This window comes from Caretta caretta, chromosome 1, assembly GCF_965140235.1.
Source record: "Caretta caretta isolate rCarCar2 chromosome 1, rCarCar1.hap1, whole genome shotgun sequence".
Lineage (NCBI taxonomy): Eukaryota > Metazoa > Chordata > Testudines > Cheloniidae > Caretta > Caretta caretta.
The window spans coordinates 164,971,579-165,043,667 of NC_134206.1; the positions used below are offsets into that span (position 1 = coordinate 164,971,579).

The 72,089-nt window shown below is 43.6% G+C and overlaps 3 protein-coding genes across 7 annotated transcripts; 1 reads left to right on the top strand and 2 right to left on the bottom strand.

The window, feature by feature from the left end:
* The first annotated feature begins 3,061 nt into the window (after positions 1–3,061).
* C1H21orf140 (chromosome 1 C21orf140 homolog) lies at positions 3,062–3,808 on the top strand. The gene has a single exon (XM_048835506.1). The coding sequence runs from the start codon at positions 3,062–3,064 to the stop codon at positions 3,806–3,808; it is 747 nt and encodes a 248-aa protein (XP_048691463.1).
* Positions 3,809–10,655: 6,847 nt separating this feature from the next.
* SMIM11 (small integral membrane protein 11) lies at positions 10,656–25,762 on the bottom strand. Of its 5 annotated transcripts, XM_048867528.2 has the most exons (7): positions 25,696–25,743; positions 24,527–24,589; positions 23,973–24,071; positions 22,860–22,957; positions 20,413–20,524; positions 14,827–15,007; positions 10,656–10,843 (listed from the first exon to the last, which is right to left on the bottom strand). In XM_048867528.2, exons 5-6 carry the CDS (start codon positions 20,431–20,433, stop codon positions 14,840–14,842), a joined length of 189 nt encoding a protein of 62 aa, XP_048723485.1. In that variant the 5' UTR covers positions 20,434–20,524; positions 22,860–22,957; positions 23,973–24,071; positions 24,527–24,589; positions 25,696–25,743; the 3' UTR covers positions 10,656–10,843; positions 14,827–14,839. The 5 variants fall into 5 exon arrangements, with proteins under 5 accessions (XP_048723485.1, XP_048723502.1, XP_048723494.1 ...); XM_048867545.2 differs by lacking the exon at positions 23,973–24,071; XM_048867537.2 differs by lacking the exon at positions 22,860–22,957.
* A 5,196-nt stretch (positions 25,763–30,958) lies between these two features.
* On the bottom strand, positions 30,959–33,600 carry KCNE2 (potassium voltage-gated channel subfamily E regulatory subunit 2). Its single transcript, XM_048835517.2, has 2 exons — positions 33,470–33,600; positions 30,959–31,824 (listed from the first exon to the last, which is right to left on the bottom strand). Exon 2 carries the CDS (start codon positions 31,810–31,812, stop codon positions 31,435–31,437), a length of 378 nt encoding a protein of 125 aa, XP_048691474.1. The 5' UTR covers positions 31,813–31,824; positions 33,470–33,600; the 3' UTR covers positions 30,959–31,434.
* Between the last annotated feature and the right edge of the window lie 38,489 nt (positions 33,601–72,089).

Sequence of the window (72,089 nt, forward strand, 5' to 3'; positions counted from 1 at the left end):
ACATTTATTGTGAATACAGAAAGAATCATAGTAAGCAGTTAGTTATAGCTATAACATTCCATTCAATCTCATATTTATTCACACATTCATTCATACACACACACACACACAGGTTCTGCAAGGTTGTTATCATAGTTACCAGCCTTAGAGTTGCTCATGCCAAGCCACTGGCCAGGTGGCCTGGACATGAGGAGGGAGCAGGGCCTTGTCAGATGCTCATCTGATGCTCCTGGAAGTTGGTTTGCAGAATCAGACCCCAAAGTTCTCACTTTTTAGAGTCTATTTTTATAGGAATTTCTTCCTATGCCTGTCTATGGGAATTGCTTCATCATGCTGTTGCTGAATCAATCAGCAGATAGCACATTCCTGACGGCTCCGTGCTGCTAGATGTTATCTTGTTCTTTGGTTCTCCCATTCTTGAGGCTGTTGGGTGGATTCCGTCTGCCCTCTGGGGGTCCTCTGGTTATTTCCACTTGATGCCTTCTTCAGCCGATGGACACTGGATTCTTAGGCTGGCACCTCCCTGATCATTCAGTTATTATCCACACCAAGCATCCATCCACATACATCCTCTATCTCTATTTTAATCACAATTGTTAATACAACAAAAGGGCGGGAGTCTCTGGGTGCTGTTTCTGTTGTTAGAGTATTGCTTTGAGTCTCTCTCTCTGTGAATTGCTTTGAGAACAGACTCTGTCTTAGAATGTACTAACACAATTAGCAGCTTGCAAGTTTCACACATAGAGGGAGAGAAACAGTACCAAAAACCAAGAGACCTCTTAATTAATAATACCCTGGAATTTAAACTATGGGGAATCAAACTCATTTGTGATTTTAATACAGAACTTCTTTAATATGATCCAACACAGACACCTGGTAACCCTATTAGTGTGTAGAGTTAACCCCATGTATGTCTATGTAAGATTGGGGCCTAACACTGAAAGCCTACACTCTGCTAATAAATATGCATAAGTATTGACTTGTGATCCATTCCCATATGATGGATATGTATTGTAGGTTCATCCAACATTTTCCCAGGTATGCATGATCTACACCTTCCATCATTTTTCAGCTGAGGGAGCTGCAGACAGGCTGCATCTCCAAATTGCTAGTCTTGCATTCTCTGTGTAACAAGGCTACAATGAATGGCAGGATCGCTCATTATCCTTAGCAAGCAGAGCCAGCTTCAAAACTCGGGCAATGGGTCAGCTGCATTAGTCACCGGAGATGGCATTCCTGCCCTCCCTTCACATGTATTTTGGACTCACAGAATTCTCACTAGCTGGTTCATGATAAAAAGGCAGTAAATGTCCACCTGGGGAATTGAGGTGGCAAGAAGAGGAATGTTACGGAAGTGATCCTGTGGGTCGTAGGCTATGCTCTGTTCAGAGACATGTACGCAATATTCAGAGACTGAAGAGTTTGTGCCAGAGAATTTAATTGTGTAATCCAGCCTACAAAACTAATAATCTGCCAGAGTTTAGTGCCTGGCAAGTAGATACAGGTAAGGGTTGAGCAATCCTGAGGTTAGCACTTCCAGATTTTTATAGAAGAAACAACCTGTGTGTACCTCTAAAGGTGGGGGGAAAGTTGGTAAGAAATTAAGTCTTGAAATATACCTCACCCATTTTCAGTCCCCCACGCAAAAACTTTCTTCATCCCGTTCCCCCAACCACATACACGCCAGTCTTCAGGAGAGAGGAAGATGAAGGAGATCCATCAACATGCCATCCCCACATGACTTCCATCCCCAAACTAGCCTTAGTTTCTCCCTCCCGTCATTCCCCCCTTTGCCTTGTTTCCTTGGGTGACAGCAAGGCTAGTTTCACAAGGAGGACTTAGGTGCTGGCAGGATGGATCCCTACTTGGTGAATATCTCTGGGGCTTAGGCATGAGTTAGCACCACGCTGCTGGGTAGTGTCAGGATTTAGGCAGCTTTGTGCATGCCCAGCCACTGAAATTTAGACACCACAGGCACTTTAATAGTGGAAACTTAGGATACGTCTATACAGCAAAAAGACCCAAACCTTCGACAGCGAGTCTCAGGGCCTGGGTCAGTTGACTCAGGCTCACACTATGTGAATAAAGCTAGCTGTGTAGACGTTTAGGTTCGGGCTGGAGCCTTGTCTCTGAGACCTTCCCCCCTCACCGGGTCTCAGAGCCAAGCTCCAGCCCAAGCCGGGGCATCTATCTGGCTATTTTTAGCTCCATAACATGAGCCCAAGTCAATTAAGCTTGGCTCTGAGACTCATGGCTGTGGGCTGCTTTTTTGGGTTTAGACAGAGCCTTAAGCACTGACAGGGTTAGGTGGCAGCTGAGCAGGGGGATTGTGAAGGCCAGTGGCTTCTAAATATTGGATGTATCATCTAAAGTGGCAGTTAGGCATCTAAATCCCCCTGGTTAATCCCACTCCTAGCAGTCTTCTACTTGCCCTGCCTTCCAACAGCATCGGGGGCAGGCCAGAGAACTCTTACTGCCACTTTGGCAGGTGTGTTCCACCAGTGGCTGCGTTAACACCCCCTTCCAAAACCTTCTCTTTTCCAAATTCAGCCATCACTGTCTTGTTGTAACGCCACCCCCCTGGTTGACCATTGACAGTGAAGATCAAACCTTGGACCTCTAGATTGTAATCCAGACCCGCCCGTATGGCTTGAGCTAAAGACCTACCCTAGCCAAGGTTTGTAACAGGCTCATCATCCTCTGTGTAGCCTAGTTACCACGACAGGAGGCAGATACCACACTAAGCTGGGATAGGTTATGTTAATAAACACGGGGAGGTAGGCGAGGCGAGGGGGATGATTTTCAGATTGAAAAACATCCTGATGACAAAGTCCTTTACAGCTTGCTGCACAACTGTAGTTTAATTAGCACGACAGAGCTATTATTTCCTGAGATCGCTCTGAATTTTGATCAGCCGTCTGAAAACACTAACGCCGTGCACTGTCTGTTATGAGGCTACTGAATAACACCAGTGTAATGAAAGCCATTATGAGATCATCACTTTCCTACCCTGTATCATCAGAACCTTCTGTGAACTTCAGAGCAACCCGGGGAAAGCAACATGTATCACTTTGTAAATCCTCTTTTAAAGCACATCATCCACAGGAGTTCCTTTGACACTGCTGCGAGGAAGCAGTGCCTGAAGTATTTAAAAGCACTGAGGACTCTGCAGTTTAATGGTCTCAACACCATCTTCTTAGGAGAAACTGATATTTCAGAATCTCTCATAACAGGGGAAAAGATACTGCAGGAAGACAGCCTGAATTGGCCAACATGGACACTCGTTCATGCTGCAAGCAGTCAAGGCTGGGTGCCTTGGAGATACAGAATATTGCTAAGAAATGAATTGCCCATGAAGCAGCATGAAGACATCTTTCAGGAATTCTGCGATTCTCTGAACAAGTTCTATGGGAAATGCATCATCGTAGTGAGAGAGAAAAGGCAGACAAAAGAACCCACCACTCAGGAGAAGATAACTCACCCGCAGGTCCCATCAGTCATTTACATGTCCAGCATTGAGTGCTGCCCTCAGATTGCTAAAGCCAATGGCCATGAGCTTCTCTCTGTGCCTCTGCCCTACAACTATCTCCACCCTATGGATGTAGCGTGGTCTTCTTTGAAGTGGTTTATTATCAACAACAGAAAGGAATTTTGTCTGAGGTCCATTGAGAGAACTTACTCCTACAGGTGTATACTTTTCAGTGACTTGGTTGAGAAAGGACTAGAAAAGATGACTCCAAGCAAATGGAAGGTGGCGACTAACAAAGTGCGGAGATGGGAGAATTACTACCTTGATACATTTGCTTGAAGGTTTCCTCCTGCAAACATCAAATGCTCTTTGATTTAAAAATAAATAAATAAAATAAACGACCAATTAGCCAGTGTACCAGCTCTGCTGAGCCACTTCCCTCCTTAGAGGCCACCCTAAAACAGAAACATCAACAATGATCTTAATAACAAACATCATGTTAATCTGAATTTTAATCTCTTCATGTGGTCCAGGACTAGGGTGGTAAATGGTGTATAAGTGTTGGGATGGATAGACTTAATTCCCTTAATCACAGAGATGGGCCCAAACCAAAACCCAGAATCCAAACAGCTTGATTTTTGGGACAAGTTCAGATGCTGATCTGGGTCTGAATTTTATGGCTTTCTTCTTTCCTTCACCAAATCAAACCCCAGAGTTTGAGTTGGATCCTGATCAGTATATGAATTTTGCAGCTCAGGCCCATCTCTGACCCACTTGGGAGATCTACTAAGGAGTAAAGTACATCTGAGGTGGAAATCATAGATGCCATTGTCTTTTATGCTTAACAGGGAAAACAAGCCAGAGGAATTCAAGTTACTATTGTCTTTAACATAAAACATAGGTATTGGCATACCACTTCAGACTCGTTATCTGATATTGGGCAGCACCAGATGTTTCAGAGGAAGATACAAGAAACCCCATAGAGGTAAATTATGCAATAACCTGCCAAGGAGGAAAGTTTGTTTCTAACCCTGTCAATCAGTAATTGGTTTATATCCCTTCAGATAAAATATTGCACTCAACCTAATGTAACTATGTGCTTTTCTTATCCATTTAAATGATTAATCCTTTTTTGAATCCTACTAAGCTCTCAGACTCAATATCTTGTGGCAATGAGTTGCATGGGTTAAGTACGACTTGTTTAAAGGAGTATTTCTTCATATCAAAATTAACTGGTGTTGCCTTTTCCATTTCACTGAATGTTCCCTTGTTGTTATAAATAAGTGTGCATGATTTGCCCTCTTTACACTATTCATTATTTTGTATACTTCTCCCATGTGCCTCTTACACAGAAAATGACAAAACTTCACAACTTAAAGAAAACATTTGGATCTCATGATGCTTGCCATTTTTATTCTAATGGCTTGATTGATGCACTGAAAATCCAAAGTACTTTTTCCATGTGTGGAAACTACATAATATATTATAGAAATTAGAGGTGGAAAAGTAAATTAGTTAATTAGGAAATCTAGTCCATTCCCTGGGGGATGAGGGTGGAGTCAGAGCAGTATCATTTCCCTACAGTATATTTTCTAGTAACCTGTGAATATATGCTTCAAAGTGTGTCTTTTCTCAGCTTTGTGTTCAATTACTATAAACTGCTGCTCTTTTTAGAGGTGGGAGGGTGGAAGGGGAAGTGACAGTGACAGGCTAAATGCTGTAAATGGGAATGGCCCAAGTATGAGTATATGTTACTGAAGGAGTAGAAAAGGTAGGAGAGGAAAAGCTTTTATTGTTCCAATACCATGGGCCTGATTCTGATTTTGCACTGGTGTGAATGAGAAGTAGTTCGTCTCAAGTCAGTGGAGTTAAGTTGGGGTGAAAACACCCTGAGAAGAGAATCTGACCCAGTGTGTCTTTTGAGTGATGAAGGACAATAATTGCATAGCCAGCACAGTATTCATTATTTCATTAACAAACTGGATGATATACAGCACATTTTTGGATGTCTTTCTTGACCTTTAAACAATAATACTACACTATACACAAGAATAAAACTATCTGATCTGGGTTAGCCCAGGGTAAATCCAGAATAAATCCATTGTATTACTCTGGATTTACTATGGCAGAAATAAGATCAGAATCTGAACCAAACACAAGAACAAAACAAAGTGCTGGATTGCTTCACCAACACAGCAACTCCCTACTGAGCTTATGTGCCTCCCCTTTGCATAGTTGTGTTTTTCTTTATGGACAGATTAAGACACCTTTTACTCACATTGAGCCGTCCCCCCTGAAGTCAATGGGACTAGCTGCAGAGTCAGGCACTACTCAGTGTGAGTAAAGGCCCTTTATAAGCAAGAGAGAAACTTCCCCTATCGCATGAGATTCTTCATTATTGTCATCAGTCTCAGAAATAAGACCTTCCTACTCAAGCGATTTGTGTCATAGTAACACAGTAACTTTTAAAAGTTTAACACAGGCAGGAGCTTATCCATTGTGACACTGCACCCCATATGTTTTATAGAAATATGCTAATGAGTGTGAACATAATATAACTGGAATATGCTTCATGCAAAAGGTCTCTTGTAAGGTATCATTACAAAGCTTATAATCTACTGAGTGTGTTCATCCTATTTGTATGAATGTATCATTCTTGTATCTGAAACTAGGAATATGAAATATTCTACATACAGTAGAATTCAAATACTGTACATTCAAATATACAGTAGGGGTCCTACTGTAATGATGCAAAGTGTGGGCCATTAATCGTGGTTTAGAATCTTGATGGCTCCCATTGACTAGGACAATTGGTTGTAGATGGTTTATTTACCTGCAAGCCTTCCTGTGGACGTGTGGGTAATGAAGAATAAGGTCTTACAGAGACATGTGATCATGTCACCTGAACTGGAATCCATCTTAAACCTGGTGCTTTTCCATTTAGAAGGAGGGGTGGGGATCCAGAGAGACAAAAGATTCACACCTTGTGCCAAAGCTATAAAAGGGGGTGGAACAGAACAAAGGGGGCTGCAGACATGAGAAAACCCCTACTTACCACCTGAGCTGGAACTAACAAGAACTGTACCGGGGAAAGGATTGGGAAGGAGTCTAGTCTGTGAAAGAAGCTTATTGGAACATCTCTGAGGGTAAGATTTACCTGTATTCAGTTTCTTAATGTATTAGGCTTAGACTTGCGTGTTTTTGCTTTATTTTGCTTGGTGACTTACTTTGTTCTGCCTTTATTACTTGAAACCACTTAAATCCTACTTTTTATACTTAATAAAATCACTTTTGTTTATTAATGAACCCAGAGTAAGAGATTAATACCTGGGGGAGCAAACAGCTGTGCATATCTCTCTATCAGTGTTATAGAGAGCAGACAATTTATGAGTTTACCCTGTATAAGCTTTATACAGAGTAAAACAGATTTATTTGGGGTTAGGATCCCATTGGGAGTGTCTGGGTGCTGGAGACAGGAGTGCTTGCTGAGCTGTTTTCAGTTAAGTCTGCAGCTTTGGGGGTGTGGGTCAGACCCTGGGTCTGTGTTGCAGCAGGCTAGTGTGTCTGGCTCAACAAGACAGGGTTCTGGAGTCCGAGGCCATCAGAGAAAACGGGCTAAGAGGTAGTTTCAGCACATCAGGTGACAGTCCCAAGGGGATCTCTGTGACCCAACCTGTCACATCCACCTTAAGTTCTTTTGCACAACTGAGGGAAATTGCAACCTATTCTCTACAGGATGTTGCAATCCTTTAAGATGATGAAAAACCACATAGCTAATATAGCTCTTTGGGACAGCACCTAGCACAATGGGGTCCTGGTCCATGACTAGAGCTCCCTAGGCAGTACAGTAATAAAAATAATACATAATAATATAGTTCTGACTGGGCTGGTAATTTAGAATGACAAGCATTTTCTATGACTAACCGTTTTTAATAATAGGATATTAACAAATAACATGCACCCAATTCCCAGCAGAGGGCATTTAAACTAGCATGGATGAATACATTCTTTGTATGGTTTTAAGTTGCTGTGATTTCCGTATAGTCTCACTAGTACCAGCCCTTGTAGTACTGTATAGTCCAATACATTTGATCATTACCTATTATCAAAGCATATATCTTAATTCCTGTCCCCATCTCTATTTGCTCGATTAAACTGCACAAGTAGGATAAAGTAATTCAAGTAACTCTGAATAAAGGTTAGAGGTCAGATGAGAGGCGGATGCGAATTCTAATATTGATGAAAGAGCCATAGCAGGTGCCCAAGGCAAGCAGGAATGCAAATAGCTTGAAATTACATACTATCTCACTGGCTAATTGGTTCTGAAGTGGAAACACTTTTTCAAGGAGCAGCCTCTCAATGAAAACTTTATTTGCTCCAGTTCATGGAACAGGCATGCAATGACTAGATCAATACCAAATTTCCTAGCCCTTTGTTTAACAATATGCCCAAGTACTTCATGCATGGAAGTTTAGTAGGGCATTAGGGCAGAATTGGGAGAAAGGGGAGTGGCTCACATTTTTACCTATTAATTTTAAGCCCATTTTGTTTTTCACACTTACTTTTGGGCATTAGAATCTAGCTCCTGGATAGTCTGCCTGGGTTTAAGCTCTTTTATGTTAAGAACAAGTGAGAGTGATGTAAACTACATGCAAACATAAGAAATAGAAATACATTTCCAGTTTTCTCCAGCAATAGGACAGCACTAGATTTTTTGTAGGAGGTTGTCATAAATATAAAGGAAAGGGTAAACCTCTTTAAAATCCCTCCTGGCCAGAGGAAAAATCCTCTCACCTGTAAAGGGTTAAGAAGCCAAAGGTAACCTCGCTGGCACCTGACCAAAATGACCAATGAGGAGACAAGATACTTTCAAAAGCTGGGAGGAGGGAGAAAAACAAAGGGTCTGTGTCTGTCTGTGTGATGCTTTTGCCGGGGACAGAACAGGAATGGAGTCTTAGAACTTAAAAAGAAAAGGAGTACTTGTGGCACCTTAGAGACTAACCAATTTATTTGAGCATAAGCTTTCGTGAGCTACAGCTCACTTCATCGTCCGATGAAGTGAGCTGTAGCTCACGAAAGCTTATGCTCAAATAAATTGGTTAGTCTCTAAGGTGCCACAAGTACTCCTTTTCTTTTTGCGAATACAGACTAACACGGCTGTTACTCTGAAACCTATCTTAGAACTTAGTAAGTAATCTAGCTAGGTATATGTTAGATTATAATTTCTTTAAATGGCTGAGAAAATAGCTGTGCTGAATAGAATGAATATTCCTGTCTGTGTGTCATTTTTGTAATTTAAGGTTTTGCCTAGAGGGATTCTCTATGTTTTGAATCTAATTACCCTGTAAGGTATTTACCATCCTGATTTTACAGAGGTGATTCTTTTTTACTTCTATTAAAAGTCTTCTTGTAAGAAAACTGAATGCTTTTTCATTGTTCTAAGATCCAAGGATTTGGGTCTGTGGTCACCTGTAAAAATCCTCACCAATTTGCACAGGTGACCATTGATAGGTTGGGGCCCCACAAATTCTAATGCCAGCCTCAGTTGCTTTGTGCACTAAGCAAGTTTTCTCCCCCCCCCTTTTTTTTTTTCTAAAGTAGGCCCATATTTTGCTGACTCTGCAGGGGGGGCAACTGTTTTGAGGGAGGAGGTGCCATTTTGTTACATAATCATGGTTCAGGGTAGAGACCCACACTCCAACACAGTCAAATGATTGCTATCCTAAGCGTGTTTAAAAATCTGCTCTTGGACTGCACCCATGTATGCCACTTCCTAGAGTGGGGGTCATTTTAGCTACAGGACTCTAAAAATCAGGGAAGATCATGAAGATATGGCCCAGATATGTTGGCATATCAGCTCTGATACATTCAGTCATTAGCTGACAAAGCATGACATCTTCTCGAAGCCAGTGGACTTCCATGTGCTTTCTCTGAAGCGTTGGGCCTTACAGTTCGATTAAATATCATTTGTGTGTGTGCTTTTCCCCCCGACAGTGTAGCAGAATGGAACTGAATGCTGTGGAGTCATTAAAGGAGACTGCACTCTATGTTCATACATGCACATGATCCAGAGGCAGACATGGAAGCTGTTGCAATTCACTGTGGTTGCCACATGATGGCCCCAGGCAGTACCTAAATATTCCATGGACAGGCTTGTCAGCTGAAAACTATTGGAGACTCACGGTGCAAGACGCAGGAGTTCTGTACCACCACAGATGCTTTCACCTTTCCACACCTTCTCAGTTTCTGTCCCTAGTAGATGTATAAGTTTTACAAAACATGGATTGTCAGAGACTATTACTAAAGTAGCTAGCTAGACTGCTAAGTTTTTATAAAAAGTCATCACAGTTAATAGTAGACGATGTAATTTTGTGCTACTGAAACCCACCAGGTATCTTGCCCCAGAGCTGCACCTGTTACATGAGCAGTTAACAAATCAATGCCCACAATTTCTACACAGTCTCCAAAAGCTAGAATTGCTTGTTTGATTTCACCAGGTACCACAATTCTGCAGTCGCAGAAAGAGGGTGGCAGTGAGCCACTGTTTGGTCACCTCTTACACTACACAGAGGCCCGAAACGTGACCTCAGAGCCACAGGCCTGATTTTTCCCTCAAATATCAGACACAAAGGTGAAACTTTGAGAAGTTATAAGCCACTGACAAATGACTCTTTATAATGGAAATACTGAGGCAGCTGTAACTATTGGCATCTCTAAGTGTTCTCTGCGTAGCAAAATAATGCAAGAGAGACCTCCAACTCCTCAGAAGAGCAGAAACTGCCAAGTTTTAATAGTTCTGGTTTGATTTGTGCTATTATTATTATTATTACTACAGTACAGCACTGTGTGCACTAGGCGCTGCATGTAGGGTAGATCTAGGAAGACACACGGATATTGTCCCTAACAGCCTACACCCTGGATTGGTTATTCTGGGTCCAGGGGCGGGACTAGGCATGCCCTAGGCTCTCCTCTGCAGCTGGTGCTGGTTGCCTTGAGAAAGGAGCAAGGAGAGTCTGGGGCTTTCTATTATCTGCCTCCTGCTATCTCCACCAGCTTGAGGCACCTGTGATGGATTTCCTAGTTAGAAGTGATTGTCTTTCTGCACTCCACAGCTGATTTTAAGAACAGCCTCTTTTACAGCACCTGCCTTAGGTGCAGCATTTCTGGTAAGCAGAGAGCCAGCCCGTTCCTACTGTGGAACCTTTATTGAATAAATAGAGGATGGGTATTCTTATTACATGTATAAAAAGTCAATATGCAGTTTAAATGAATGCTGCTCGGGGACGGTTTATTTCTTTGACACATCATTCCATCTAAGGGAAGTCTTCACCCTCCCGGGAAAGGTATCCACATGAGCAGGAAATGTCAGGAAATCTGCAGAGAAAAAACAATGATAAAATTAGTGAGAACAGCAAATGTGCTATGCTTACAACATATGATCTAAATCAGGGTTTCTCAACCTGTGGGTTGGGCCCCAAAATTGGGTCGCCAGAATGTTTCAAAGGGTCACATGGCAGCTCCTGTGGCTCCTGGCCCACTGGGCTGGCTGGGCTCGCCTCCTTGTTCCAGGCACTGCAGCCTCTGGGGTCCCAGCGCCACACAGGTTTGGCCCAACTGTCGTGACGAGGGGAGTCTGGGTAGGCCAAATTTGAGTGAGTGGCACTGCAATCCATGAGCCAGGTCACAACTCCACTCACACAAAAGTTGGTCCAGTCAGGGGAGCGGGGCCAAACCTGAGTGGTGCTACAACTCCGGAGTTTGCAATGCCCAGACGCAAGAGCCAAGCCCAGTCAGCCCCACAGCACAGAAGCTGCCACTATGGGATGAGTGCCAGGCAGGATCCACCTGAAACCACCTCAGGGCAGGATCAGAACCAGGGCAGGGCAAGAGGGGCAGCTGCCCAGGGCTGGCTTAGGCCAGTAATGCCAGGTGGCGCTCGGTGGGGTCAACCCCACGCAGCAGGGCTCAGGGATGGCACACCAAATCCACCCCCAATGAACCTCAACAGACCACCAGGCTGTCTGGGTTGGGGCGGGGTGGGGGGGAACCAAATATCTGGGGAGGCACGTGACCTCCCAACACGTCACCTCTGGTAGGGGGCGTAAATATGCTTGCTTGCCCTGGGCACTAAAATGCCTAGTTACTGCTCTGCCCCAGACCCTCCACCCTCAGAGTATTTACTGGGTTGTGACAGGCCATAAACATTTACAAATGCGTGCTGAGCCCAAATAGGTTGAGAACCACTGTTCTAAATCAGCTTTCCCATGTGGAAAGCCATGGCCAAACACAAAGCTCTGCAGCCGTAACACTATGTGGATTGCACAAAGCGGTGTGGAGAAAGTGAATAGGGAAGTGTTATTTACCCCTTCACGTAACACAAGCACCAGGCATCACCCAATGAAATTAACAGACAGCAAGTTTAACACTAACATTTGGAAGTACTTTTCACACAACACACTGTCAACCTGTGGAACTCATTGCCAGGGGAGGTTGTGAAGGCTAAAAGGATAACTACGTTCAAAAAAAGAATTAAGATCAGTTCATGGAGGATAGGTCCATCAATGGCCATTAGCCAAGATGGTCAGGGACGCAACCCCATGCTCTGAGTATCCCTAAGCCCCTGACTGCCAGAAGCTGGCACTAGAAAACGGGATGGATCACTCAGTAACTACTACCCTCTTCTGTTCTCTGAAGCATCTGGCACCAGCCACTGTCAGAAGACAGGATACTGGGCTAGAGGGACCATTGGTCTGACCTAGTATGGCCATTCTGATGTTCTTGTGTTAGAACATCCTTTGGGTTGGAGGGTTCCTTCCGCTGCCACCATTCCCCATGTAAACATAGAAGAAATTGATCCTCCAGTTCATGAGTGTCCCAATAGCTGTGAGGAGATCCTGAGGATTTGGGGCCATCTTTGGATAGCCAAGGTATTCTTGTGGTGGCCCATCTTCTCAGTACTCCCTGGACCTCCCCATGCTTCATGGCAGCATGGCTCTCTCAGAGGGTAACATCAGGGAAGGGCTCCACATGAAACCGGACGCCAGGCAGGAGCAGGGATGCAACTACTTTGGTTTAGCCTCTCTCTCCAGCAGAATTTTTATTACTTGTTAAACATGCAAAACATTCTCACTGCTGTACAGTGCCAAGTGGAGGACCTGCTCCCTGCTCCAGTGTTCACAGTCTAAGATGACAGGCAATATAAATGAGAAAACGTATCAGGACCAAATTATGCATTTTGGGGGGAAAATCTCCAACACTGGCAGGTATAACTTTTGTGCCAAGAATGCTTCTGGCCCGAATTCTACTGGGCGGGCCAGCGACGGCACACAGGCAGGGTAGGTTTTGCTGCTGTTGTAAAAGTAGCGGAGTGCTACTGACCATAGTCTGAACACTAGCTAATGGAGGGTCAGGGTATAGCCCTTAGGCAGGAAACCATGTTCCTTGCAAATTCAGGCCACAGTGACAGCCAGACTTTCCCACACCTCCCTAGTGCTGTGTCCCAGTGGCTTGAATGGTGGGAGAGGACTCCTGAACACTTCTCCTCCCCCATATACACCAGCCCTGGATATTTATTTTTGAAACCTTATCCCTAGCCTAGTAGAATTTTAATAAAACAGTCACTGAAACATGATAGAGAAAGAGAATAGTTCTTCCCTATCTTTCTAGTTCATAAATTAGTGCTTCCCAGACGCCAAATCAAAGGACGATACACGGAAGAAATTCAAAACATTTTCCTCTGTATCTTCCTGTCTCAGCTAACAATGATCCTCCCTGTGGTGCATGGCGTGATGCTGCCATGCTGTTGCCTGGATATTTGGAACACAGGGAGTCTCCCTGTCTGCTACAGTGACAGCTGCCATTTTGGTGTTTAGATTCACATGCAGAATCATACTGAATGAATGTGTCTCATGGAAACTTTTCTATCTGCCCTTTGCTGTTTTCCTTAGGCCTTGTCTACAGCTTGCACCAGTTTAGTTGAACAGGTTTAGTTAAATCATTGCAAACTCCTGTGCGGAAATTCTTATTTCGGTTTAAGAATAGAATGTATTTCCATTTGCCTTAAACCTGTTCCTAATCAGCTTGGGCCAAACTGCAATAAGTCTGGTTTAAACTGAAATAGGAGTGTCTATGGAACCTTGTGCACCAGTTAACTAAGTCAGTTTAAAATCACAGCTGAAGCTTCACCTAAAGTGGTGAAGCAACTTGGCATATAGACAACCACTGCATTCTCACAACTTATTCTTAGGGTCATATTCTGCCACCAACTTTTATGCATAACTCCCATTCACCCAAGAAGGAGTTTTGGAAGAAGAATAATGGTGACAGGACTTGGGCCCAAATTGCTAACACTTTTAAAAATTGAAATTGATTTCTTACATGGGGTGAACCTTAATTTAAAAAATGCAACAGGAGTTCTGCTAATAACAACACTTTGTAAATGTAAAGAAGTAAAGCACTATGGAAGTCATATTATCCCCATTTTACTGATACAGAAACTAAGGCACAGAGCAAGACAGTGACTTGTCCAAAGTCACATAGCGAACAAGTGGCAAAGCAGAGAATAGCACCCCTGTCTCTTGATCCCCCCTGCAGTCTAGTGATTAGAGCAGAAGACACTCTTCTTGGTACCACATCCCAGATGGTGTACATTATACTGGCACGACTATACTTCTCCATGCTATGGGCACTATCAGTTGCTGAGCGTGCTCAGCTCTCTCTCAAGCCAGTCAGAGGCAAGGGTATGCAAGACCTTTAAGCACCGAGCACTGCTCACAGCTCCCAAAATGGGGCCCATTTATACCAGTAAAGTGCATAGCCTGTTGTATAGTGAAACTTGCATGATATATCCACCTTGGAGAACTCCTTGCGACATGGTTTTGCTCTTCCAGCTAAAGCACTTTCGTCCTGTAACATACTTAAACTATGTGAGAGATTTGAGTTTTCTTTAAAGTCTTAGATTTTTTTTAAAAGGTCAGACGGGACCATTAGCTCATCCAGTTACCCCTGTGTTGAGCCCAATTTAAACTTGTCTTCTGGTGCTCAGATCCCATAGGTGCTGAGCATGGTCTAAAAGCTTAGGTAGATACAGAGCAGAAAGAGAATCTCGTACAAAGATCTCTTAAAGGTCATGCACAACAATGTGACTTTTCTGGTGATCATTGTGTCAGTGGTAGAGGATTGAACCACTTAGCGTACATGCATGTGCTGAAGTATTTTTGTTTGACTACAGGATAAGTGGTGATGAGCAAGATAACACTTGAATCCAGCTAGATCAGAACCAAAACATCATAATGAGCTATAACAGTATACTGCCCTCCTGCTGTTATCACACACCAGTTGAGCCAGTAATTCTATACCTTGTAAGATTCTTCAATCTTCCTTCTTCTCTGCTTCCTTTTTCAGCTTTGCCTCATGTTCTTTTTTCATTTTTTGTTCAAGTTTTTTACTCTGGTATATTTTTGCTCCAGCAAATGCCAAGCAAAGAATTAATGTTTTAGCTGCCAAAATGTACATCAGCAGTGGAAAATTCTCCAAAGCCTGAAATAGAAAACAATATATTTCAGCAGAGTTTCTACAACACTTGAGCAACTGTGACATTTAAAGCACATCTATGGCATACTATAGACCTTCCCTATGGAAGTTGTATTATTCAGGACTTTGTTCATGCTATGGCAATGCAGTGCAGGCATTCTTCCCATGTATGGCAATGCAGTGCAGGCATTCTTCCCATGGGAAATCTCCGGCCATCTGGATCAGAGTTCAGGTTCAGACTGAAAAATATTTCCCTCAATTCATAAATGAATTCGCTTTGCCCGTATTCACACCCTCCTTCTAGGTTTGCTCTTCTGTGAATTAGTTTACTGGCAAGATGGTTTGCTTAAAGGGCAAATTTTAAGTGAATGTTGCAAGAGATTTGCAGAAAGCAAACTCTGAGTGGTAACTGTGAGGATTCACCTGATTCCTACACTAGTCTCAGACATTAGGCATTATCAAAGTTGCTTTCCTGGGCACTGCTGAAGATTTTTGGCCTTCCTAGAAGTTTATGTACTCAGTTTTGCCATTGACTTCAATGGAGTTAGGAATTCACCCCAGGTTTCTGAAGAATCATCAGCCGGAAAAGGGGGATTACGATGGATGATAACTCTAGAACCGTTAAATATCAAAACTCCTCCTGGCACCGCATTGCTTGAGTTACACAACAGCCCAAATGTGCTCCTCTTACAGCCTCTTACATGGCAGCCTGCTAGCCATGCTGATGACCACCTTACCTGGACCTGATATCAGGTAGCTACAGAATAATATCAAAGATGAGCTCATCAGGCAATGGTAATACTGGCTCTAGACCAAGATCTTTATGTACTGGTTTGTTGCAGTTGCAGGATAGAAACAAATCAAGGAATTGCACAAGGTATTCATGTATGAGACCAAAAGAGCCGGAGCTGAGTCAAGAATTGTAGCTTAGGAGCTGTAAGCCAATGACTGATAAATCACAGACACCATCTTCCTCTGAAATAAAGACACAGTCTTGGATGGTGACCAGACCCCACTAATACTGGGGGTTTGCGAGGGCTGTAATTGGCTCTTGTTCCCTCAAAGCCATGATCTTGAAGGCATGTAGCAGTGGCTGCCAGGCTCTGTGTAGCATCGATCTATAAAGGTGATCTGTTGAGACAGACACAAGGAGATGTGTATTCCTTTCTCTCAAGGGGGAGGGGAGGGGAAGGAGGGAGGGAGGAATGACACTGGTTTTTGTGAATATCTGTGCAGACGTCAAAGTCCAAAAAGGGAGTGCTGCATATTGAAAAAAACCATGTCATCCATTCAGGGCACAGAAATACACCATGTGACTGGGTGCAGAGACCAGATAACCCGAATTCATTCCATCTCTGGCCCACACAGAGCTCCAGGGAGAGGCCATAAAAGCAGCTGATCCAGAAACAGGAAGTTGTAGGTTCCCTGGGATAAGGCTGTTTTTGTCGCCCAGGGATGGGTAATAAATGCTGATCTGTGGAATCCCTGTGTTCCATACAGATTTTTTTTTTGGTTAACTGCTTTTCTGTGAGTAAAATACAGAGTTCTGCATGGAAAAAAAAATCCAATTGGCTCATCCCCAATTTTTGTGTTGAGTTGCTTCCCCAGGTTGCAGTGACCTCTGTGTCCAGCTAAAAGAGCTCAGACATTTCATAATGAATATTTCACAATGTGCTGCTTGTGAATAAGCTTCAGGCCACACATCAGTCACAAAAGCTATCTGGCCAATCATTCTGAGTAATGGCTGAATCTGAGAAAACAGATCTGTTTGCAGACAATTTGCACACAGAAAAACTTCCAGAATAAACTGATGAAGTGAGCTGTAGCTCACGAAAGCTTATACTCTAATAAATTTGTTCGTCTCTAAGGTGCCACAAGTACTCCTTTTCTTTTTGCAAATACAGACTAACACGGCTGCTACTCTGAAACCTGTCAGTAAACTATTTGTTATTTATTCTTAACCAAGCTCTAGTCACCCTCACAAGTTAATCAGGTGATAAATATCCATTACAGTGTGGTGTGAAGGGTTCGCTGGGGTCCTGCCTACACTGAAAAAGCCGAGAACGGTTGTTAGCTATGCGTGCTGAACTTAATTGCAAGTGCAGACAAAGGGAAACTATGTTCCGCACCCTTTAGTAATCTATACCTTATTCGCTGATAACCAGAAACTTCTTCGCTTAAACTCTGTACCATTTCTTTTATTTTAACATTATTGTAATAAAATTATTAAAATTACCCACGTTCTCAGTAAATGGGTAGTTTTTCTAATGTAAGCAGGGCATAGGTGGGTGGGAGGATCTCTGCTCAATTCAGGATAGAAGATATTTGCTAATGTCTCTGATATTGACCAATATTAAATTCTTCAGAGGAAAACAAACCAAGGCCAAGATCCTGCAAAGGTTACGCATATGCTCAGCTTTAAGCACATATTTGCACTTCTGAGGCCTAATTTTTGTTAATATTCATCCATATGACTTAGCGTTACCAATTCCCACAATTTTATCATGAGGCTCGCACTAGCTGGTGTTTTACTTAAAGCGCCAGCTCCTGGAATCAGGTCTCAGCTGTCATTTAGAACGTTCTAGCTGTCACGGCTGCAGAAGACAGCTTGAAAAAGTGACCCCCTAAAAGCTCAAAAGCCGGAAAGCAAATAAGACCCCACATTTATTTATATACTAAATCTCATGGGGGCGGTTTTGTGGCCTGACTAATGATTTTGAATGCTTGGGGTTCGTGATGCTACACAAACTTTTCCACATTATAAAGATTTGATACTATAAGAGATGTGTGTGGAAAATCTAAGTGCAAAAACTGCATAATAAAGAACTTTAAAACACACTGGCAGAGGATCGGGCAACGCGTAATGGAGCTTTCAGTATCAGAAATGCACTGTAGATGCTAGAATTTCACCTCATGCTGTTTCAAAGAGCCAGCTGGCCTAATTCCCCACCTGAAAGCAGTGCAAAGTAACTTGATAGTCAAACCTTTCACTTACTACAACTACTAGTATGCTGTAACTCAGTTTCGCCAATATTAGAATACATAATGCAAATAAAACCCCCTATGTTATCACTCCATTACAGTTGTCAATTTAAAATATAGATATCAGGAAATGCTCAAGTTTAAGAGTGCTGATTTGTCCACATTGCACAGACTTTATACGAAATTATACTAGATCCATCTACAGCTGCAGCCCAGGGTCCTAATTTTGCAAAGAACTTCATCACAATTTGTAGGGGTTGTGCTGTCTTTCAACCATATCTATGTAATCTCAGGAAGCACAGCTACAAGGCTTCTTGGTAGCACTGCTGCTTCGATTAATATCATTTACACATGAAAACTGTTAGTACACAAGGTGGCAGGGAGTATCTATGTGCGTGTGGGGAGCTATCCCTATATCAGTTCATAAGCCAAAGTCATTCATGGTGTAACCTGTTGCACCAGGAATGAATGGAGTAACACCAGAGATGAGAAAATACTACCTGCCCTGTTGAATTTATAGCCTAGGTATTGGAAAGGACTCATAAGATAGACAAAATGGACAAACATGGTGGGGTGGATGGGAATATGGGGCAAGCAAACAGAACTGAGTGGAAAAATTTAAGTCCCAGCTGACCTATTACCTAGCCAATGCTAATCAGGAGTGACTGGTAGGCATCACAGCAGGGGTAGGTTTTAAGGAGGAATTTAAAAGAGGATAAGTTACAGCTTTACAAATAAAAGAAAAGGAGGACTTGTGGCATCTTGGAGACTAACCAATTTATTTGAGCATAAGCTTTTGTGAGCTACAGCTCACTTCATCGGATGCATTCAGTGGAAAATACAGTGGGGAGATTTATATACACACAGAACATGAAACAATGGGTTTTACCATACACCCTGTAACGAGAGTTTCAGAGTAGCAGCCGTGTTAGTCTGTATTCGCAAAAAGAAAAGGAGTACTTGTGGCATCTTAGAGACTAACAAATTTATTTGAGTATGAGTGATCAGGTAAGGTGAGCTATTACCAGCAGGAGAGTGGGGGGGGTGTGGGGGGGAACGTTTTGTCGTGATAATCAAGGTGGGCCATTTCCAGCAGTTGACAAGAACATCTGAGGAACAGTCGGGGGCGGGAGGATAAACATGGGGAGATAGTTTTACTTTGTGTAATGACCCATCCACTCCCAGTCTTTATTCAAGCCTAAGTTAATTGTATCCAGTTTGCATAATTAATTCCAATTCAGCAGTCTCTCGTTGGAGTCTGTTTTTGAAGTTTTTTTGTTGAAGAATTGCCACTTTTAGGTCTTTTAATTGAGTGACCAAAGAGATTGAAGTGTTCTCCGACTGGTTTTTGAATGTTATAATTCTTGACATCTGATTTGTGACCATTTATTCTTTTATGTAGAGACTGTCCGGTTTGGCCAATATACATGGCAGAGGGGCATTCCTGGCACATGATGGCATATATCACATTGGTAGATGTGCAGGTGAACGAGCCTCTGATAGTGTGGCTGATGTGATTAGGCCCTATGATGGTGTCCCCTGAATAGATATGTGGACACAGTTGGCAACGGGCTTTGTTGCAAGAATAGGTTCCTGGGTTAGTGGTTCTGTTGTGTGTTTGCTGGTGAGTTATGTCGATGAGGAGTCTCCAAGCCAAATAAAACTATAAGATTTATTGGAGCTGCTTTCCCCCGCCCCATGTTACTCAAATGAAGATAAGAATAGAATAAAGTAAATGACAACTCTCTGGCAGCTCATTATTCCTGAAAGAGCAGAGCACTGTACACCTGCTAAGGGGGGTTAGGATGCCCTTATGCATATCTCTAGGTGTACTAGCAAAGCCAGTATTCTCATATGCCCCAAATGCCAGTTAGCTATAACCTCAGGAGATCTCTTACTTCCCATCCAGACAGGACCAAAATACCAAGAAGCTGCTCGTGCATTTAATTAAAACCTTCCCCAACTCAAGAAAGTCATTGTGTCTGGTGTGCTGCTGACTAAGTGGTACATCTGTACCAGGGATACCAAACAGTAACATGGGGATGAATGGTATAGACAACACAGCAACTGCGCTACCTTGAAAGGGGACTAGACAGAAAGGAAGATAAGCAGAGCCAAATGCCATGTGGAGTGTGTGTATGGAGAAGCAAGACAGCGTCTGCCTATAGTACTCTGAGGCCCACAGCAAAGTCCTCACTCATAGGCACACAGCAAAGTCAACTTGCAAGGCACTGAATATATATGGTAGGATATATATTATTAAGTCTCCAGATTCCATGGGGAGAGAGCTGCAGTTAATCCCCTTAAACCTGAACATGGTGCTTACGCCAAACAAAGACACACACTCCAACACAACATCCCCAGCTCTAGCTTAACACGCTCCTCTTTAACATCCCCACCCCAGGCTTTAACAACAAAAGTCTCCTCACCCGCCAATTAAATTCCACCATCTTGGATCTCTGACGATGTCACGGATCGCACCACAGTCTAAGCCCAGCAACGTTTGTCAGATTTATAAGAAACTGGTGGAGGCGGAGTCATCTGAGGAAATAAAAATAAAGGAAGAAATGAGCCAATCTCTCCGCATTTGACACGTCCTTGCTGCGCATCTCTGACAACCACACCGAGCCTACTGCTACGATACACTCAGAACGTTCAGTAACCACTTCGCAGGGAGCGGATTATTTTGTAGCTGGTTGAGTGACACGTACAACGGCCATTGGGAGCCTTACACAGAGCTGAAGGTTGACAGGCCTGGAACAGGTGTCATGTGTTTGTATGGTGGAGGCCCAGCCCTTCCAGACACAGCAAATCCCTGCAGCTGTTCAACTATAAATGCAATGCTGGCTCATTTGAGAAGCATGACATGTGTGCAAATGGAGTATCCCCATGAGATGTTTTAGGGAAACAAGCCCACCAAAACCAAGGCTGTGGTTTTAATCCCACAGGCCCTGCTCAGAGCTTGAATCCCCAGTGCTACGATTCCTCTTGTTTTTAGCATCATCTGGGGAAAGTGAAAATATGCTTCTGGATTTTGAAAAAAACACTGTACATAAGTCCTCCTACGACAAACACAATAAAACAGCTGAAAGTCAAACTCACTGTCAGTGATCCCCTAGGGCGCTTGCTGTAGCTTCTGGCCCTGAGATCTCCAGCTGAGGAATGCTTGAGGAGCCTCAAGTGGCCATAAGGCAGCTGCATAGGGATGAGATTCTGCACATGTTCTACCTGTCCCTGAGCTGTTTCCCTATGTGTGCCCCATGTTTACATAACAACAGACTCACTGTGTGATCTGCAGAATGGGGACTACATCTTAGCCACTTACAGTTATGGTGGGCTTATTGCTATTGTTCGTATAGCTCTGCTTTTCTGATCCTCCTCTGAGTAAGATAGAAGAGTCAAGTGAGTGGTCTTAAGGCTCTTGCAGCACTTAACTATCTCACCATGGGCAGGGAGCTGTGTGCCCATAAGACAGACCCCAGTCTGCCTGCAGTACAGCTCAGGCTCTTGGGGAAAATGCGTTTGTTTGCTATGTCTGAGCCCTTCTTTCATTCACTTTTGATCAGGAAATGCAGTTTTAATTAGGCCCAATATCTGAGGAGCGTAACTCGTACAAAGTGGCACAAAAGCATAACCTACCTACTGGGAAGCATTCGGAATGGTGCAAATGGATCAATGAATCCATGCGTGAAAAGGAAGGAAGAAGCTGATGAGCTACTTTCCTCTCATAAAGAAAAGGAGTACTTGTGGCACCTTAGAGACTAACAAATTTATTTGAGCATAAGCTTTCGTGAGCTACAGCATGCATACATCCGATGAAGTGGGCTGTAGCTCACGAAAGCTTATGCTCAAATAAATTTGTTAGTCTCTCAGGTGCCACAAGTACTCCTTTTCTTTTGCGGATACAGATTAACACGGCTGCTACTCTGAAACCTTTCTTCTCATAGCGTCTTCAATCATAGAGAAGTACTCATTCCTTGGGCACTGAATGGACTAGCCTGTCTGTGACTATCTATAAGCCTTATGGGAACTGACATTTGTGGCATTCTCTTCATAACTTCTACTTTTGCCAAAGCATTATAGCAGGTGTGATCTAACAAGCCACTAGTGGTTTACTTCCTGCAAAAAGGAATATTAAGCAGATATTTACTTCAAAATTGTAATGACCATGAGATTTATCAGCTCTTGGGATCTTTATCCCTTGGGATAGTAGGTCTTGACACTGAAATCAGTTGTGGGAGCAGAATTCTCAATACATGGTTTGGATTCAAACCTGGGTGACTCAATTTTTAGGTACCTATAGGATTGAGGCGCCTACAGGGAGGTATCCAGCTCTGAAAGTGTTGGCCAGAATCCTTTTAAATCAGACAGATCTCCATCATGACCATGAATTGCTTTAAGTATAACAGCTCAATTTTAGAATGTTCCTGAAAAAATACTCTGAAGAGGGGATGTGTTTAGAGGTTCAAAACCTGTAGTCACCTCTAATGAGTCAATCAGGAAGCAAAGATTTGGTTATCGCTGGCTATTGAGGGAATTAGTTTTTCTTTTGGTGTTTCGGGGGGGATGGCGGTTGGAGGGGGAGGAGATTGGTGAATTATCAAATTATGCCACATAATACTTTTGTAATGCATAAAGTCTATAGAGATGTAGGCCTGATTCTCCACACACTGGTGTAAATCAGGAGTAACTCCACTGAAGTCACAAATAGGGTAAGTGGGAATGAAATCAGGCCCTTTTTTGTGTACTGTGGGATTTTAATTAAGAATCAGAACTCTCGGTGAGAGCTCCTACCATCTCTCCTACTTACAGTATCAGCTTTATTCACTGTTGTGAACTGGCTTGGAAGCCACCTTTATATATCAGTGTTGCATACCCACGCTTTGATGTCCCCAACATCCAGTAGCCCCACTTAATCCTGCTTTAGACCTCTTGGTTCTCCTGCTTCCTCATCTTGACCCAGGCCTGGTAAATCTTGGCAGAAGAAAAAAGCCTGGATGTGTATGTATGAAAGGCAGGATTGATTCTTCATAGTTTAATAGAAACATTTATTAGCATTGACATCACTGGTTTAAAAACAAAAAAGCTCACACATTGTACTCTCAAGGTTATGCTATCTTAAAGGGAGGCAGGCAAATAAACAATCCGAAGTTTCATGTTTGCTTTTTCAAAGGCAGATAAGGCAAAGATAGGAGTTTAAAAACATCTACACTCGGCTGTTATTTGTTCCCCTGAAAATATATATTCTCTTAATAAATACAAGGGTAATGGAAAGGAGACCCAGCTCAGTGCAAAGGAGGTCACCTTCACTCGCCGTCACAACTTCCAAGGAGATCTTGCGGTTAAGTCACGTGAGCGACTGAGTGACAGGTGACCTGAGCTCTACTCTGAGCATAGGCACAGACTTCCAGGGCTCAATTCACCACTGACTTGCACATCGTATAGTCATCTAGCCCGCGCAAATGTGAGTAAAATGACCACCACCATAGTAGCACCTCACAATCTTTAACATGTTTATCCTCACAACACCTCTGTAAGGCAGAGCAGTGCCATTATCCTGATTTTATGGATGGGGAAACTGAGGCACAATGACTCAAAGTAGAGAGCAGGGAAGTGAACCCAGGACTCTCAAGGCCTAGGCTGCTGTTTTAACCACTGGATCATCCTTCCTCTCTACCTCTGCTCCCAAACCATAATCCTCCACTCACTCAGTCTTGCATCAGCTGTGCATACCTGTAAGTGACTAGACACAGTGCAAGGTAGTGGGGAATGAGGCCTCTTATGCGATGTTGGCTGGAAAACTCCTGTGGCCTACTGATACCTTTGTTTACCAAGCAGTGAAACGGGGCTCATAATACTGTTCTACCTGGCAGGGGTGTTGTGAGCCTTAATTAACGTGTATAAAGCGCTATGAGATGAAAGGCAGCATACAAGGGCAAAATAGAATTTATTTGATTGCACCTACTAGAAGGTGATGGCAGACTCTAACCTGCGCTAAAAGAATGTGTATCCTCCTTCCATTTGGACAGGAACCACGTTTTCTTCTGCCGACCATCTCTCCCCATCTTGCTGATCTCACTGGCTTCCCCTCGTTCATATATTTAAAGAGACCATCGATACATGTTACAGCATGCCATTACGCAGAGAAACAATCACAGGGCTTCACTTGCTGATGCTACACTGTGTGTCAGGCTGGGCTCTCTGAGAATGGGACCAAGATACCCCAGCGTGGCTCTACAAAGCCAGACCAAAAGCTGGTGTGTGACACGGCAGAAGAGAATCTGATCCTGGACTGCCACTCCCACAATTCTTCAAAACCCAACAGCACATGTGATACAGGATGAAATCATTCAGGGCCAGGCGGATCCAGATACTTTTATAGCTCAAACATAGTGGCCCAGATTCTATTATAGGCTATGCTGGCATAAGTCAAAAGTTGCTCAATTGAGGCCAGCGAAGTTACTCTGGGTTCAAACCAGTGTAGCTGAGAGCAGTGCGTTAAAGGAATAACAAAAATATACAATACCACTGAGTTCTTCATACCTGGAGTTGTAGAGAGCAGATGTATTAACAGCCCCTCCAACAGAGCCTCACATACTCCATACTCTGGAAATTAAACATGGAGCAAAGGGAAATTTAAAGGGACAGTGTCAGATTTAAAATCATATTACAAATGCCTGCAGCACCTCAGATTGTTAACCCCCAGGTCCAAGCACAGCACTTTAGTCACATGCCAGACTGCTTTTAGATCAGAGGGGTTTCTGAGATGCCACCACCACCACTGCACTCACTACCAGCCAACCACCTGCTGCTGCTGCTGCTTCTTCTACCTGCATGCCTCCCTCTTATCACCCCCCAATATCCATTCCTTCCCACTTGCTGGCACCCCTCGGCACCCTGCCTGGCTTTCCTGCTGCCAGCTACCCACCACGCCCCAGTGCTTGTCCCCTACCCATCCACTGCTTGATTGTGCTGCTTTCCCCTGTCATTGTTGCTTGGGCCCTGCTACCTCTGCTCCCCCCTGCCCCCAACTCTTCACCCCCAAACAAGTCACTTCCCAATGTAAGTCCTCTCCCAGCTGTCACCTACACTGTACCTGAACTGCACACACAGCTCAGGAAACGGAAATAATTTTTTCAACACAGTAATTTTCACTCTCTTTCTGCTATTCATTTACTTCACTCAGCTGAGACAGAGAAACTAAACATAAGTGAAATCGACCAGCCCAGTGCCAATTTTATTTTCAGGTTCTCATACCCAAAAGCTCTGCATCAGTGCTTGGGTTCCAGTACTCCAGGGGATGCTCACATGCAGTCAAATATGTTTTTACTGAATTTGAAAATCATATCAAACCACCTTAATGAGCGGGGGTGGGGTTCCTTACAAAATGTGGGGCTCAAAATGTCCAACAAGCGTCCAATAAAGTTGCTGAGATGGATTGGGGAAATGGACATAGCCCAGAAAAAGACAGAGAGCCTAATTTTGAACTGCCTTGCACATGCATGTAAGGTGTTTCTATTCTGAACTGAAAGCAATGCCAACACAAGATGCAAACCAACAGGGAATCAGGCCCAGAAACGCAACTTTATCTGAAACTCACTTTGTTTAAAGTTTGCATTTTGTGCTGAAAGTCTAGCTCTTACAGATACCCCTAGATCACGGATTCATTTTAAAAATAAGACCTCCCCAAAGAGAACAAACGGATACAGTACCTTGCAGCAGGCAACCATTACACACAGAGGGGAAGTGGAAACAAACTACAAATACCAGAAGTCTTACAGCTGGCAAACTACAGCTCCCAGCATACCACAGTGATATCTAGCTGTTAACCCTTTTTTCTGCTATACCTCCATAAAACAAACGTGCACAGTGCGCGTTTTGGCACACTTAACACCATGTATATTATTAACAGTGATGATGTGGAATTTTTCCTTTTAGAATGACACCTGGTAGAACACGTGGACAGCTTGTTCTACATGTGTTGAAAAGAAGAAATCCAGAGTTAAAGTACCCACAACATCCCACATTCATAGGTGCCTAGGCACCGTCTGTGTAAGGTAGATACATGCTTTTGACACGAATCTGTGCTAGCTGACCTTTAAACCCTATACACTATGGCAGTTTGACCATTAGCTGCAGACAATCTTAACTAAGATCTGCTTTGGAACTAACCTGTACCTGGTAGTTCAGGTTGAAGTGCTATACCCATCTCATCACCTTATCTGTCCCTGAAACACAAGACAAGGCACCCCTCTCCCCCACCCCCAAATAGTGATCTAGATACTTCTATGGTCCCCACCACTTTTATGTCTGAGGACCTCTTACTCATTAACAGACATCATCCTTACAAACACCGCTCCAAGGTAGGGAAGTGCTATTCCCACTTTATACGTGGGGAACTGAAGCATAGAACAGATTAATTTGCCCAAGCTCACAAAAGAAGACTGTGGGTGAGCAGGGAACAGAACCAAGTTTTCTGAATCCTAGTCTAGTGTTCCAGCTGCTCGATCATCTCTCCTAGCCTTGGGCTAATGGGAGCCAGAGAGAGTCACCCAATTATGCACTGCCTGTTTTCTTTTCTAACAAGGTCCTAAGATACCATGACAAGGAACACAGGAAACCAGGAAATGTGGGCAGTTTGCTTCTTTTTAAAGAATGTTTTCAAAGAATTGCTCTGATACAATTTTATACATGTTATTGGTTTAAGTAAATGCGGGCCAGATGCTTAGCAAGTGTAAATCGGCACAACTCCAGTGAAGTCAATACAGCTGAGGAGCAATAAAGCTAAAGTCACCTTACAGTAGCTGAGGATCTCACCCAGATAGTGCATTTGTCCCTCCATGTTTGAAGAGTCCATGCAAGGCAGATAATCTCTATAGTTTCAATGTCCAACCTAAATGAATTACATGAAAAAAAACTGCAACACTCCTTCGGTTTGAATAGCAAATGGTATTGGTTTGCCATGTAGCCCTACATGACATATTATGTCTTATTTATATTTATATATTATTATTATTTTCAATACATGATTTTCGACCTGACAGCATTCCTTGAATAGCACAAGTATTGTCTTTCTAGTTCACCCCTGCTGGACTCTGATGTATTTTTGTTATTCCAAACACACATAGCTGCTCACTGTAAAATGGCAGCTAAATGGAAACAGAAGGCCTTAAGCAAAGTAACCTGGATAGAAATAGAACAGGACTTTCTAGTGATGGAAAAATTAATGCCTAAACTGTGAATTTCTCAAGAGATTTTCATGTCCTGTGGTTATCCTTTTCCATGTGTGTGCAATGAAACCATGCTCAGCTCACAGACCAAAGCCCTGGCAAAAGTTTAGGGACAAATTCTGCTCACAGTCTCACCTATGTAAATCAGTGAAGTACATGAAGTTACTGTGGTCTTACACTGGTGTGCCTGAGCAGAATTTGGTCCTGACTATTTTGTGTCTTAGTGTCACAGGCCATAGTAAGGGGGACCTGTTGCTGCAGCACCTCAGGAGTCATGCAGAGAATGAAGTGTGGTGCTGGGAGCCTCAATCCCCTCCTTGCTCCAAAGCGTAGTCATTTGCTTCTAGCTTTTACCAGCCGTAAATTATTATCCCCAACCTGGTGCCTCAGCTCCTCTCACTTCTCACCACCTACTTGGGGTGGGGAAAAAGAAACAGGCATGCAGTGCCCCACATCCCAGGCCACCCACACCCAATGCCCAGGTAGCCTATAACGCAGATAGCAAAGAGGGTTCTGACCCTCCTGCCCAGGTGTGTGGTCTAGGTCAGAATCTAGCCCTTTAGAAATCATGGAAAATTTTTTTACATGATATTACTAACATGGTGGGATGTATTGATCCAGTGTTTGTTGCCAGGAAAATCCTGGTAAAGCTTCAGGCTGCATAATTTATTTAGAGGAGGCTGCACAGGGAGCATTTTAAAGCCCACATTCTCAAGTGTATTTAGCTAAATGTCATTGAGGATCTGAGCCTAAGTCCCTCACTATGACCATATTATGTTCAGCACTGAAACTTTTTATGAAATAAAGGATCCATTCCATTAAAAATCATGTTTCAGAGTGACTTAAATGGTGTCTTGCCCATGGCCTGCACTTCCCTGAGGTATTACATCTTGGGATATATGTTATTATGATGAATTTGGAACTGCTCTGTAGTAATTTATGAATACTGTATGTTGGCTTGGTTATTGAGATGTTTACTATATGACTATCCTGGATGAACAGGGCTGCCAGGAAAAACAAGCAGGCAGGGAAACAGTGGTCACCCCGCCACATAGATGTTGTTAAGAGATAATGCCTAAACTATCAGCTGTGAAGGTTCTACCTCCTGGTACCAACTTACAAAACTGAGCAGGGCCAAAGCCATGAAACACAGGAGATAAAGAGGACCATAAATGTTTTTAAAGGGTCAAGAGATGGGGGAATTGTGCAGGCACCCGCTGGGGTGTCCAAAGAAGTTAGGTCTGACTAGTTCACCATCAGGACAGTGTAAAATTTTAGAACAGACAGACGCATGAAAACTGTTGTTTTAAAATCCTTTTTTCTCTAAATGCATTGTTCCTACTAAATGCGTTCTTGTGTAGTTTTCAGAAGGCTGTTTTGTCACTGAATCCCATGAGTAACAAACTTGCAAAGGGAAGACCTGTAGGTGCTGAAACTAATTAAGTTTGGATGCCTAACTTGAGACATGTAGGGACTGAGTTTTCAAAGTACTTAGCATTCTGTAGCACTTTATATATTCAAAGCAGAGCTCCCATTGACTTCAGGTGGAGCTGTAGCATTCTGCACTTCTGCACATCTGTCCTCAGGGTTTCAAGCCTGGCAGCCAAAAATGAGGAACACACATTTAATGCCCACTTGTGAAAAGTTTGGTTTAAGTAGCCCAGCATGAGGGGCAGGCCCTGCTGCACACAACAGCCTCACCCACTACACAACCCTAATTCATCCCAGAACAGGTCCATTCTGTGCACTGAATGAAGTAGGGGTCATGTGGAAAAAATAGTTTGTGATTATGTAATTAAAGACTGTATCATAACACATACACACTTGGAGCTGAATTAATGTTGCTCAGGCAATCTGAATTCTGGTATTTCCTAACTTCTGGGTGCTTGACTTTGCAGCCTTCACATTCGTTTCATGTACTATTTTTAATGTATTTTCCTATTTTTTTTATAAAACAAATTGAGGAACCAGAAATCCCATCATGGTAGAATCATATTGACTCTCACATCACTCATCAGCAGGGTTGGGACTTTTAGATCCACACAAGAGACCTCGACCACTTGAGCTAATGGAATAACTGGTAGCACTAATAGAGTGTTACATTCTGTGCGGTCCAGCCATTAGCAGGATAGCTGTTTGCTGATGGCAGAGAAATGTAGAGACTCTGGACTCCTGGGTTCTATTCCAAGCTCTGGAGGGCAATGCGTTATAGTGATTACAAACCCAGATATGCGCCTGTGCCCTCAGCCTGTTTCTGTCCCTCTCTGCTCCTATCCATCCCAACACCACCGTATCTCCCTCTCTCATTGCTCCGATCCACCCCCCCCACCCAGTTCCTGCCCTTCTCCTGTTCACCCCATTGCTCCTGGTCCCCAGTTCAGCTCTTGCCTCCTCCCTGTCTGCTCCTATCCATCTGCACCCAGCTCCCACCCCCTTTTCCTATGTGCCTTAATGATAGGTGGTGCTAATGTTACAGAATGTAACACTCTATTAGTGCTACCAGTTATTCCATTAGCTCAATAATAACCTATAGTTATTGTTTGAGCACCAGCACATAGGAGAAGACGTAGTCTCTGCCTCGAGAAACCTGTTCACATTGAGCAGAAACCCACCCACCTATCCCCTCCCATGCAGGAAGAAAACCTAAAAAGTGCACCTGTGTGCAGGGGTGAAAGTGAGCTGGTAGAGGCCGGTACTGCGTACCGGTAAGAACCCGCAGCAGCCCATACCCAGCCCACAGTAAAGCATTGCCGCAGCAGCCCTTTAATGTCCCTGCCCCTTTTGCTTCCCCTGTCGGCGGCCCTGCTGGTAGGGTCCGTACCGGCAGGGTCACCGGGGGAGGGGGCTGGGAAAGGGCAGCAATGTTAAAGCACTGCCGTGGCAAAGGACCTTGCAGTGCTTGAATGTTGCTGCCCCTTTTGGCCGCCGACAGACGGGGAGGGGGCAAAGGGAGTAGCTGCCCTAGGGCCAGCGATTTAAAAGGGCCTGGGGCTCCGGACGCCGCAGTGGGCGTCTGGAGCCCTGGGCCCTTTAAATCAACACGGGAGCCCTGGGCGGTGCGGGCCAGCCGGACTGGAAGGGTTGGCTGGGGGATGCTAACCCCGCCCAGCCCCGGCCCTTCCACCCGAGGCCCCACCCCTTCCGGGGGCCAGAGCCACCCCGTACCGGTAAGTGGCCTCAATTACTTCCACCCCTGCCTGTGTCTCTGGCAGGAGTACGGTCCGATGCTTGGGATCCTTACACCACTCCATGTGTGAACACACGCACACACACACACACATGACCTCACTGGTTCTCAGGGTCCTGACTGCCACATACAACATTGAAAAGTAGGTATAACGCAGGTCTCCCATCTCCCAGCCTTCTCCACTGGACAATAAAAAAGAGGAGGGATTAACTAAGACAACTAACTAAGGAAGAATGTGTTATACATTTTAGAGAGCACCAGGCTTTATGAGAAAGATTTGGTTCTCCAAAGACTTCAGGCACAAAGGTGCAACCCCGGAAGGTGGGTGGTGCCCAGTGCAGATAACCCGCAGGTGCTTAAAGGATGAGGTTGGAGTTCTGTAGCATTAAAACTGGACTCTTTGAGGTATTGTATTTTAAATGTTTGTCTTGGATATGGAAGAATATCAAATGGAGAGCTAATGGGAATTTGCATTGTAAAATCAATGTTATTCATGCTGAATGGATGGAGGGTTAGGTTATCTCCTATGGCTAGCACCATACAATATTGTTCAGACAGTTTACGTGTAAATTTATTTTACAAGATTTTATTATATTGTAAGAGATGAGCTCCAGCTACCCTGTTTGGATCATGATCCGGATTTTGAGCACCTTGAAGTTCCCATGTCTTCAGATCTGGGGATTTGGTTTTGTCCATTATTTCGATTTGGGATATTCAGAGTCAGATCCACATCCAGATTTTAAATCTGCCCATAGTTTGGGGGCAATTTTTGTTAGGTGTTTTCATGCCTCTCTAGTGTCAAGCAGAATAGAAAATCAAACTAGAGTATGAATACTTCTCTTTCTCGGATGGCCGACTAAGTAGCCTCACCCAAAAATCTCACAGTGAAGGAGTAGATTTAATTTCTCTGGAATGATCTATACCTAGACATCTCTGGCTATTTATCAGACAATGTGATGGCAATTCAGAATCCTAGTGAAAACAGTACATTACGTACATGGCTTTATGGTTTGTTTGCCTTGATCTCCAAGAAATCAAGGCAATCTAGGGGTTGTTTTCTCCCTTACACTGATGTTTTCATGGATTGTACACTTCAAGTCGTCTTGATTCAGAATCTGGCTCTTATATTTTTCACCCCAATCATCAACAATGTACTGGTGATACGGGTCATTAGAGTGCTCTCTCCTCTTTGACTTCACCGTGCTCACAAGGATAGCCACAATAATGAAGGAGAACATTCCAATCATTACAATGAGGTACAAGATAACGTAATCAAAGTTTTCTGCATCAACTGTCGCTTGCAGCGCATCTTGTTCCTCTGTCATGTTCCGGCGCCAGTTATTCATGTAGTTAAGAAATGTGTTTTTGAAAACATCTTCCAATATCTGGGTGAAGTTTCGTAAATCCACCATATTTCCAGTGCACTGCCATTGAAAACAAATATATAGATATTTTTAATTCTGTACTATAACAACTGCAGGGTCAATTCCCTCAGTTAGCATAAAATTTAGTGCCAGTTTAGACCAGCTGAGGATCTGGTCCCAAGTGTCTGCATTTTACCATCTGTTTAGGGGATCAAGTGGGTCTTTACTCAATTTTTAGTTAAGTTCTGTTTCAGTCTGTACTCTGACAAATTGAAGAGCGTTGTCTAAGTTAGGACTCAGTAAAAGCTGAGTAAGACTGTTAGGATTTGGCTCAGTAGGAATGGTCAAATTCTGCATTGACTAGCAGCCAGGACAGTGCCATTCAAATCAATGGGGCTACACAAGGTATATCGACACAGAGTTCAGCCACCCATTTCTTGTTTCATCTAAACAAATGAAAATCTGGCATACCCATACGCAACACACACAAATGCATTTGTAAGAGCATAATATCCAAATATGTAGCGCCCCCCCCCTCCCCCCACCCGGCCAAAGTGCTAGCTGAGTGCCAGGCAGAGTGAGGGACAGGAGGAAGGAATCCTGCTCTTCAGGCAGGTGTTGCTGCAGAGCTATTACCCAGAGACTACTGATGCACAGTGCCTGCAGTACCCGCTGTGGCCTTTGCACCCCCAGGTGGGGTGGGGGGAGAATGGGAAGAGCGTGAAGTAGCAGATTCTGTAGTCCCAACCCAGAATATGTACCCCTACCTGTCCCATTCTTGCTGCTGGAACATCTCATTGGAAATACAGCCCCCTACACCACCCCCTCCAAATTTTGCCCTTGTTACATACTGGAACCACACCAGTTCCACGGCCAGAGGTCCCCCTCTAGCCAGGGGTAGGATATGCCCATAGTTGTATATGTAATATTTGATGCTACTGCACAATATGCCACGTTACTGCATTTCTCTCTGCGCATTGTGGTGTATCATAATTGCGGTGGGAATTGTAACTTTAGATTTTCTTTGTCTAAAAGCTCAAACAAAATGTTTATTTCCTGGGGTGTTTTTTTTTCTTGTTTAAAATAAAATAAAAGGCTGTGATTGGATCACAACTTCACAGATATTTAAGACATGAAGGGCAGGCCCACTATGATAATCTAGTCTGACCTCCTGCATAACACAGGCCTTTGAATTTCAACCAGTAACTCCTTCAGTGGATATTATTCTTTGCTACTACATGCATAAAAACTATCAAGCCCAATGAGTTGTGGTTGAGCTAGAGTATCCAATTCAATCTCAATGTAAAGACTTAAAGTGATGCTGAATTTACCACATCCCTTGGTAAGCTGCTGCAATGAGGAATTATCCTCTTTGATCAGAATTTTCATCCTATTTCAATTTGAATTCTTCTAACTTCATCGTCCAGCCACTGGATCTTGTTAAGTCTTCATCTGCTCAATTAAATGGCCTACTACTATCACATATCTTTTCCTTGAATGGGTGTGTGTGTGCGCACGCGTGTGTGTGTGTGTGTGTGAACACACATATTCACACAACTGTGTAAGATTAAGGTGACCTAATTAATTTTCTGTGAAAATAAGTACAATTAAAAATTGTCATGAACATTCCATTTTGTTTATTATTTATGACTTCCTGTGGAAAAGATTTTTCTATTGGAAATGAAGAATTATAAAAGAAACTTACCTCTTCTGTGCCTTCGTGTAATGAAATTCACAGCAACAATTGAGATTTTAAAACTTCACTTGCTAATGTTACAATAATCTTGAAGGGAAGAGAAAAATCTTCAGTTTCAAGAAACTGGCAGCTTGGACTAAGCTATATACTGGACAGTGAAATAACCACATTGCACTCTAGATTCCATGTTTATAGTAAATGAAACGTTAAATCTAATCTTACTGGAAAGTTAAATATTGGCTGAAAACTAACGTAATCTTAGTGGCTAACAGTGTACCACACCCTTTGAGTTTGTAACTACTGTAATACCATAAAGTTTAAAAGAACACCATGAAGGTTTTTAAGATTATAAATTGACATCACTTGTTCTGTATTGATCCATGATTCCACATTATAGGCAAAGGGTCAAGATGTGTTTTTTAAAAAATGAAAAAAAGGCCCCTTGAATAACTTCAGCGTGATGTGCTGAATACTGCATAGAGACACAGTAAAAGACCTTTTCTGCACAGCTGGTGTACTGTCACCCGAAGAGTAGAATTTTCTACTTTCCTTCCTTCCCTCCTCAAGTCACGACTATAAGTACCTTCCCTCTCCCCACACCCCCCCTTCCCCCCCCAATCCTTCCAGCTCTTACTCTTTTCAAACATCATTTTGGGGTGTATTAGCAGGAGAGTTGTAAGCAAGACATGAGAAATAATTCTTCCACTCTACTCCGTGCTGATAAGACCTCAACTGGAGTATTGTGTCCAGTTCTGGGTGCCACATTTCAGGAAAGATGTGGACAAATTGGAGAAAGTCCAGAGAAGAGCAACAAAAATTATTAAAGGTCTAGAAAACACGACCTATGAGGGAAGATTGAAAAAACTGGGTTTGTTTAGTCTGGAGAAGAGAAGACTGAGGAGGGACCTGATAACAGTTTTCAAGCACATAAAAGATTGTTACAAGGAGGAGGGAGAAAATTTGTTCTCGTTAACCTCTGATAATAGGACAAGAAGCAATGGGCTTAAATGGCAGCAATGGGCTTAAATTGCAGCAAGGTCAGTTTGGGTCGGACATTAAGAAAACTTCCAAACTGTCAGGGTAATTAAGCACTGAAATAAATTGCCTAGGGAGGTTGTAGAATCTCCATCATTGAAGATTTTTAAGAGCAGGTTAGACAAATACCCATCAGGGATGGTTTAGACAATATTTAGTCCTGCCTTGAATGCAGTGGACTGGACTAGAAGACGTCTCAAGATCCCTTTCCAGTCCTACAATTCTGTGATTCCTCCCTTGGGTAGCTTCCCAGTTCCTCCACCCCAGCCTTGCCATTTCCTTTGCCTTTTCCCTAGGTGCTTCAGATGGTGCACCTTCCTTTTATTGGCCATCCAGCCTCCTTTTGGAGCTCACACTGCAGGAGATGGGCTCCTCAAGCATGAAGGTCTTCTGGCCACATCCAGTTTTCTTGCAGTGGATCTCCTCCCAGAGCCACAGCACCCTTTTGGCATGTTGAGCCCATGGCAGCACCTATCTGACCACGGCCTACAGCCACCCTCATTTTAATTTAATTTTGGGGGATTTTTGTTTTTTTCAGGTGCAGACACCTTCACCTCTCATCAGCTTCCTACTGTGATGTCTACCAGATAGATCCTCCAGAAGTCCTCTACCCCTCCTTACACTTCCTCTTTGCAATGATTTATATTCCAAAGGAAAGCTCATGAAAGATGTCAGCTTGATGACAGCTCTTAACGGCGAAGTCCTCGTTTTTCACGTAGAACAGGTACAGCACAGGCAGAAGCTGGGCAAGCCTCTCCATGCTGGTCTCTTTAACATGGTCTCGACCCTGACTTGGAGGGAGACCATTGGTAGAGGCAAGAGGATGAAACTCATTTTTTAAAAAGTGAATTGCACATTAACTTTGCTTCTGAACAAGCACCGTGCAGAAACCGAGCTGAAAAGCCCTTACGTCACACCTTAGACATAGCAGCGATTTACTCCAATGGGGCCGAGACCTCTTTGTTGTGAAGGTTTGTAATGGTCTGTGGCCAGGAGAAGGATGCATCGGCCCCAGCTCAGAACATTGGACTAGGCACGTGCAAATACCTAGTAAGGGACAGTTCCTCCCCAAAAGAGCATTGCCATTTTACAAGGCGTTTTGCCCCTAAGCGATTCCCAGAGAAAATAGGTTTTCCAACACACCAACCTGTGAGGAGCTAGACAAAAGCACAAGTAGTCTAGTACCATACGATCAGCCTGCTCAGAGCATGCAAATGAATGCTGTTGGTATTAAAAAAAGCATTGGCCCCTGGCGAAGCTCCACTGAAGTTAGTGCCAGGCTGCCGACATTGCCATGGCTATTGCCATTGCTTCTGATGGATGACTCTCCTTGCATGAACATGTCCTAGTGCTGGTGGGCTCCCAGCAGCCTTTACAGCTACTGCTTCCATTTTGCTGCTTCCTGTGTGCATGGCCTTAGAGCTCACAAGTAGTAGGTAGTTGGCAACAGGATTCTCTCTGTTGTGCACCACAGGGACAACCATGGACATCTAATCTGACCTCCTGCATAACACAGGCTGTAGCCTTTCACCCTGAGTCCAGGGCTGAATTAGGGCAATCCAGGGCCATAGGGACACCATGACAGAGGGGCCCCTGTGGAGTCCCCAACTGGAGAAGCAGTGGCAAGGGAACCTCCTACCCCCCTTCTCTTTTTAAGAGAGGCAAGAATAGCAGCATGATCCCTCTTCTTCCACCAAGGACGTCAGCAAGGGGCTCTTCTTCCCTTGGGTGCAGCAGGGACAACAACAGGGGTCCCTTTTCCCCAGCGGATGGGCAGGGATGGCAGCAAGTGGGTCCCTTTATTTACTCTGCAGCCAAGGTGTATCTGCTGGGGAGGCTGTTGTGGAGCCATGCCAGCGTGCTGGGTGTTGGAGTTCCCACTCTAGTGAGAAGCACAGGGAAGTTCACCCTTCTCAAAGCTACTGGTTCAGGCTGTTGGCAGACTCAAGCAGATGTCACTATATAGGTTATGCTTAGGCTTTTCAATGTCTTCTTCACAACCATGAGGACTAGAAACTTACTAAAAAAAATAATCAAAGCTGAGATACAGATGAAATCACATGACTCCAAGTGGTGGGTGGCCTACAGAAGGACGTGTGGTGTCTCTGCCTCCATCCAGCTCTGTCCGCGGCTCCTGCATCCAAGCCCAACCACTTGTAGTTGAGAGGAAAGTCACCGTGAAACACGGCTAAATCCTGAGCTAGCCAGTCATTCTTTTTTCTGTGATTAGCTAGATAGATAACATGGAGCTGAATAACAACATTATTAGAGATGGTCTGAGCCATACAGTTTGGATCTGGCTTTCTAATACAGCCCACTTTAGAGAGAGGTCCTTTTGATCTAGGTCTGTGTCTGGGCTTTGAATGCCCCCAAAGGTCAGGAGTGTTTGGATTTGGAGTGCTGGGGAAGGCCTGTCTCTAAATATCTTAATAGTTGTATGTATAAAGTGCCCCACCCGTGAGGTGCTCAGGATTCTGTACAATATTTACTACTTGTTCTAAAACAATAAAAGTCACATAAACAAATGGAGGGAGGACTTCCAGGAAGAGAGGAAATGGGAAAGTTCTACCTAACAGGGCCATCAGTGATCATACTAAAACACCTTGGACACAGAGACATTTTCAGTGATTACTTAAAAGTGTGGCAGGATGGACTGAGAAGGGCAGTGAGTTCTACACATGTGCACACACACACTTGCAGCTCAATCATCTGCCAGTCTAAGCCATAGTGCATGGAGAATCCCTAAATGTAGCTGGGGTGAGAGTGCAAATACCCACCAGGACAAGTCTGAAGGGGACAGTCTAGAATACAAACAGATCCTATATCCTAAAGTGTTTAAAAACCAGCAGGGGCAACATTGATCTCAGTCTGGTGCTTTGTATGCAGCTGACATAGAGAATGCAAGGTGGCTGTGGTGCAATCATGCTCTGTCCAGTGAATGGATGTGCTGTTCTTTTCAACACAAGCTGCACAGGATGGCATGGAAGTAATTACAGTAACTGAGCACTGTTGCCATGGCAGTATGTTTTGTTGCTGTGCCAGCTATCTGGGATAAATAAGGGTGTAGCCTGCACAACGTATTCACAGGAAAAAGCAAACGCAACCCATTTTATTTGGTCCAGCACATGCCTTCAAGTAACCTTGAGAGACTGGAGTTAACCACACTGACTACCCACCGTTTGATAAGCAATGACACAAAGACAAATAGAGTCACCTCTGTGACCCCATGAGCCCCTCAGTGCCCACTGGCAAAGGGTTCATTGCCATGTAACAGCAACTCCCATCAGGCCTGACAAACTCACTACACCTAACACATTACTCTCATGATATTTATCTATAAAGAAGTCTCGTAAGCTATCAGATGAAAACTTATGTCACACAGGTCATCACTGGCGTTGCATGATGTCTGTATGGCAGTTAATTAAAAAGTTGTATGTGTAGACTAAAAAAGTGTTTACAACCATGTAACCAAGCAGGGTGGATAAACAAGTCTTCCCCAGACAAAGGAATGTTACTGGTCTGCCTTGGTGTCTGTTATGAATCAAGTATTGTGTAACCAACACAAAGGACACTATCTTCCGTGACTTCCATGACCTCCGTGACATAAACATAGCCTTATCCATCGCTGAGGGGACAAAGAAGTCAGCACCCTTTGTGTTCTGTGGTGGAGGGTGGATCCCCAGCCATGTTGGGTGAGTGACACTGAAAGGTTGCTTATCTTAGTCAAGGATAAGCCTCTAGAGCTAAGTTTTAGTCACGAGGAACCGTGATTATACTTTTGTTTTGTTTGTAACCATTTTCTGTTGCTATCATCGCTGCTTCGTGTCACTTCCATCTCTGTTCTTTAGTAATAAACTCATTCTTGTTTTTATGAGAAATTCATCACCGGGCTGTTATATGAGAGGGAGGAAAGTGTCCCCAGCTGAGCCAACAGGCTGGGGTGTGTTCCGTCTCTTTGGAGACAGCAAGCTTGGTCATTTCTGTGAGCGTCGCATGACAGGGGCTGGATGCTGCAGGGAGAGGCTTCTGGCAAGTTCGGGAACCAAAGTACACCAAGGCAAAGTTAGGACTTATGGAGTTCTCAGGTGTTTGCTTGGCTGGCTAAGGGTGGCAGGTCACACAATTTAGCACCAACAAAGCCTTCTACAGCTAAGGCAGAAGGGTAGCAGGGTGACCTACAGTTCTGGATGCCCTGAGAACCTGTCACAGCCTCCTACTGATCACCTGCAATTCTTCTGTCTCCTCAGGACTGAGAATGGGATAGCCCTGCTGGAAACATTGTCCAAACATTCTCCATGGCACCCGCCGAGCTTGCTGAGTTCCCAGATCAAAACAAACCCAGAGGCGCGTCCTCACCACACTGATAACCTGCCCTGTAGTTCAAAATGATCTTGCCGAGTTGAACAACAGGGGAGATAGAACAGATCCTTCTAGGCACACCATATGTCACATGCCTCGCTGGAGATGTAGAAACCCTGACTAGCTTCTATCTTCCAGGAGTGATTGGAACCACTGAAGGGCAGTCCAAGACACAACAGCAACAGCTGTGCCAGAGCAAAAACCCACAGCCATTCCTAGCAAAAGCTGCTGAGAACAGTGGTTTTCATGTGTACAGAGCACAACATCTTTCTCTCCATGGGTCTTGCTCTTTTTTTTACTTTTAGCAGAAGAGTAGCTCTGACTTCTGAGCTTTACCCTAAACTATGCTTCGAAATTAAAAAAAAAAAAATCTTTAAATCATTTGGGGGTTTTGCATTAGTAGCTTTTGTCCAAGTGCATTCATTTAATGAAAGGCTTTATAGGTTTAATCACCACGCTGGGAAATGTTCAGGCCTGGGGGGGGGCCTTGCACAAATGTTAAACTTTTCTGTACATTCTTTTTTAAAATCAAATGACCTTGCTGTTCCAAGCTCTCCCTCAACTGTGTGTTTAAACACGCAGACAAAGAGGCAAATAATTTGCCTTGTCAGCATCTAGGACTCTATCCTGCAAGGTGCTGAATGACTCCAAACTGCACTAAAGTCAGCTAGGGATAAGGCTGACAAGAAACCACACAAGAATTGCAGAACTTGTAGGAGCAGGACCCTGCTGATTCACAAGTCAGACATCACAACAAAAGTGAGGTTGAGCACCCAGAGCCTTCAAGACATTTAGGTACCTAACTTCCACTGAAAACAATGTTAAGCACCTAAATACCTTGGAGAATTTGGATCTAAATGAATATGTCTATGAAGGCCCCAATCCCACAACTATATTCACACAGATAAGCCCCTGCCCACTGAGGAATTCTATTGCCTTCAATGGCATGCCAAGTGGACTCGAGGGTCCTGCAATGAAGAGCGGATTGCTTGATCAGGGCCTGATTTAGTCACAGCATCATGACTGTAGAGAAAGCTCTCTCAGCAGGAAACAGGGACACGGAAGAGAAAGTAGATACATTCCCCGCAGAACAGAACAATGTGAGGGCCAACAAACGTTCTCTGATCCAGGTGAAAATGCATTTTCACCTGGGCTTCAAAGGTCATTAAAGTGTGTCTGTTGCATTGAAACTGTGGTGTATTCACTGGGGCCTGAAGCCGGTGCCTTGTGTAAGTATGTTGGAATGAAATTAAAAGATGTTTGTAAATAATGGAAGCAGGCACTTTACTTGTGACAGCTTAGGATGGACCTGCTTTTTGAATTGGAAGCTACACTTCAGTTATCTCTAGGGGAGCAGTGGGCAATTGGAAATGTGCATACACATGCTTGTGCACACTCTAACCATTTGAATTTGGCCCTGCACACAGTATAACCATGATTTCCCACAGTCAACATGCCATTACTAAGTAACAGTTTCAGTAACACAGCTGGGGCAGTGAAACAGATAGATTCAGTAGCGTAGATTCATTAGGGTCCGATGAAGAACAAAACTGTTGCCCCAGTTAGCACACACTGTGCACATGGTGTGCTTGTTTTCCCAGTGCCTTCATGGAGTGTTGTTGGAAAACACAGTTCTCTCCACAGAACCAATGACTTTTACCTTCCAGTATGAATGAAACCAATCCAAGCAAACCAAGATTATTAGGGGGAGGGAGCGGGAATGACAGTCTTGGGAGTAAAGTTGTGCCTTCTTCCATCCAGCCCCATACTCCTGGACTGTGTCCACAACTTGTTCAGGTCATTCCTAAAAACGTACCACTCTAGCTTTCCCTACACAAAAATGAGTGTTTACATTTGAATTTAAAAAATGAACTCGGAAACACTTTGACATGCCAGGCAATGCTCAGCCTGTGCAAAGAGCTAGCCCAGCATGAGGTCTGGGCACTGCTTGAGCCCTATTTTGAGAACTAAGTTGGCTTGCAGAGGGGGGTTGACTTCACTTCCCAAAGTACAGGGATAGCAATTCTCCCTGGCCCATTTGTAATCTGTGCGTGCTGGGGAGGTCACAAGGCTCCTTACAACCTCCATCCTCATCCCACTGGGCATCCACACAAGGGCCAGGCAGAATCTGGCCTCTAGCTGCTAAGAACCGAGCTGACCCTTCACCCCCGAATCAGAAAGAGCCATATTGTGTTTTGTGTTGGAGGGGTAACTCTCACAACGTTTTAGCCCAGGCTAGCTGTATGCACAATATGTGTCCAACTGGTAACAGTAATCACAACTTACTTCCTGCCTACCCATCATCAGAAAGGCTACTCTGATGGCACTTCCAATCTCATTTGAACCTGGAAATCTCATGCAAGAGCCTGACTGGGTGAGATTTCCAGATCAAAAAGCTCTGCATACTGGTCAGACTGTTGAGATATTTATCCAAGCTGAACCTAATGAGCTTCACCCATGAATAGTTGCACTACGTGTCAAAGTTTTAGTGCAAAATCCTGTCCTCCCCAATGTAGCCATACAGAGGGGAGGGAGAGTGGCAGAGCAGGCTATGTGTGTGGCCCAAGAATGGCTTATTAACATAACTGTGGGCAGGCCACTACCTGCTATACCCTGCTGGGTGCTTTCGCAGCTCCTCTGAGAAGGAGCAGTTTGCCAGCCTCTGCTTCTGCCAGCTAGCACAATCTGCTCACAGCACGAGCTGGCTGCAGGCCTAGATATTGTCCCTAACCTTCAAACCACATCCCAAAGGACAGGTTTCAGAGTAGCAGCCGTGTTAGTCTGTATTCACAAAAAGAAAAGGAGTACTTGTGGCACCTTAGAGACTAACCAATTTATTTGAGCATAAGCTTTCGTGAGCTACAGCTCACTTCATCGGATGCATTCAGCAAAGGACGTGGTACATGGACTAGTCTGTATACCAGACCCAAATCCTAGCTCTTCTGTAAACTTGGACCAAAGGAAGGAGGCAATCTTCTCCCTCCAGTCTCAGCCTGCGGGGTTGGACAGTGTGGGGGGCTTGACTGGGCTCCTCCCGGCAAGTGCATCTTGAGGGAGCCTGGCTGGGGCAGGCCTTGGCCTGGCTGATCGCACCACTTCAGAAGGGACAGAGCAATTCCCGGCCTCAGGACCAGCTCTGGCTGTGCTGCCGGCTCAGTCCAGCAGATACAATCACCTCCCAGCAAGGCCGGCGAGTACAGCCGGGAGGCAGGGCATGGGGGAGTGGGTCTCTGGGGAGTCTGAGGGGGAGGTTCTGGGCTGTGAGGGGGTGGGGAAGATCTGTGTGTGTTGGGGCAATAGGGAGTGGGGTTCTGTGGGGGGTGCTGGGCAGTTGTGATGGGGCTGTGGGCAGGGGAGTGCTGGGCAGGGGTGGTGTTGTGCGGGGCGCTGTGCACTTCTGGTGGGGGGGACGCTGTGCATAGTGGGTCCAGGGGGGGCTCTGGTCATAGGGAGTCGGGGTGGTGTTGGGCAGGGGGCTCTGTGGCGTGGCATGGGATCGCCCCCCGAGGGGAAGGGGCATGCTGGCATCACAGGGCCACTGTGCGTCTGGCAACTGCTGGTTTGTAAATAGTGCCCTCGCGCTGGGCTGGGTGGAGCAGGGCCGCCCCTGCCATGCCATGCCCCTGGCTGACCCCTCAATCTGGGGACTGACCTCCCCGCGCCATGCTCCATTGCCTCAATGGGGGCCCGCAAAAGGTTAATCCGGCCCTGCACCAGGTTCATATCGCAGAGTAGTTGTAGCAAACAACATTACCAATCTTTAGCTAAAATTTGGCCGTTGTGTCCCACACACATTAGAAAGGTTAGGGTGGAATCTGACTATTCTGTCTCTCTTCCTCCTCCTCTTCTTCCGTAGATGCCTTGAGAACAAAGTAATTTAGCGTGGCTTCACCTGGGGTTCTTTAAAGCAGGAAGCAGTGCAATATAAGAGTGATAGATTTTTCTTAAAAAATTAAATGTCCCTCTTGAAATGAGACTGAAAAAAATTCCAAATAAAACACTTCAATGAGCTTTGCTTTTCATGCTATTTAAGTTCTGCATCCCATCAGATTTACTCCACAAAATTGTTCATAGAACATAGAATATCAGGGTTGGAAGGGATCTCAGGAGGCCATCTAGTCCAACCCCCTGCTCAAAGCAGGACCAATCCCCAATTTTTGCCCCAGGTCCCTAAATGGCCCCCTTGAGGATTGAACTCACAACCCTGGGTTTAGCAGGCCAATGCTCAAAGCACTGAGCTATCCCTCCCCCCCATGTCCCCATTTTGTATGTTTTTAAAGTGCCTTTCTGTAAGTGGGCTCATAAACCCACTTAAATAAGCCTGTTAGATGTTGGGATTTTGTTTTTGTTTTTGGGGTGGTGAGAGAGGCAAGCCTATAAACCAATTCAAATACAGCTTGGCCAAGATAAACTGTAAACCTAATGCAACTGGTGAATGTTTGCTCCCATTCCCCAAGCTACTGTAAAATATCATTTCCAGGAGTGATACCAGTCGCTGCATCTGCAAACAGAACAACTTCTCAAGTGGATGCGCCTCCTGCTGGAGAACCTTTATCCATCGGCTTTTAGATGTTATCCTTTCATGCTAAGCACATAGGCCGTGAAACATGTCTTAAGCAACCACCAGAAGCATCAGCAAACTGGTGTTTAAAAGGCAATGTTGAGAGCTAACTCCAAATTCTAAATTTGATACTCACCCACTTGTTCCATCAATTCCCTTATTTATGGCATATTTTTATACTATCCCCTGCCTGAGAAAGTCTCCCAGTAGATGTTTGCTTTCATTAAAAAGTTAAAGGTTTCTTACATTTTGAAAAGGACCAGGACTCAAACCTGTTCTCCCCAAGCTCTCATTGACTCCTCAGTACCAAGTCTGTTTCCTCAGTGGGAGATGGAATTGCTTTTTAACACTGGTCCACAAAGACTTTGTATGTTTCGTTTATCTGTCCAGGTCTCTGTTTACTCTGTGACATTCACCCCTGTGCACAGCTGGTGTATCACACTAATGCTCTACTTAAGCCCTCAAAATAGGGTTTCAGTGGGACTGAATAGTACATACACTATGAGCTGCCCCTGTACACAGTGCTGAATATAATCCATTGTAAATGTTGAACAATAAGATATTTCCATGTTTTTGAATCTAAAGACATTTTTAAAATAATAGATCTTACCTCGGACATCCTGGAAAGGGTTAATCAGCCCTCAGCAGTTGCTATGGTGGATAAGTCCTCAGCCCTACAGGGCAATGACCCTTCCTTAAGAGTTTGTTCTAGTGATGTAATTTAATATCCTTGCTAGTCATGAGCCTGATCTAAGCCTCTGAGCCAAACTCCCCTGAACTCAGGTAATCGTTGGAATCTGAATCCAGATCTGGCCCATATATGTATCTATATAACAAGCTGAACCAAATCCCCAGCTCCAATACTTCTGAATATTGGGATCTGTATAATTGTGATCTAGATCTAATGATTTTAGCTTGAATCCATCTCTGATCCATGCAAGGAGTTATAATGGGTAGTGTTTCCATGCAGCTTACTACTGGTGGTCCAAAAACCCAAACTGCTAAATCCAAATTTGAAAACATTTGCAGCTTGGATTTTAAAAAGGCTTGGATTGGAAGCAGCCCTAGCTTTGGTTTTGGATTTGCCAAACAAAAACTTGAATGAGAAGCCTTTGCAAACCAAATCGAAAACGTGGTCTTCTTAGCCCCTCTCTAGCCTTCAGGGGTCTCATCTCCAATGCAGAAAAGTTTCCATCTTGGTCAAGCAGAGGAAAAACAGATCATTTTGCAATCTTCTGAGCAGCCGGGCCAAAGCTGTAGAGCTGCCAAGCACTCACACTTCCCATTTATGTCAATGTAAAATTCATGTGATTAATATCATCTGCGTTTGGCATAGATGAATACAGGAGAATTTGGCTTTGCAGATGGGCAAACGTGTCACAAAGCAGACTACTTTCCTAGGAACACTAGCTAAACATAATGATAAATGATGAAGACACTTAAGAGCCTGATGAGATATAAAAATCGCTAGGTCCTTGGAGTGCTGCCAGTGAAGAGGAAACTGATTTAATCTCTTTTAGAGAAACATTTGTTTCTCACAGCCTGAAAACTGATTTCTGGAAAGACTTTATATGAGTGTTTTGAACACCATAGATGATACAGGGCCCACAAAACCCATCTGGCAACACTATTCTAATTACCATTTCATACTTGAAGGACCTGACTGAGACTATAGCTTTACAAGGACGTCAGGAGAATAGGTTTTATTGAAAGCAGTTAATTTTCTTCCCTCTCTCCCATCCCCAGACATCTGTCCAGCAGCCCAAGTCAGGCTTAGAGAGCTTTGTGGTGTCCCCAAATGGCTGTTTGAAGGAGGGAAAGGAGTCATCCATTTTGTTCCCAGTTAAAATGCTGATTAATCTTGAGACCTAAGGAGGAAAGAGCTGAAAAAAGGGCTATGGAAAAAGAAGCAATGGGTTGACTTTATAGGGGGTAGTTCGTTTTCCTTATTCTTGCTGCAATGACAGATTTATGGCTGGGGTTTTTAAGGGAGTTTAAGGGAGTTTGGTACTTTAATTACCTAACTATTCTTGTTTTACACCCTTTTTACTGAACCATTTGGCAAATGTAATGGATGTTAAAAGCTCTATCTTTTAAGTAGATGTTTGCTGAAAGTAAATAAAGATACAGTTTTGTTCATATAGCTCTAAAGAAGCTGGAGTCTTCCACACACATTTCATTTGGTGTGAGGTTTTTGAGTAACTTGGAACTTGGTAAGGAATTTTATCTAGCAACGTTAGAACAACATGCCCTGTACCGTGCAGCATCCCAGAGATGATAGCACTCGTGGGAAGGGTAATCACATTGCTTCTGAAGGACACTGATGCATTCCTTCATAGTGATAGAGAACCTCCCCTGATTAAGAGAGCAGGGCTGGCTCAAATCATGTGATCACAGCAGGCCCCATATATTTTGCGGCTGTGCTCTGTCTACACTATCTCCTGCAATCTACGGTACTTATATGGCCCCTATTGACATATTTTCAATGTATTCATCCCCACACCACCCCGTGAGGTAGGAAAGTGCTGTAATCCCCATTTGATAGATGGGGAACTGAGACAAAAAGAGATTAAAGCCTTGTCTACATGTGAAAGTTAATCTGGAATAAGGTATGGAGTGAAGTTAAAGCTGATTAACTATTCCTAATTAACTCTATGTATGGATGCTCTTATTCTGAATTAACTTCCAAAGTGGATGAAGAGCATCCACACAAGGTGTTAATCGGGAATAGCTACCCCAGAATAACTTGTCCTGTAAACCAGGCCTACCTGACTTGACCCAAGTCACACAGGGAATCTACAAAGCAGGGCATTGAACCTGCGTCTCCCAAGCCCCAGACAAGTGCTTATACCTCCTCTACTGACCCCACATACCCTCTCACTGACACCTTGAAATACTGATTTGGAACCTCACCCTTCCATGTGAAGACCCATATAAATCCCTCACTCTTGAGCTGACAAACCCTCCTCTCCCTAATGTGCTATGTGAGTTAAGAAAGTTTTTCTGAGATTCCCCACCTGACTTTGCAGGGGGCTCCATAAAACCTAGGCCTTGCCCTGAATAAAGGACAGTTACCTGCTGAGGGTTTTTTAATTGATCACTAATATCACATGATATGTAGCTGAACCGCAAACAAAGTGCAGAAGCCCCACACCTGAACACCCCCAAACTTTGTGGAAGTGAAGACCTGACTGTAAGCCAAATTTGGTGGCTGGAACTATCCTACAGTAGGCTGAACTAAATGTCCCATTAACCTGAGGAAACTTTCAACCAATACAAAACTTTGCAGCTCACTTCCATCTCCATTGTACAGTTTTGACTGGTGCCCATCAGTGCAGCATCTGAGCTCCTTCCAGGTTAATTAGATTGCCAGAGCCAAGGCCCTAGTGGATTTCAAGGAGTCTTCAGCTCTACTCAAGTGACTGTAAGACCACAATGTGGTTTTAAATAACCATGCACAATTGTGTCTGAAGATTAGCATCCTGTTCAGGGTCATGATGAATTCAGTCCAGATTTAGGATGTCAAGGAAATATAAAATATACTGCTTGTATCCCTGTTCTAGAGAGCAGGGCATTTTCAAACATATACCACTAAACGCCACCAAAGGCTGACGGAGATACATAGAGAATCGCAGAACAGTGGACACAAAGGGACAAGTTTAAATGATTCAGAGACCTTGTACACACTCGGGAATAGCCTTGAGTCAGCAATCAGTGTAGTTGCACCAGTGCTGACTTCAACAGCAGACAAAGGCAAGCCAGGGTTTACACCGACTGAGTTAATCAAGGTTTACCCCCTCCTTGGTATAGTGTTACACCCATTGTGCACTGGAGTAACTGACTACACAAGATGCAGGGCAGTGGTGAGTCTGGCCCCATGTGTCTAAGTGTTTAGTTAGACTCAGTGTTCCAAACTGAGAAGTGATATGTAAATTACATATTGGTAAGTGGGAGAGAGTCCAGGAGATCCTAGAGAAAGTCAAAGAGTATCTGCCTGACTCTAAGTTGGTATATACATGATCAGGGAGCCAGAAGAAGTTAAAAATTACATTCGCTTAGATTCACCACTGAATTTGGCCTGGAGTATCTAGCTCATATTTATCAGGAATCAAAGTGCAGAGAAATAGGTAAATATTTTTCTTCTATGTGAGCTGATCTGTATCAAAAATGTGACTGACCGTAATGCTTTAGAAAGTGGATTGAATAGATAACTAGACTGCCCCTTATGTTGGTGCATCATTTTATCAGGTCATAACTACATAAACATGATTCAGCTGCAGTGTTTACCCTGAATCTATATAAAGCAAATGAGGAATAAAACAGGCAACAGTAATATATGTCAGTTGCCATTTTCAGAATGACCACATGGTGTCCCCACAGTGCTGTACTGCATTACTTAAATCTACCAACGACCATGATTCTCATTGGTAACACATCTCAATACACACACGTATAAACCTTTGCACAGCATTGATTTGACCCGTAGTTATGTTTAGACCTACCAGGAAAATAGTCATGACCTCAGTCTGCAACCAAACCAAACAAAGGGTCAGGCATTGTAGTGAGAATACTGATGATTAGAGTCGGAGCACTTGCACTTAGGGTAAAACGAAGCACAGGTGAAAATTCAGGCCTGGGGGTTGAAAGTATGGTATATATCACTATGAAATAAGACTGCTTTTCATGCCTGGCTCTCAAAGCACTTCACGAGGACGGTATATATCATTATCTCCATTTTACAAATGGGGAAAACTGAGGCACAGAGCAATTTGCCAACGGTTGCCCAACAGGCCAGCAACAGAGCTCAGACTAGAGTACTAGTCCAGTCTTTAGCATCAGTCCAGTGTTCTATCCACTGGCTCAGACTGCTCGTTTCAAAGTCAGGTGATGTTATGATTGTGTTTGCTGTGTCCTTGCACCTTTAAATGTAAACTCTACCTGCCTGGGACAGTGGTGTGAATCAATTCAATCGCTCTGTGTCCCACAGTCTTATTTGTTCTTCCTTTCTTTGTGCCATTTTCTTAATCTCAGATGCCATCCAGACTGGCTCAAATGCCCTGGTTCCACGGGGGAGCTGCACCTCTGGCCCCTTTCCAGGTTTCTCTGAGTGCACCTCTACAGGTATCAGACCTGGTGCTCTTACCTTTCCTAGGGTCGAATCCCACAATTCTCTCACTCTTAGACCAGGCCCTGGCCTACAGCCCCCTGTGCACCAACCGTGATTACTCAGCAGGACTGACAGGGTTTGGCATCTGCACATCTTGGGAGTCAGAGACCAAAGCCCTGTCTAATCTTAACAGCAGGGACAAAGCAAAACATAAGAGAAAACAGAACAGGAGTACTTGTGGCACCTTAGAGACCAACAAATTTATTAGAGCATAAGCTTTCATGGGCTACAGCCCACTTCATGGGATGCATAGAATGGAACATATAGTAAGAAGATATATATATACATACAAATAAATTGGAAGTTGCCATACAAACCGTGAGAGGCTAATTAGTTAAGATGAGCTAAAACAGACTCCAACGAGAAACTGCTGAGCTTGAATTAATATGCAAACTAGATACCATTAACTTGGGATTGAATAGAGACTGGGAGTGGCTGGGTCATTACACATATTGAATCTATTTCCCTAAGTTAAATATCCTCACACCTTTTTCTCAACTGTCTAAATGGGCCATCTTGATTATCACTACAAAAGTTTTTTTCTCCTGTTGATAATAGCTCATCTTAACTAATTAGCCTCTCACAGTTTGTATGGTAACTTCCAACTTTTCTGTATGTATGTGTATATATATATATATATATATATATAATCTTCTTACTGTATATTCCATTGTATGCATCCGATGAAGTGGGCTGTAGCTCACGAAAGCTTATGCTCTAATAAATTTGTTAGTCTCTAAGGTGCCACAAGTACTCTTGTTCTTTTTGCGGATACAGACTAACACAGCTGCTACTCTCAAACCTGAAATAAGAGAAAACAGATTTTAAAGCAATAAAACAGCTCCATGCATGTCTGTCTCACCACAGCTCAACATCCCTCTGGAAGCTTAGGGAGACTTGACTTCGTCAAACTCTACCCTACCGGGTATCTGTGTCAGTCTGTTCCCCATGAGCAGTGCCCTACGACTATGAGACCTGGGGACAGAGTGTACCTTTTTAACTGTATAATGGTCTTTGACTCTGTTGGCTCCATGCACTGGCATACCAACTCTTGTAACTTGGCTGGAGCTTGGAAGTAGCATCTTCCCAGCTAACAGCTCTGGCACTGTCCCTTAATGATCCTCCTCCCCTACACACACACACATGAACTGAAAGGTTGCTAACCTGGAGTCATTGTGCTGCCTTTCTGCTATTTTCCTAGCAGCCCTGCTATTAAACTAAACCAACATCTACATATAGTAAACATTCCAGTAACCCAGTATAGCCATACAGCGACTATCCCAGTCACCAGTTCACATGCAGTACCCGTAAATTATTACAGATCAGCTCCCCATCCTTCACCATGTGGAATGAAGCTTAGACCAGCAAGCACATTTTAACATCCTGTCCCATAAGCCACAGCAAAGCCATCAGATGGTAACAGCCTTGGGTTATATGTGACTGGGGGCTAGTTTTGACCAGGTAAAATCGAGATAAAAGGTGTGTGCTCTCTCTCATGAGCAGCCCCATGAGCAATCCAGTTCGCTACTGAAGGGTAATAACCTGCACTAGCTGACATTAGCAGGGCTTGAAGCCAACATCATAGAGCAGAACTCTATCACTAAACTGAGAAAGTAACACCATTAGCTGGTAGCAGTAGTAGGCTCTTATCCTCTGTGGAGACCAGCTACGAGAAGGGAATGCAACACATTTTTAAAGCATGCTGTACTACAACTCACCCATATAAGCTGTTTACATCTGCCTGTTGTTACTCAATTGCTGCCCCCCGCTTCTTTAAAATGTCCTTATAAAATGCACCATTTCCCACCAAAACCCTTACAGCTTCCAGGTAGGAAGGTACTCCCGATCTGAGTTACCAAGAGATGGCATTCAGCATCTTAACCTGTAACCAACGAGGGTCCCAAACTACACCATTCAGATCTGTTTCCAAATGTCAGATACTTCCCAGTGGGGAGATGCTCAGATCTGGGGTACTGAATTCTCCATTATACTAATAGCAGCCAGCTGCAAAATTTTAATCTGGATTCTGATTCCACATTTGGGGGTGTTTGGATCCAGGGTTTTGACGAAGTACAGCTAAATAAATAAAGTAAAAGCTGTAAGGTGATTGGTTTTATATGGATTACAAATTTCTGTACAACTCCACAGGTTGCTGCCTGTCTGCCTAGTAGCTGGGAGAGAATTATTGCGTAGCACTCTTCTTGAAGTCTCATAATGCTGGGAACTTTGGAGAAGTCTCACTGCAGTATAGCAGTGAGTGGATGTAAAGGCATAGAGAGGAGGAGCCATGGACACAGTAGAATAGCGCAGCACTTCTTATTCCGCTTTCTTATTTTGGAGTTTTTCAGGATTAGATGATGAGTAGAATTCTTACCTGGCCCTCAAAGGCTGATCTTCTACCCTGTGTTCTTCCTGATAGTGGCACTTTCCATTGCCTCCTTCGGAAAGTAGGAAGAGCTCAGATATGTGAATCAACCAGGAATGCCCACTTTGTGACATATTCCTATAGGGGTTCGGCATCAGTTATAATGACAAGTTCAAGGCAATATCCTGGCCCTTGCTAGGTCCACTTTATGCTACTACAGCAGTAAAAGGGACTTAAAGTTGCCCTAACCAGGCTATGAGGATTCCTCTGGTGTGGGAGAACCTTTAGCCGGCACAGAGCTCTATTTAACCTCTCCTTCCCCAGCACCAGCACAGGGCTGTATTGGAAGCATATTCCGTGCATACTGCACTCCTGCAATGCCCAGCCAGCATAGCAGCCTTCAGCAGTCCGTGACAAGCCAGCATGTTTGAAGCGAATCAGTGAGGCTGAACCATTCAGTATAGGCCCAAATGACAGAAGTTGGCTGTCTAATGGCCAGCGGTCAGGACATTGGACATCTAAGCCCCAAACCTGCATGCTGTTCCACACAAACAGAGCCCCACCTGGATCTGTGTAGGTGCAGGGAGCCTCACAGAACTGGTTACCGGATAGAAGCCCTAACGCCTATCCTCTGGGGCTACTCCTATTGTGCCTGTCAGTGCTATACATCAGCAGGTCTACTGTAGTCCTGTTCAGAAAAGTGTGATTGGAATTTATTTTTTTAAGGGGGGCAGGGGTTGTTGGTTGTGGGGGTTTTTCCACTCTCCCACAATGAGAAAGTGACTAACAGGCTTTTGCTAAAGCTTATACACACACACACTTGCAAATTAACCTTCAGGCAGAAACCAGGCATGGAAAACTTCATCTCCAAAGGTGAATGTTTTGGAAAGTTAGGAGTGTGTAAAAGCAAGAGGCTGTAATGGAAACTGTTCCTGCTGTATATGCGCATACTTGTATTACCATACTGGATTCTTTCTCCAGCATTATAACACACACTGCCCCAAAGTCAAACAAAGCCAAGAACAAACTGACCAAAATGCAATGTTGTTCCAAGAAACATAGTTGAGGTGAGGTTGTGTGGAATGGAGGTTGAGGTTAAGGAAACACAAAGACATAGGAATTTGCACAGTTTGGGGCATTTATGGTAAATCTCTCTCTCTTTGCATCTGGTACAAATTGGAGTTTGACATGCAGACATAGTGCATAAACTGTGCCAATACAGTGGTCGTGCTTAAAAATATTTCATTTGCCTTAGAAAAGTAAACATCATTTCTCCAGTACTTGTGTAGCATCAAGGTAATGTAGGGAAGTCTAAGGAGTGCTACAAATACTAAGTGCTTGTCTACACAGTGGGGTTGGGTGCTCTATGGGAGTGTGATTTCTAAAACACTAAGGTGTTGCACTTCAACTGGTCCATGTAGACCCTGCTGGTGAACTTTAACATAATGCTGTTTGAAACTGTACCATGTGAAAGTGTGCTGCTAGAGACTCCTTAGTGCACGCCAGCAGGGTCTACATGAACCAGTTAATGTGCAATACATTAGTGCACTTTAGAAAACACATCCCCATAGAATGCATTACTCCACCATGTAGACAAGCTCTAAGAAAAGTTTCCCCATAGTGCAAGGCAAATCTGGAAAGAACAAGAATGGCTAATATAATGTAATGTAATAATATAATGTAACATCTGATGAAGTGAGCTGTAGCTCACGAAAGCTTATGCTCAAATAAATTGGTTAGTCTCTAAGGTGCCACAAGTACTCCTTTTCTTTTTAAGAATGGCTAATGTAGTTTGAATTGGGTGGGACATCCTTGAGGCAAGGCCCTCAATGCTACATACATGGGTGGCAATTCCAGTGGAAGTTATCAGATAGTGAGAAGCATTGGTCCAAATTCTGTTGTGTTCTATCTTTCTATCAATCTCTCTCTCTCTCTCTCTGTCAGCAATCCATTTGTTGGTCTTTGTTTTAAAATCAGACTCAGTGCACTGTGTTAATGTTGCCCTTTCCCCTAAGATATCCCTCCACTGGGGTCAGCAAAAAAGCTGATCAGAAATCCAAGATCCCTTTTATGGCATTTAGGACACAACTGAGCTCAGTAGTTCTCCCCTTCTTCCAATGGACTGAGTGCTTATGGTCGGGGGCTGGTTATGCCCAGCTGAGTACCGCATGAATTGCTTTATGATCAACAGCTGAAGAGATGCCCAGAGTTAGTGCTTATCTCTTTGGGCTTACACTTGGAGTAATGACATGCTGTAGTATGGAAGTGAAAATGGTGACCGCACTTGGTGCATGCCTCTCTAAAAATTTACATTGATGGGCAAAATGAGTAATGTTTTTGCCAGAAGGTGGCAAAACTGTTTTGCCAGAAGGTGGCAAAACTGTGGGGCAAAAGGTCCTGACAGAAATCAGGAGACCTTGGGCAACTTTAGTCTTTAGTCAAAATGCCCACCTTCTACCATTATATTCAGTGAGATGGAAGCCATAGACTGTTATCAGACAAGATGGCCACCATATCCCTACATCCCTGCATGTGGAAGTGAAGCTGCCTCTTGGAGAAGTGGCCATTTTCCATTGTTGCTTATGGAAATGAAGCCAGGATGCCATCAGTGAAGATGACCAGACCCTTTGTTCTATGGCTAGGAACCTGGACTGAAAACTGTTAAGGGACAGGAAAATCTAGGGAACAGGAGGGGAAATGAGGAAGTGCAGGGGAATAGGGCATGGCAAAGAGGAAATATGATGATAAGAGACTGTGAGGGGAAATGAAGGAAAATATGAGAGCAGGATAATGTAGAGGTACTGGTCTTAGACAGGAGCAAGAAGGGCAAATGTGAACAGATGAAAACTGGATGGGATAGGGAGAAAGGCAGAATGGAGTCGGGATTGAGGATGGAGGCATGATAGCAATAGGGAAAGGGACTGGAGATGGATAGGTGGTGAAGTCTCTCACCCCAGGTATTATGAGAAGAGAATTGGAGTCCCCCTTTGACTAAGCCATGCTTCTGTGTATGTATTTCAGGCTGAATTTTGTACTTGTCATGATGACACACAGAGTGGTAAGCTTAACCCTAAAGGATCAAAATCAGAAGGTAGATGAAAAACTGTTTTTTTTAATTTAATGATTTTTAAGGCAATATCATTGTTTTAAGGGTCCAACTCATGATTATTGAATACTTGGAGTTGGCAAGAATTTGGTTCAGCTTGGTTCAACATTGAATTGTGTCTATCTGATCTACCATAGTGCCTCATGGGAACTGTAGGTTGGATGCCTCATGCGCTCATCGTCCTCTATAGACTGGGTTCCCTGCCCAGTTCTACACTTCCCATGATGCACCATGGTCATGCAACTGCCATGACATACCACAGTAGTTCAGCCACAGGGGAGACCGTGGTGCATAATGAGCGACTACAACTCCCATGAGGCATGGTGGCAGCTCAGCTAGACACAGATTATTGCCAAACTGTCGCAAAGCAAAATGTTTCAAATCAGTTCAACAAACTGAAATGGTTTGATTCAGGATGACCTAATCCAACTGGAAAATTTCAGCCAAATCTAAGTTTTCCAGGAGAAAACCATCATTCTGTGGAAACTATATTTTCCTTCAAAAAAACGTTCAAATGGAAAATTCCCCATCAGCTCTATTACTTAGCAAATAATACAATTCCTTGTCGAACATACATACAGTGAGTCACATACACCCGCCCTAAACTATGGGACAAAAATTCAGAGCCTCACAGTCTGCCACTCTTACTTTGACCGTAGAGATATGAACCCACTTTTCATTACATATATTCACCGTGCCTGAATGTGGCTTCTAGGACGATGCTGCTGCAATACACAGCATGAGCCCCTGCACTTCACAGCTAGGCCTTCCCAAATGAGGGGATTAAATCAGACTGCTTGTGCCAGCTCCAGGAGAGGTATGATCCTTCCCCATTGAGCTCTTGGGCAAAGACGCCAGCAGGAGGAGCAAATGTGGAAACATTTATGAAATTACCCACTGATTTCCATCTTGATGAAGAAATTTATCTGGAATTGTTCTCCTATTTTTTCCCCTTCACTCCTGTTGCATTTAGTGCATTAAGCCAAGACACCCTGAGAGACAATGAGCTAGCTTTGCCTCCCTACTGTGATCTGGGCATTAAAGGGCTAGGTCCTTACGGGTATGTCTACACAGCAGTTTGGAGCAAGCCTCCCAGCCTTGACTGACAGACTTGGGCTAGCACTCTAAAAAAAGCTGTGTAGACAGCTCTTTGAAGTTGTGTCTCGGGCTGGAGTTCTGGCTCTGAAGCCCACCCCCACCCCAGGCTTCAGAGCCCGTGCACCAGCCGAAGCCACAACTTGAAAGCATTGTCTACGCAGCTATTTTTAGCGCTCTAGCATGAGCCCCACTAGTCCAAATCTGTCAACCCCAGCTGGGGGGCTCACTCCAAAATGCTGTGTAGACATACCCTTGTAGTACACGGCACAGCCACTCCCCTGTCGCTTGCTCTGTGTGACCAGGCACTGCTGTCTATCCTCCCTCTTCTCCTTACAGTCAACCTGCCTGTAGAGACTGGACAGTTGCCAGAGGGTGAACTCTATTGACTACATTCAACATAGCAACTGGTGCCAGTGTGAAGTCCACACCTATTACTCTCATGCTTGGCGGTGAGAGGTTTGCCCCACTGCACTCAGCCCTTGCTCTTACTGTTCTTATCAGCAATCTCTTTTGCAGTAGACTGGAGAGAATATGGTTTGGGATGAATTTGATGACATTTATAGTAGGATTGTCGATTATCGCAGTTAACTAACGCGATTAACTCCAAAAAATTAATTGCGATCAATCACAGTTTTTTAATCACACGGTTAAACAATAGAATACCAGTTGAAATTTACTAAATATTTTGGATGTTCTTCTACATTTTCATATATATTGTGTTCTGTGTTGTAATTGAAATCAAAGTGTGTATTATTTTTGATTACAAATATTTGCACTATAAAAATGATAAACAAAAGAAACAGTATTTTTCAATTCACCTCATACAAGTACTGTAGTGCACTCTCTTTGTCATGAAACTGCAACTTACAAATGTATAATTATGTACAAAAAAACCTGCATTCAAAAATAAAACAATGTAAAATTTTAGAGCCTACAAGTCCACTCAGGCCTACTTCTTGTTCAGCCAATTGTTCGGACAAACAAGTTTGTTTACATTGGCAGGAGATAATGCTGCCCACTTCTTGTTTACAATTTAATACTTGTAATCAAAAATAAATATAAAGTGAGCACTGTACACTTTGTATTCTGTGTTGCAACTGAAATCAGTATATTTGAAAATGTAGAAAACATCCAAAATATTTAAATAAATGGTATCCTATTATTGTTTAACAGTGCGATTAATCACGATTAATTTTTTTAATTGCTTGACAGCCCTAGTTTATAGTCAATGATTCCGATAAAAATATTTTGCTCATGTGAATTTCATGCTGCTGGAATCTGTATGAACTTGTTTTGCTAAATATTTCCTGTGGACTTGGAATTTCCTGTGGTCCATCCCCTCTACTCACCACACTGTCTCCCTCTGATGGCTTTGTTGGGGACAGCAGTTAGCTCTCTTCAGGTTGGAAGGCGCTCTAGTTAAAATCCTGATTCAGGAGGAGAGTAGAACTGTACAGACAGAATTGTACAAGTTCCCAACACATCAACCCTCTAAACTAAATGCTATGGAATCCTTCGGTCCACCATATCCTCTGCACCAGTTCCCTCCAATGTATAGAGACACTGAAACTCAGGGGAATCACCAAACCAGCAAGACTATTGCTGAATGCTGGGGATAGAGTCATGGCTTCTCCATTATCTTGTTAATCCCTGACAGCCAAACTCTAAGACACTTAAAGCCCTTTTCTGCCTTTGAACCAGAGCAGATGGATCAGAGATTCACTTCATATTGTCTTCAACCCATCTTTCCCAATCTGTTCCCCAGTTCCACAAGACAGGCTCTGAGGAAAGCTGGAAGGTACTATTGCAAGCTAAATGCCCCTCCTCTGCAGCAGAATGGCAGCATTGTCTCTTAGTAGCCCAGGTGCTGGATCCACTCCACTCCTGGAGTCATGTTTCTGACACACACATCCTGGCACGTAAATAAATAAATCAATAAAATCCCAGAATCCACATTCCCAGCACCAGAAAAATCGCTGGATTTATGGAGAACTTGGCACCATATTCCGAGCACTCAGCTATGGCCTCACTGCTTTGGAGATTCCTCTAAGTTTGTTCTGCTGTTCGCACCCAACCTACATACACACACACACACATCTTATTGGTTCTCAGGGAATCTCCTGATTTCCTCTTCTTTTCTTTTCACAGTTCCCATGGAAGCTCTTTCTAGTCCCCCTCCCATCCCCCCACCACCTTTCCCCTATGTGTCCTGTGACCAGGAGGCTCTGCACCTGACTCCTGCACCTCCACTGCTGAACTCTCAATCCTCTTCTGGTGGCAAGAGAGGTCAAAACTTCATCTCCCCCACAAGTGCAGAGCTGGCCTCACTGCTGACTTCATAGTGCTGGGCCTTGTGCTGACAGAATAATAGCACAGTGCAGAGCTGAGATTCTCTCTGCTGTCTCTTTGCTTTCTCCAAGACTTAGGCAGTCGTTTTGTCCTTGCTTTTTGGATGTAAAGTGATATACCCACTGGTACCATGAGGCAGTGTCCCTGCCCACCCCGTTATCTTGGACAGTGGAGCAGAAAGTGGCTGTTTCCTCTGTCATACTAGTTTCATAGTCCATCTCTGAGTCTCTACTGAGCTTTGAGTCTCTCATTTCCATCTTCCTCTCTATGATTGCTGAGCCACTACAACTTTGTCGTCAGGAAGATCCTACCAGTCTGGCTAAGGAGCAGAATCCCAGAAGCCAACCCTACAGATCACCTCACACAGACAGAGGCGAAGAAGAGATGATTCAACTTTTCAACACACCGATACCACCAGATCACTAAACAAAGCCTGGGTTGACAGAATAGGGCAAATGCTATTCTTAGCCACCTCCATCCAAGCCTGTGGAATCCATGTAATTCTGTAAGGCACCCAGGGACAGTGATGAGCAGGACATAAATACCAGATTTAAAGTTGGAGAGACAGACAGACAGACAGGGCCCACCTGACTTCTGTGCCGCATCCCGAGTTGCCCTGTGGACGTGGACCAAACTTACCAATTTCCTAAGAGAAGGCAGCAAAAGATAAAACAGCAAATAGCTACCAGGGCTTTTAATGATTTGACTGAACCCAGATGATAATTTCAAAGGCAAGTTCCTGTTAAGCTGGCTTCAGTGGGGCTGCCTGGGTATAAGGGATCAAACTTTGGCCCAATGTTGCTACTGATCAGCTGAGGGTATGTCTGTGCAGCCATCAGAGGTGCCACTGCAGCATGTGTAGACATCCTGGAGCTAGCAAGCATGCGGACCAGTAGCAATGAAGCTGTGGCAGCAGAGACTTCAGCACAGGCTGTACAAACTTGCCCAGGAGCCTGGATACTTCCTCGAGCGGCTAGCCCGCACTGACGGCCAGGCTGCCACAGCTTCGCTGCTAGTGATAATCATGCTAGCTAAATAAAAGTTAGCGCAGGTGTATTTACAGGTGCTGCAGTCACATCTCCAACTGCATTGCAGACTTACCCTGAAGTTGTCTGCCCCCGTTTTCACATACTAAACACCCAGCTTCTGCTAACCCCGAGGAAGTACCACCACTCCTCTGATAGACAGTAAGGCTCATAGAGTATTAGATTCAGAAGGAACCAAGAACAGAAAGAGAGGGATGGAATGTATTGCTCTGGGCATATTTGAAGGCAAGGAGCATATTTTAGTCTAATTTTATTATACAAATCTTACGAAAGGAAGCATGAGCCCTAACAGTACAATGAATGTGCTTTTAATACATCAGAAAATAAGAACATAGGTCCCAGTTTGGTCACAAATGTCTGAATCTAGGAAGCGCCTGTCCCAGTGAAGTCATTGGGAGGACGCACAGAAGACTGTACTGTGCAGAGTAAGAAGAGGTAAGCAGAAGTCGAAGCAATGCACTGTATGTGTGAATACAGAAGAGAACTGCTGTTTGTCTACATGGTTTGAGCATGCTAGCTTTTAACACAGCTCCTGCTGCTATGCAACATCAATGAGATGTTTGGCTATCCTCCACCCACATCCCTTAAAGACCCTGCCATGAGGTGACTCACTCTCCAGCAGAGGAGAGGATGGACATGGTTTCCTGGGAGGTCACCTCTGTTGTCACAGTAATTCTAAAAAGAAGTCTACTGCACAGTAGGTTTAGTCCAGTAAGGGACAAGCTGTGGTTGGACCAGTGAGAGTGCTCCAGGAGAGACAGAGTGCAGGGACCTCACTCACACGTTAGGCCAGCCAGTCACTGTCCTTTCAAATCAAGGCACAGAGACTGCAATAGACTGCCACAGCTAGAAGTGCTAGCCCCTGCTAACAAGGGGAGGGATGCGGGCAGAGCTATGTCCCTGACTCCCTCTGCATTATCTAGCAGAGGTGAGCCAGTATGTGAAGGTGGAGATAAAAAACACACGCTCCAGCCTCTAAAATGATAGTAGAACTGGCTGTTCCACTGAGCACTCCTGCATTCTCAGGCCAACTAGCCCATGCCACTACTCATTGTTGCCTGTCCTACCAAGGCTTCGCTTATATTTTAAAGCACTAGGGTGAGTATGCCTATGTGAAGTGGGAATCACACCCCTAGCTCATAGTATAGATGTAGCCTAAGTATCTGTCTCTCTCACACACACAAAAGCTACAATATGCAGGCTGTAGCTTAAACCTATCATCTTATTCTAAAGCTTTACGGGTCATGGCCCACTTGTGGATTGCAATGCTTTTAAAGAAAGTCATTGAAATAACATTTCCCCACTCTGAGTAGACTTGGAAGATAGAAGTCAATGTCACTTAAGTTTTTCCTCTTCCTCCTCCCCCAGCAACCACAGATGCCTTAAAAAGAGATAGATATATTATCTTTCACTACATTTGCAGTTACTGCCGCTTCTTGCATTTGCTACAGAGATGTGTCAGTTGAGAGATTCCCATTTCCCTTCCCTCCTGGGCTAAGCAAGGTGCCCCCACTGAACTCAGCTGGCTCAGGAAGTAAGCATTAGAGCTACGAGACCACCCAGCCAGAGACATGGATGTTTAACAAGAGGAGCCCATTGCGTTACATGTATTCTGTTGTGCCGCTCTTTTGGGAAGTCCAGAACTGCAAGCCACTGTATTACCTCTCTGCCTCAGCAAGAGGGCTTTCGGCTTTGCTGGAGCTTAAACTGCCTGTCAGCTCCCTGCCACCCCAGTCTGTCCGCCTTGCCAGCAAACTCCTCAAGACTCTGCCAGTCTAAACCTTGCCTTGCAGGTAATACTCAGTGAACCCCAGTGCCTGAGTTCACCAGAGATGTCTCTCTTCAGGGTCCAGGCTCTCTCACTGGACACTCACAGAAATTAAGTCTGCTGTCTCAAAAAAGACAGGATTCACTGAGGCTCACCGAGGACACATTCTTTACCTTAATACACAACACTGAGATGGTTTAACTAAAAATAAGTTTATTAATAAAGAACAGAGATTTAAGTGATACAAAACAGAGATGACACACAGAAAAGGGTTACAAACAAAACAAAACAAAACACAACACACTTTCTAGTGTTCAGGAGTTAACTTTAGGCAAAGATTGTAGCTTGTTAAACAGCTTTCCCAGTTACATCAAGCTACCAGCTTCTCCATCCATTCCAGCAGGATGATCCAGTGTTCAGAGACGCAGAGAGTGCTGTCCCCTTTCTCCCTGACGTGATGAATAACCAAGGGGTTCTCTTTCTTTCCTTTCATAGTCCAGAAAACTTTTCAAATGTATTCTTTGAAAAATAAACCCAGACAAATTTCCTGTCCCCTACTGCTGGTTCTTTGTGTTTCAAACGCCAACCCCTAATTCATCCTCAGAGCAAGTTGCTTTTTCAGTTGTCTTAATCGCTTTGTTTACCATAGATATAAATGTACTTTCATTGTCCTTTGCCTGTAATCAAGCCAGGCAGACAGATAAATCCACATTCCTTTGTCTAGGGCAGGCTTGTTTATCCACTGCCTCCAAAACATATTTTAAGAACATATTTCCAGCACATGTAGCTCTTTACACAACCCATACATAAATCACACAATGATATTCATGGCCACCATGTCATGAATGTTATTGTGTGCTTTATGTATGGATTGCATACATTGCTGAGAAGGAGCTAGGAGCTGTGGTGGATCACAACCTCAGCATGAGTAAGACGGGGTCCCCCGGGGTACAACCTGGACTGTGGGACTGCTGAGCCTTCCAAACCCATTGGCTGTGATGTCGATATCAAGCTACAAGCCTCTGACAGACACTGCACGTGTACAACCATCCACAGGCCGGGACACACTCAACTGAGTTGTGTGAATGATCTCCCAGCCACTCATGAACCATCAATAGAGAGACTCCAGCCAATTCCCCTCAGCTCCCCGCCTTGCACCCCAGAACTGTGCCATCTTGCACTGCTCAAGTTTCCCTTGGACAGTGCAAACTCATTAATAAGTTCACCACTCCCTCAGTGTAGAATGGACATACACTAGCCTTTGTAGTGGGAGCTTACATTTTCCAAGCACTTCAACCAAAACACACTGGTTTAGGTAAAATATAAAACAGATTTATTAAATACAGAAAGATAGATTTTAAGTGATTATAAGTAGCAGGCATAGAGATCAAAGTTGGTTATCTCAGAAACAAAAATACATTTGCAGTCTAATTCTAATTTAAACAAATTAAGCAAGATTTGAATCAAGCAATGTCTCACCCTGACAGATGGTACAAGCAGGTTACAATTCCTCAGTATACAGACTGGACTACCTTTCAGCCAGGGACCAAACTTCCCCAGTTTAAAGTCTTTGTCTTCCATACGTTCTTCCAGATGTTGAGATGGGGTTGGGGGAAGAGGCCAAGTAATAATGTCACTTTCCCTCTTTTATACTTTCTTCTAGCTGCCAGAAAGATTCTTGCTGTGATGTGGGGTAGCCTGCCCCCATGGCGTACATGCCTTCTCCAAGAAGCCTCTGGGCTAGAGGATTCAGTGTTGATGAGACCATGAATGCCGAACAGGCTGGTGATGGCTACTTCTTTGTTGAAACTGAAAGGCTGGTTGTGCATGTTCCTAACCTCACAATATATTTCAGTAACACACATAGCAATACTTCATAATTTCACATACAATGATAGTACATACAATTCAACAGGATATTAATATTCAGCAGATCAAGACTTTTAAAATGATATCTCACAAGGCATACTTTGTACAAAACATATCATAATTATATGACAGTGGTGAATATGGGGGTTCCAGGTTGCTACTTTGAGGTACAGAGTGTCACAATGTGTCAACAATGTGATGCTGTTGCAAAAAAGGCAAATGCAATTTTGGGTTGCATTAACAGAGGCATAGCATGCAAGTCATGTGAGGTTATAGTACAACTCTACCCACCCGGAGTACTATGTCCAATTTTGCTCACCACTGTATAGAAAGGACATAGAGAAACTAGAAAGGATCCAGAGGCGAGCACAAAGATGATCAAAAGGATGGAAAGCAAGCCATACGAGCAAAGGATGAAGTAACTGGGTATGTTTAACGTGGAAAAGAGGAGATTAAGGGGGGAACATAATAGTTGTCTTCAAATATTTGCCAGGCTGCCATAAAAAAGATGGAGAAAAATTGTTCTCTCTTGCAGGCAGGACAAGAGGCAATGGGTTCAAACTGCAGCATAGGAGATTTAGATTAAATCTCTGGAAAAAATTCCTGACTGTAAAAACAGTAGGACAATGGAACAAACTACCTAATGGAAGCTACTTAACTGGAGGTTTTCAAAAGGAGGCTGGATAGTCATCTGTCTTGAATGGTTTGACACAACTAATCCTGCATCGTGACAGCAGGTTAGACTAGATGACCCTTGCCGTCCCTGCTAACCCTATGGTTCTATGTCCCCAGTTTTTATATGATACCTTACATATAAAATCTTTGGCTAAATATTCTGAGAACAGTATATTGAATGTACCCTTTACGAATTAGCATAAAGAGGCTCATAGGGTCATATATGTGTTCATGACTAATTAAATACTTTTTTCCCCTCACAAATGTTTTGACAAAAGGGAAACACAGACTACAGTATGAATGGCTTGATCAAAGGAATCCTATCACATGCTTTTCTTCACTACAACTCTATGATTATAGGTATCGGCAGTCACTGGTGTTTTAACCACCATGTCATTTAGAACTAATACGATCAAGGTGAGACAAAATGGTAGTCAAAACACTGGTGTCTATGTACACGAATACTCCCAGGGGAGATTTTCAAAGGTGCAACTGTTAGCTAGGTGCCTAAGCCCTATTGGCTTCCTTGGCAGTTAGGCAGCTAGACAATTAACTTCTCTTTTGAGTCTTTGAAAATTCTTCCTTCCAGTATTGCCATCACTGGTAGGAAAATTTAGGAAATAAAGGCTAGCATAGACACCTCCTTGTATGCACCATATGTTAATACTAATGTCCAGGAGAATTTAATGAGGAATAGATGTCTGTAGCACATGTCACTTTGCTGTACTTATTTACATTTCAGATACATATCCTAATGTGACAGCTACAGGAATCATAGTTTATCTGCTTGCTTCTCATTATTTTTATTAGATTTACCATGACTCTACAGATGGCATAATTTAAAATATATTTTCCAAAGCACTGAAACATCTGTGTCAGTTCATTTGCTGTGTTTCTAATCATCCCATTTTTCTCAGTATCTACTAATGAGCAGAATTATGTGTGGTGATCTTTCGATGGGCTTCTTTTACACAAGTCATAAAAATCTTTTTAACTCAGGTCAATATTTGGCTTAGAGTAACTATACTTAAAAATTATTTGTGTAGTTCTGCATTCTGATTAAGCAATTCCTTATACAATACTATAAACTCACTGTAATTTGATTATTTTTTTAATTGTAGGCATAGTATCAGGTTCACATTTCTGTAGTAAAACTGAAAGGTGTGGAGATGTAATTTGATTACAAGGGTAAATATTAGATCACATGATTAAAAAATTAATAGTTTCCCTGTTTCCAATTTATTGTGTTAAAATAAAAATAGAAAAGACTCAAGGCCTGAAATGTCTGACTATTCATCAGCTCTCCCTACCTCATAACTTCTTATAACTCCCAACAGAAAACTCTTTGATTGGCATTCCTCATGGTTGTGAGTATTTGGGTTTCCACCCACAACCTTTGTTCAGCCTTATTTTACCTATTCCCATTTTGGACTATGGAGAATTTATAAGGATTGCTTGCGAAAAGCAAATATTGAAGGTATGTCAACTGAGAGTTTATTGTTAACTGAGTTTGGACTCCACAGACAAGTAATGATTTGTACAAGAATATTATCCTAAAAAGATAAATAGACATTGAGAAATGAACATAACATTTGAGTTCCGTCAGCCAGAACATTGTAGGTCAATCACATCTAACACAGCATGATATGGCTAAATGAGGCCCAAGTGAAATTTAAGTCTGTTCTATCCAGTGAAAAATTTAAAAAATGTTTTACTAAGGAAAAAAAATGGTAGCTTGGCTAAGCGCTGGTTTAGAACTCTTGGGGGTGAGGGGGTGGCCTTAAGCTACATGGGTGTTTGGTAATGCCACACGGAGTCTTTTACCACTAGGACATCAGTCCAGGTCATTACTGAAAGTCATTACCATCAAAATGAGTTGAGAGCTCTGCTTGATAGCATTCAAAGGTGCCAAGAGTTTGAGGGTCTCCTACTGACATGCTGTGAGACTTTGGGCAAGCCCCTTAACTTCTCTTGGCCTCGCTTTACTCATTACTAATGTGGAAAAAATAATACTGTACCTACTTCACAGGCGTGATGTGAGGCCTAATTAATTAAAGTTTGTGAAGTTCTTTGGTATCCTTATACAAAAGGCACTAGAGTTGGAGAAGTTTTATTACTGCTACTAGACAGGTACACCCGTCCCGCTCAAACAATCACCACCACCAGAGGCACTTGTATTAGCAGTCTCAGCCAGGAGGCCAAGGATTGAATGGGCATAGAAAATGAGCTACTCTTGCACCCCAGGTCAGGGCTCAGACATAGTGGAGAGACAAGGTAGGTGAGGTAATATCTTTTATTGGACTAACTTCTTCTGGTGAGAGACACAAGCTTTTGTGATTGTACAGAGCTCTTCTTCAGGTCTGTGTAAGCTCAAAAGCTTGTCTCTCTCACCAACAGAAGTTGGTCCAATAAAAGATATTACCTTCCCCACTTTGTCACTCCAATGTCTTAGGACCATCTCAGCTACAACAACACTGTGTACATATTGAAGTGGCTTTTTCACTGACACATCCTGGCCAGCCTCTCTCAGGTCACTTAAAACCCCTGCACCATTTCTACCAGTGGCACCTTTTTAGTTTGTCAGGGTCTTTTGAGCGCAGACTTAGCCTTAGGAAGAGTAAATCATTCTTGCCTTGATGGAGCCAGCTAGGTAAATTATCCCACCAACTGATGGCCCTACTATTATTATCGAAACTCCTTTGACGCTGGGTACTCAAGGCTGTCTTATCTGTGTCACTGTTTTACATTTTCTGCTTGGTCCTGTAACAAGCCCTTTTAATTTAGCTGTGTGTGTGTGTTCAGCCAGGCAGCAACACAAAACTGAATTGAGTCATATGCTATTCATTAAAAAATACTACGTACCCCCAGTACGTCACACAGGGGGAAACTAAACAATGAATCAGGACCATAGCAATAACATCATAAATGTAAAAATTTGAGGTGAGGCCTACAGTCAGAGTCTAACTGCTAGTCCCGCTCATATTGGCTGCCACAGCCATAGTGTCAGGCTCTTGCGTGTAAGAAGTGGTTGGGTTTGTCCTGCTATCTCTTCCACTAGTATGTGGTCTGAATGTACTTCCTGTACAAGAACAGGGTGATAGTTTTAGTGAACATGCATCCTGTATAAAACCCAGACTGGGAGAGGATCTTCCTTTTAACTCCAGCCCACCACGGGCTACCACTGCTGCACAAATAAATGACAGAATGACCAAAGGAAGCAGCTGCAGCAGTCATTGCCCCGACAGTGGGTTCTCAGGAGGCGACTGCTACATTGGAAGAGACTGACTAGGACCCTGAATTCTTTCCTGAGTTTGGAGGTTGTGGGCCAGATTTTCAGTTATGTCATCTCCCCTCTACAGGTATACATGACAAAATCTATTTAGCTGTATGTGCTCTAAATGAAAGAACCTCCTGACATAAGGGGTCCCCCAAAAAGGCATGGAGCTGAGGGTGTTCCAGGAGAGGGGTATTCAGGCTATTTTCAGCTGCTTGAACGACCCCTAGCTGTCTGTTGCAGCTGCTAGTAAATTAGAGTAGCCCCTGAGGCAGCTGTAACTTACAGTGAGGGGAGGACAGGTTTCTGCAAGGGGCCGAGAACAAGGGAAGCACCAAGGTGGCTTTAAAAGGCACTTCTCACCCAGAACCAGACCCACCCCTCTTCCTGCACCATACAGAGTGCAGCCAGAATAAACAGGCTCTTTCTGGTTTTCCTGGTACAGTTTGATTACATATCACACTGGAAAGTTGCAAAGTTCTCAGCACAGCCTGCAGAGTGAGCATGAGGCACACCTTGTCGCAGCTTTACATACCGCTAGTCACATTGCACTTCCTCCTTTCCCTGGTGTCATGGCAGCAACACCACATAGTACAGCGGTCTTCAGAGCTACCCAGCCCACCGTCAGCTTCTGCGCAGAGGAAGTACAAGCCACTTCTTCTGGCCCGGTGCTGGCACCAGGTTTACAAGCTCTTTTTTGCCCCAGAGTAGCTGGTGAAGACTTCTGTTTAATGTAAACACAGCTGGTGTATTTCTGTCATTTGGAAGTTCCATATTTATTGTAATGAATGCACTTTCATTGTAGTGGGAACCTCTTAAACATCTTTCAAATGATTGTCATGCCATGGAATAGCTGACCCTTTCCTGAAAGCCTACACAGCTCCAGTGATCAGATTCCAGTCCATTTATTTTTTGTATCCAGACTCCTTGAGGATTGCTTGGTACTGCCAGAGTTTGCATGGTGTCTGTTTTTATTATTTCATCAAATGCCAACTAACTGGTTCCTCATTCTATTTGACCAGCTGTTTTATATAATCTGTCATTACAACTGGCATTAAACATCTCCCTGGAGGAACACAATAACTAGAATTTGTTTGCTCTGCAGTAATTCATGGAAGATGGTTACTACGCAAAAAATCCACATTTTTTAAATGTGAGCATCGCAATATCTATCTTCTGATATGGCAGTTTCCTGTAGTATCCTTAAAAATTAAGGATTTAATAAGGAATTAAGTTGAAGTATTGTTGGAGTCCATTGTACTAAATGCAAAGGTTATGTATTATTGAGAGCCCAGGGAAGTGCTATGAACTTCAAAGGACTATATTGAACAGTGGGCCTGCCAAGAATGGACTTTTGCGTAAACAGTTTCCCTGGGGAATCTCTAGGGGGAGGTGTATGCAAATTCCCAACTCTACTTATGTCAAAATCCAGTCTTTTGAAGCTGCACCATGAGGAAAGGACCATTATCTACTCTTGACTTTTTCTGGAATCTGACGATCAAAGGCCGATATAAAGGAAAGGCTAACTCATTCCTGGATGCATTCTAAGCTAAAACTGTTATGAACTTGTAATGTCAGGAAAACACTTTTGTAATCTTTGAAGGACTGATTTCTACCAGACCCCTTATTAGCATGGGTGTACGTTTTTATTGTTTTTTAATATGTTTTCTCTGTAATTCTTTCACCTTAAGAATAAATGTGCTTGCTTAGAAAGAGCTATAACTTAGGGGCAATTTTGCTGTTTACTTTCTCTTCAGAGGCTATGAAGTGTAGAGGCTGGCCTGTTTAGGCAACCTGGCTTTCTCGGAATAACAGTGTAGGCAGGGAACTGTAAAAACTCTGGTTAGGAGGGAGAAAGGATCTGCAGAAAAGGACCTAGGGGTTACAGTGCATGAGAAACTGGATATGAGTCAACAGTGTGCCCTTGTTGCCAAGAAGGCCAACGGCATTTTGGGATGTATACGTAGGGGCATTGCCAGCAGATCGAGGGACGTGATCGTTCCCCTCTATTCGACATTGGTGAGGCCTCATCTGGAGTACTGTGTCCAGTTTTGGGCCCCACACAACAAGAAGGATATGGAAAAGTTGGAAAACGTCCAGCAGAGGGCAACAAAAATGATTAGGGGACTGGAACACATGACTTATGAGGAGAGGCTAAGGGAACTGGGATTGTTTAGTCTGCGGAAGAGAAGAATGAGGGGGGATTTGATAGCTGCTTTCAGCTACCTGAAAGGGGGTTCCAAAGAGGATGGATCTAGACTGTTCTCAGTGATAGCTGATGACAGAACAAGGAGTAATGGTCTCAAGTTGCAGTGGGGTAGGTTTAGGTTGGATATTAGGAAAAACTTTTTCACTAGGAGGGTGGTGAAACACTGGAATGCATTACCTAGGGAAGTGGTGGAATCTCCTTCCTTAGACATTTTTAAGGTCAGGCTTGACAAAACCCTGGCTGGGATGATTTAGTTGGGGATTGGTCCTGCTCTGAGCAGGGGGTTGGACTAGATGACCTCCTGAGGTCCCTTCCAACCCTGATATTCTATGAGTCTATGATTCCACCCAGGACAGGTGACACCTGGGAGCCAAAAGTCTAGAAGTGAGTGCTCTTGGTGAAACACGGAGGGAGAATACAGGTGCAGTTGCCCTGAACTTTGACACCTCACTATTAAGGCTGAAATAGATTCATAGATTCATAGATACTAAGGTCAGAAGGGACCATTATGATCATCTAGTCCGACCTCCTGCACAACGCAGGCCACAGAATCGCACCCACGCACTCCTGCGAAAAACCTCTCACCTATGTCTGAGCTATTGAAGTCCTCAAATCGTGGTTTAAAGATTTCAAGGAGCAGAGAATCCTCCAGCAAGTGACCCGTGCCCCATGCTACAGAGGAAGGCGAAAAACCTCCAGGGCCTCTTCCAAAGCTGCCCTGGAGGAAAATTCCTTCCCGACCCCAAATATGGCAATCAGCTAAACCCTGAGCATATGGGCAAGATTCACCAGCCAGATACCCAGGAAAGAATTTTCTGTAGTAACTCAGATCCCACCCCATCTAACATCCCATCAAAGGCCATTGGGCCTATTTACCATGAATATTTAAAGATCAATTAATTACCAAAATCATGTTATCCCATCATACCATCTCCTCCATAAACTTATCAAGTTTAATCTTAAAGCCAGATAGGTCTTTTGCCTCCACTGCTTCCCTTGGAAGGCTATTCCAAAACTTCGCTCCTCTGATGGTTAGAAACCTTCGTCTAATTTCAAGTCTAAACTTCCTGGTGGCCAGTTTATATCCATTTGTTCTTGTGTCCACATTGGTACTGAGCTTAAATAATTCCTCTCCCTCTCAGGTATTTGTCCCTCTGATATATTTATAGAGAGCAATCATATCTCCCCTCAACCTTCTTTTAGTTCGGCTAAACAAGCCAAGCTCCTTGAGTCTCCTTTCATAAGACAGGTTTTCCATTCCTCGGATCATCCTAGTAACCCTTCTCTGTACCTGTTCCAGTTTGAATTCATCCTTCTTAAGCATGGGAGACTAGAACTGCACACAGTATTCCAGGTGAGGTCTCACCAGTGCCTTGTATAATGGTACTAAAACCTCCTTATCTCTACTGGAAATACCTCGCCTGATGCACCCCCAGACCGCATTAGCTTTTTTCATGGCAATATCACATTGGCGGCTCATAGTCATCCTATGATCAACCAATACTCCAAGGTCCTTCTCCTCCTCCGTTACTTCTAATTGATGCATACCCAGCTTATAACTAAAATTCTTGTTATTAATTCCTAAATGCATAACCTTACACTTCTCACTATTAAATTTCATCCTATTACTATTACTCCAGTTTACAAGGCCATCCAAATCTTCCTGTATGATTTCCCGGTCCTTCTCTAAATTGGCAATACCTCCCAGCTTCGTATCATCCGCAAACTTTATTAGCACACTCCTACTTTTTGTGCCGAGGTCAGTAATAAAAAGATTAAATAAGATTGGTCCCAAAACTGATCCCTGAGGAACTCCACTGGTAACCCCCCTCCAGCCTGACAGTTCACCTTTCAATAGGACCTGCTGTAGTCTCCCTGTTAACCAATTCCTTATCCACCTTTCAATTTTCATATTGATCCCCATCTTTTCCAATTTAACTAATAATTCCCCATGTGGCACGGTATCAAATGCCTTACTGAAATCTAGGTAAATTAGATCCACTGCGTTTCCTTAGTCTAAAAAATCTGTTACTTTCTCAAAGAAGGAGATCAGGTTGGTTTGGCACGATTTACCTTTTGTAAAACCATGTTGTATTTTGTCCCATTTACCATTGACCTCAATGTCCTTAACTACTTTCTCCTTCAAAATTTTTTCCAAGACCTTGCATACTTCAGATGTCAAACTAACAGGCCTGTAGTTACCCGGATCATTTTTTTTTCTTTCTTAAAAATAGAAACTATGTTAGCAATTCTCCAATCATATGGTACAACCTCTGAATTTACAGATTCATTAAAAATTCTTGCTAATGGACTTGCAATTTCATGTGCCAGTTCCTTTAATAATCTTGGATGGAGATTATCTGGGCCCCCCGATTTAGTCCCATTACGCGGTTCGAGTTTCGCTTCTACCTCAGATATGGTAATATCTACCTCCGCATCCTCATTCCCATTTGTCATGCTACCATTATCCCTAAGATCCTCTTTAGCCTTATTAAAGACTGAGCAAAGTATTTGTTTAGATATTGGGCCATGCCTAGATTATCCTTGACCTCCACTCCATCCTCAGTGTTTAGCGGTCCCACTTCTTCTTTCTTTGTTTACTCCTTATTTATATGGCTATAGAACTTTTTACTGTTGGTTTTAATTCCCTTTGCAAGGTCCAACTCTACTTGACTTTTAGCCTTTTCACTTTATCCCTACATGTTCTGACCTCAATAAGGTAGCTTTCCTTGCTGATCCCTCCCATCTTCCACTCCCTGTATGCTTTCTGCTTTTTCTCTCTGAGATGCATGCTCATTCAGCTTGGTCTACAACTCCTACCTATGAATTTTTTCCCCTTTCTTGGGATGCAGGCTTCTGATAGCTTCTGCAGCTTTGATTTAAAGTAATCCCAGGCCTCCTCTGCCTTTAGATCCATAAGTTCTTCAGTCCAATCCACTTCCCTAACTAATTTCCTTAATTTTTGAAAGTCAGCCCTTTTGACATCAAAAACCCTAGTTGCAGATTTATTTTTGTTAATCCTTCCCTTCAGTTTGAACTGAATTAGCTCATGATCACTTGAGCCAAGATTGTCCCCTACAACCATTTCTTCTATGAGGTCCTCACTACTCACCAAAACCAAATAGAAAATGGCATCCCTCTAGTCGGTTCAGCAACTACTTGATGAAGGAATCCATCAGCTATCACATCTAGGAAAATCTGAGCCTTATTATTATTACTAGCACTCGTTCTCCAGTCTATATCTGGGAAGTTAAAGTCTCCCATGATCACGCAGTTTCCATTAGTATTTACTTCATTAAAAACATTAAAGAGGGCTCTATCCATATCCAAATTAGATCCCGGTGGTCTATAGCACACCCCAAGCACTATCCCAGGAGAGGCTCTAGTAGTTTTCTTCCCCAATGTGACTTTTGCCCAGGCGGACTCTGTCTTATCCATTCCATCTTATTTCTTATTTCTTTACATTCTATCTCATCATTGATATACAATGCTACTCCACCACCTTTACCTTTATTTCTGTCTTTCCTAAACAGCACATACCCTTCAATACCTGTAGTCCACTCATGACTACTATTCCACCATGTTTCTGTTATCCCTGTAATATCTGGTTTCACTTCCTGCACCAGTAGCTCTAGTTCCTCCATTTTGTTACCTAGGCTAGTTGCATTGGTGTACAAACATCTTAATTTTTGCTGTTTGGCCTCGCTCACATTCTTTACCCAATTAGGCATGGTCATTCTACAGCCAG

Excerpts from the sequence above, each read along its gene's own strand:
- SMIM11 (XM_048867519.2), bottom strand. The coding sequence starts at position 20,433 with ATGGTGGAATTTAATTGGCGG. Across the intron at positions 15,008-20,412 it reads TGGTGGAATTTAATTGGCGG|GCTTTGGAGAATTTTCCACT; the intron begins GTGAGGAGACTT and ends TTTCTATTTCAG.
- KCNE2 (XM_048835517.2), bottom strand. The coding sequence starts at position 31,812 with ATGGTGGATTTACGAAACTTCACCCAGATATTGGAAGATGTTTTCAAA.
- C1H21orf140 (XM_048835506.1), top strand. The coding sequence starts at position 3,062 with ATGTATCACTTTGTAAATCCTCTTTTAAAGCACATCATCCACAGGAGT.